The following is a 72,089-nucleotide window of genomic DNA, read 5'->3' as shown; positions in this document are numbered from 1 at the left end:
ACGTTCTGATGCAAGGTACGCAACCTCTTTCTCACAGAAGAGACGTTGCAAGTCGGTCTCTGCTTTATCGTTATTTTCATGGCAAGTGTTCGTCTGAGCTCCAATCTATGGTCACCCCACCCTCTCGCCAAACATTTGCGAGAAATACTCATTTAGCTGTAAACACTATAAACAATTTACCCCACTCTTTATCTGTGCCTAAACCTAAATGTAGATTCCATGAACAAAGGTTCTTTCTAATAACTGCACGCCTGTGGGACTCTCTTCCGTTTACCTGCTTTCCAGCTGACTACAATATGGCCGTCTTCAAGTCCAATGTAAACAAGTTCTTGATGAGCCGTTCCCCTTAAGTAATCCAATTTGCCAAATTTACATGATATTGTCCTTTTGACCACTGTACACGCTTTAACTCTTATCCTCGAGTGGCCTCTGGGCCTTGATAAATGGTGATTCCTTTGTAAAAAAAAAAAAGAAAGAAAGACATTAGACAAACCAGAGTGTTCAAACCGGTGGAAGTCATAAATATTGCATAAACCGTAGGTGACCACCTCTTACTTTATAGTTTATTTTTACCAGCTGGGCAAACTAGGGTCCTTGTACCGGAAAAAATATCCAGTAAGTAAAACGTTGTTTAGTAAATCGTTTTTTTTTTTTTTGCATTTCCATACACCAAACATGGATATAAATATCACTAAAACATCCGCTGGGTCATAAGCTTCATTTTGGCACCCAACTTAACTGGGTGGGTTGCCTGTAGGCTGAGATAAACCGCGGCACACACACACACAGTATGAAAATTTATAATAAGATCATGTTTCTATTTACAAATTTTTTATGCCATCCAATAGTAAATCAGCTTCTTACATCGTTTTTAATAGGACATTGTCAAAAATCCGACACATAATTTTTTTTTTTTTTAAACAAGCCATTCTCCACCCTGCCTTCAGACGAATAAGAAATACCTGTTATCCCCCGCCCTCGTACGGTATCTATTTCTGTGGATAGATGTACAACTTACAGATATTTTTATATTATTTTTTTTTGGGGGGGGGGGGGAAGAATCCTTAAATATGAGGCTTCATAATTTGTGTTTTTATTTTTAAAAGCCCGACTCATAATATTTTTTTTTTTTTTTTTTTTTTTTTAAAAACAAAAATAGCCAAGCCATTCTCCACCCTGCCTTCAGACAAATAAGAAATACTCGTTATCCCCACCCTGGTACAGTATCTATTTCTGTGGATAGATGCACAACTTACAGATGTTTTTTATATTATTTTATTTTTATTTTTATTTTTTAGGAATCCTTAAATATGAGGCTTCATAATTTGTGTTTTTATTTTTTTTCTAAGTCTCTACGGTTCCAAGTGAGCATTGTCTGAAGATAGCGGTTTCAATCCTACCCAAAGCTGGTAAGAGGATTAGTTGGGTCAAAATGTGGTGAGACAACAACAGTTACGAAAATCAGGAATTATTGAGGATACAGTTAAGCGTCAGCATTCCTATCCCGTCATGGTTAACCAACTGAAGAAGGCCAAAGGATGAGTTGGCCGAAACAACAACTAAGATGAGGATAACAATCTGCAAAAATAAATAAATTAATAAAATTTACAGAATTTTGGGTTTTTACATCAAATTTGAATTCGTTTTTTTTTTTTTTTTTACCCTATCGGGACAAACCACACTCGTCTTTCTAGCTCCACCAAACTGTTTAAGAAATTTTTGATCTTTCAATTTTTTTTTTATTTATCTCTTTTCTAGGAGGTTAAACACAAGGTCAAGTGTTTTTGTAAAATGTATTCAAACTAGGCACTTCCAGGTCTTCCATCTGTCGGGTTAATCATCATCTTATTTTTAAGAGAAGACTTTGTTGGTTTGGTCACACCGTGCACTGCAACACGGCTTATCCATGAAACAATAGCTCTTAAACCAAAAACAACCCGGAGGCCAGCTGATAACGATACATACTATCTCAGCTGCTGCGGACTGTTGTACGTCGTCTGCATTTATCTGGGATGCTGTGTGTTCTACCGGAGGAGCCGGCCCAACCCATTAGAATGGGTTGGATCCTGCCAAAGTCATAAGCACTAAATATTTGATTTAAAAAAAAAAAAAAAATCAATATGTACTCATCAAAGTTATATGGTTGCAAGAAAAACACAACCACAAGACAACACAAACAGAACACAATAACATACATAACACAACCACAAAAACATACACAACCACATACAACACAACAACAAACACAACACAAACAGAACACACATTATACACAACACAACCACAACATACACAATCACATACAACACAACAACAAACACAACACAAACAGAACGCACATACACAACACAACCACAACATACACAACCACAAACACAACACACATTATACACAACACAACCACAACATACACAATAACAACCACAAAAACATACACAATCACATACAACACAACAAACGCAACACAAACAGAACACACATACACAACCACAACATACACAACAACATACACAACAAAAACCACAACCACAAAAACATACACAACCACATACAACAAACAACACAAACAGAACACACATTATACACAACACAACATACACAACAGCAAACACACAAACATACACAACCACATACAACACAAACACAACACAACCACAACATACACAACAACAAACACAAAAACATACACAACCACATACAACACAACAACAAACACAACACAAACACATGTGAAATAGTCTCATCAGTTTATTACTAAAGAGATAAACATTAACAACATTCTTGTCGCAATTCAAAATAGGGGTCAGCGACCTACAGGTCAAATCCTCCCTGCCATCATATTCCATCAAGCTTTCTAGGTGTGACACCACGTTGTCCGTATCTCAACAACAATCGTCCACCCCAACGGGGTCCTTCTCCTCATTTTTCACTTTTGTCCATGTTGTTTCTAACATTTGCAGCTGCAGAGCTTACAAGTATAAAACAACTAGCTAGCAACCGCCTCTGTGGTACCAGTCTTCAAGAATTCTGGTGAAAGAACTGACCCACTAAATTATCGCCCCATTAGCCTCCTCCCGCTTTTCGCCAAAATATTTGAGTCCTTAGTTAATCAAGCCCTAGTCCAGCAACTAACAGCTGCTAAACTCCTGACTGACAAACAATATGGATTCAGGCAAGCCCGTTCAACAGCAGATATCTTAACTGTAGTTTCTGAACGTATATACCGTTCATTGGATAAAACAGGGGAGGGTAGAGCGGTGGCCCTTGATATATCTAAGAATTTTGACAGGGTATGGCACGATGGTCTTCTAAGGAAAATTAGATCATATGGAATCACTGGAAGAATTCATAATGTAATTACATCCTTCTTAAGTAATAGAAAAATCAAAGTTGTCCTCGACGGACGTACATCCAAACAATATGACATAAATGCGGGAGTACCTCAGGGGTCTATCCTTGGACCTCTATTATTCCTGATATTCATAAACGACCTCCCTGATAAAATTGTTTCGGAGATGGGTATATTTGCCGATGACACCACTCTCTATAACAGATATGAGGGGAAAACAAATGAACACATATCCAAGAAAATGGCAGAAACACTAGAGGATGACCTCCAATCCGTAGTGGAATGGGACAAAAATGGTTGGTCACATTCAATGCTGCTAAGACTAAGCTTGTTTCCTTCAATAACTACAAGAAACCTTCTCTACCACCAATAGCAATGGCCAAGAACACATTGCCTGAAAGTACTTCTTTTAAACTCCTCGGCCTAACGTTTACAGGGAATATGAACTGGAATAGATACATTGAGAGCATTGCCAAGGCTGCTGCAAGGAAGGTTGGCTCCCTCTACCGTGCTAGAAAACTACTTACGCCTGCCAGTATCCTATACCTCTATAAGGCAACCATTCGCCCATGTATGGAGTACTGTTGTCACATCTGGGCTGGTGTATCTGCTGCTTGTCTCTCGCTCCTGGACAGGGTTCAAAAAAGAGTCGCCAACCTGATAGGTCCTGAACTGTCATCTAGGCTTCAACCTCTGTCCCATCGACGAGATGTTGCATCCCTTTGCCTGTTCTACAAATACTTTAATGGTGAATGCTCTGACGAACTGCAAACACTTGTACCTCCCCGACGTAACTACCCCCGACAAACCCGACAAGCTAGTAAGTCTAATCCCTTTACAGTAGAGATCCCTAGGTGCAAGAAAGCCTTTTACTCCAATAGTTTCTTCCCCAGAACTGCGGGGCTTTGGAACTCCCTTCCGGGATTCTGCTTTCCCAACTGCAGTGATATGCAGAAGTTCAAGTGTAATGTTAACAAACATCTTTCTACTCTTCTCCCTTCATAATGACCCCGCTAATTAATTCCCTAATAGTAGCCCCCTGCTTCAAAGTGGCACTGTGTCTTGTTTGGGGTGAAAATTGAATTAAAAAAAAAAAAAAAAAAAAAAAAAAAAGAAAAAAGCTGTCCACCATTGCCTGGTCGTAAAATATGTATTATATTTTAATTAATGCAGAATTCTTATTTATTATAAATAGAAATATCATAGGTATTAAACGTAACGTTAAATTCCTTTAAAAAAAAAAAAAAAAAAAAATGGAAAGAAACTGAAACATGTGCACGCGAATATTATGTTTTTTCTAACTTTTTAACTTGTAAATAAAAAAAAACAAACTAAAACCAATAAGTAAGTACGATAACCATTAGGCCAGCTGGACACAATCTTTAAAAAGTGTTTTCAAACCTACTTATTCTTAACATAAAGAATCTGTCATGTGAATGATTCACGCATGCGCACTCGTGAAACATTTGACAAACAGATAAAAATCCGATTACCCCCCCTCCTCCTCCCCAGCACGTACTAATTTTTCAATTTTGACTCCTTAGCTGCCTTTTTTCTGGATGAAAACTGATTAAAAAGTTTTCCACCTGTCTGAATACCCTATATACTAAATTTCAAGTCTGTAAATAAAAAATTTGTTGAGTATATAGGTTGAGAATTGTCCTCTCTCTCTCACACACACACTTTTATACTGAATAAAATAACTCAAAAAGAGAATGCAAATATTAGCTGCAAGTTTAACACCGTCAAAACCAGATCAGGAGATCTTTTCGAGATTGAAATGACGAACTTGGCCTTAACAGAAAAACGTAAGATACGAACATTAGCAGTTAGAGGGTAGTTCTCCACGGTAGTGGCATGCACGCACCCAGAGCGCAACGAATATTTACAGAAAGTGTCGGAGTCTACAGTCTCCTCTAGAATTTTAATAAATACTCAGAAAATAATATTGTGCTACATAGTTCAATACAAATAACAAAATCACATTGGAAGAGACAACCTTTAATTTACACCTTTTTAGCGGACAATCTTCTTTTTTTTTTTTTTTCCTTGTTTCTTTCAAATGTTTTAATTTTTTTTTTTTTTTTTTTTTTTTTTTTTTTTTTTTTTTTTACATAATATCGGACGCATTTCACCTAATGTAGCCACATTAAATATTCAGGACAACGACATGACTTTCAAAAAAATAAAGCATGATAGGAGGAATAATGCTAATAATGTTCATGAATTTCTTTTTACTAAAGTCTTAGTTCCTTCTCATCATGTCTTGTTATCGCTAATCTATATATAAAAGCGAAAATGTATGTATGTGTGTTTGCTTTTTCTGTATGTCTACAAAAGGCTTTTTTCAGAGAAGTGGTCGCTTGCTTCACAAATTTTTAAAACTTTTTATATCACATATAAATCGTAATATCTCACAGTTAACAACGAAGCTCACCTGTCTATTTAATTTGTTCGATTTCGGGAAGATAAATATTCAATATTTGTCGCTCGCCGCATGTGGGTTAGTCTTTTTCCAATAACATCTTGGGGGGAGGGGAAAAAAAGCGTTCAGCAGTAAATGAATACTATCCCGCAGTCAAACTTGACCTCATTAACTCATTAAAACGGGCACCTGCTAAATCCAAGTAATTAAATAAATTCAAGCGCGTTTCCGTTAGCATCTCGCGGTGGGGCAATGGTTAACGTCGCACATTTTTTTTTTTCACACTTTAATTTACAACTTTGCCTCAACGGTTCGGGTTCGATCCTCACACTTACTTTTTTTTAAACCCCCTGCCACACCTCCAAACACCTGGGCAACGCCGGGTACCCCTCGCTAGTCTATATATATATAAAAGCGAAAATGTATGCATGTATGTTCGCTTTTTGTGTATGTCTGCAAAAGGCTTTTTTTTCGTCGGCCTTCTCGCTCGGCTTGCTTCTTAAAACTTTTTATATCACGTCTAAATGATAATATCTAAGACTTAAGAACGAGGATCGCGTGTGTATTTAATTTGCCCGACTTTCACGTCCTATATTTTCCAGATATTTCGATCGCCGTGTGTTTCTTTCGCTATTCAGCATAAAACAAGCAAAAACTAGCTTGCAGCCGTGTCATGTTTCAAGGTCAAACATCACACGACTTAAGTTTCTTGCACCTGTTAATTTCATTTTATAAACGTTAAATTAAGAGGTTTTTCATTCCTCTTCTCTCGTGGCCGAGATGACTAGGTCCCAGAGTTTTTTTCCATTTCGTTTCCATCTCCACATCAAAGGTTTGGGGTTCAAGCCTACTTTCCGACTAAAACTTTTTTTTCTTTTACACCTCCAAACACTCGGGCAACGTTTTTTTTGTTGTTTTGATCACCCCCCCCCTCCCCAACACACACATTTACAAACACCCAGGCCACGCCGGGTACCCCCCCACTAGTCTATTATATAAATATCACCTGTTGGTTAGTGTGAATATATGTATGTACTAGCGGAGGGTACCCGGCATTGCCCGGGTGTTTGGAGGTAAATCAAAAAAGTTTTGGTAGGTGAGTATGAGGATCGAACCCGAACCCTTAAGGCGAAGTTGGAAATTAAAGTGTAAAAAAAAAAAAAAAAGAGTGTGACGTTAACCATTGGCCCACTGCGAGATACTAACGGAAACACGTTTGAATTTATTTAATTACTTAGATTTGGCAGGTGCACGTTTTAATGACTTAATGAGGTCAACTTTGACTGCGGGATAGTATTTCATTTACTGCGGAAAGCTTTTTTTATTTTTCTTTCCCCAAGATGTTGGGGGGGGGGACCAGCTCCCCTTGTCCAATTTGAATAGCAATTGTTTGATATAAGGAAAATATTTCCACACTGATCAAAGCTGATTGCTTTCGGACATTTCCGCCAATAGACGGAAAATACCGCCAGAATTAGTGTCGCTTTTATTATAGGAAAAAGACTAATCCACATGCGGCGAGCGACAAATGTTCAATATTTATCTTCCCAAAGTCGAGCAAATTAAATAGACAGGCGAGCTCCATTGTTAACTCGGAGATATTACGATTTCTATGTGATATAAAAAGTTTTAAGAAGTTGCAAGCCAACCGACCGCTTCTATGAAAAAAGCCTTTCTTGGACATACACAAAAAGCGAACATACATATACACATTTTCGCTTTTATATATATATATAGATGTATGTTTGTATGTATGTTTGTATGTCTAGCTAAAACTTTCGACACATGCGACCAACATTGACAAAATTGGTATCGTTTCAAAGCTCAGTCTCTTAGCCGACAAATAGCAAAAAATTTGGCCGAGTTCTTCCTTATGGAAAAAGAAACACTGTATGTTGAAATTACAAGTTCCTTTATCACACAACTACAACAATGATCATATATTATTATATATAATATTCGAAAACGAAGCTACATCAAAAGGAGGTTACTCATATTCTTGTCCAGGGTTGGTAGACGGGACTAAAACTAAGCTATGAACATTAGCACTTACAGGATAATTTCCCCACTACGGTGTCACACACACACCCAGAGTGCAACCACTATTTACAGAAAAATATCGGAGTCTGCGTTTTCTTTTTGAGTTTTATTCTATTTTTTCATACTTGTGTACCCGTGCACGCCCCCTCGACAGCCGCTAATGTAAGAGGACGACAACACAATCTGAAGAGAAGACAATTCCTATTTTAAATTCGACCTAATAAAAAAAAAAAAATACAAACAATAATGTATGTACCCATCATGAAACGAATGTGTCATATTCCAAAAGTCATATAAATTGATCAAGTAGTTTTTTTCATTTTAATTAAGAAAAAGGTTTACAATTTTTATGGATTAATAATTTTCGGCATCTATCGTTTAAAAATAAAGGGAGAGATAACTCAATTCAACTTATAGAGATCAAAATCAGGCACGTAATGGATACAATTTAGTCTTAAAATTGTAAAACCTTAAGTATAAAACTGTCAACCATCCAGGCGTCATTGCTTGAATCTTGTATGTATGTATGTGTAAAAAACAAATCCAATTGTCTTGTGTCCGTGTGTGTGTGTATATATATATATATATATATATATATATATATATATACTAGCTGTTCCGCCTGGCTTTGCTCGGGCCATATGTACTGTTCATTAGGTTATGTGCATATGTATATATTAAAAAGTGTGAATATGTAAAGTAATGCCTTTCTTTTCACTTTTGTAGATATATATATATATATGAGAGAGAAGACTCCTGTGCCACCACCACCACTATATACGATTCCTGTGCCACCACCGAGAATCAAAACCAAAACATTCAGCTCAGCTTGCGATTTATTTTGCCTCTCCCGTCAATGAATGGGCTATGAAAACATGTTTACTGCAAGGCTAAAAATTAAAACATGAACCAATAGCTACTACGTTATGCATTCGTAATGCCGGCGTTCGACCTTCACCTTGCAAATTTCATTTTTTGAATTTTCACACTTTTGCACCAATCTTTCCGGGCTAAAACCCAAATATAAAGTTTTGCATGATTCAAATACCTTATATATGAAGTTTCATGTCTGTAGACCAAAAACTCTAGAAGGAGTTTGGTAGGCAAAATTTGTTAAACAAAAGTATATACGTATGCATAAATATATATGGAAACAATTTTGTGTTTACTATAACCTTTTTACGCAAATATTATGTAAGTATAAATCATGTAGAATATCTGCATGAATATAATTACACGTAATAGTTACCTAAAGATGATTATCCCATTAGAAAACCGAAGCAACTAATAAGGAATTAATTAAAATGAATGTTTAAAAGAATATGCAAATTAGCTAGATCTTTTGTAGATGAATGCAATTGTACAACCCATATATAACAAAATTGTATTTTCTTTTTAAATAAGTAGAAAAGGGGGTTTTTAATATGAATATCAATACACACAAAAGAAAAACGAATTTATAGGAGTATATATATATATATATATATATATATATATATATATATATATTTGCGCAAATCATCACTCTGTAGGCAAAAGAAGGTGTTGCATAAATTAGACCTGATTTTACAAAAAAAAAAAAAATATGCCTACATTGCATCATTATTTCTTGTTTCTGCTTTTATTTGCAGGCAAGTTAACTTTTTTTTATTTTGTCCTAGGTTCTAAAATATGGACGATATATCACGGGTTATTCATTCATTTAATTCACTCCGTGTAGTTTTATAATTTTTTTTGGTTTCACCCTTCCCTTCGCCTCCATTTTCAATTATATGTAAATTGTTTTATTTTAATCGCTGCCAACATAATCTCTTGACAAGTGTCGGACGAAAGGTACCTCGAGGTTCTTTTTTTTTTAATTATTTTAGTCAAATAGTCTTTTGACTATTTTTTGTGTCTATTTTTTTTCTCTCCGCAGCAGTGTTCCTCAAAATTCTAACAATGACTCCACTTATCATTTTTGAAACATATATATATATATATATATATATATATATGTCACATTTAAATCTAGATAAGATGATTGCTTGCACGATTTTACCATAAAGAATCATTGGATTCATTATTATAACTAATTCATAAGTGTTTAAATATAATACTTATCTGATAGCAAAATGTTTTGGTTTCGATTCTAGCTGATGGCGCCAAAGTCACTTTTTTTGTTTGAAACTTTTGAAATCACTATATATTAGGTACAATATAATAATCAATAGAGAATTTGAAATCTGCATAAACTAAAACATCATATTTAAGCATATTTTAGGACAGGAATTGGTAAGTATATCGGAATCGGAAAAAATATTGGAATCGTACCATCCCTAATATGAATATATATTTAAAGTTGAGTTTTTATTCGCACTGACATTGATATTAAAAGCCTACTTCTTTCACTTAAAATTTATTAAAACAAACTTCTTAATAGAATCACTCATGGCTATGCAAGCGACTCCATGAAGGTTAACGAATTTGCATATTCTTTGATATATATATATATGTCGATCGATGCCCTGTTCAGTCTCAAAAGACAAACGATACCCCCCTCCCGTAGGGGCAGCTGCGTGTGTAATTGTGAGCAAAGGTTGCGCAGTCTCTAACCACACATCCTTTGAATCAGCACTGTTTGAGTCCAGTGGTAAGGAGAAGTCCAGGATGATTGGAAACAATGCCGAGATAAGCGGAGAGCATACACAGCACCTGGAAGTCCCAGATGGCCACCCATTTAATACTGACCAGGTTCAACATTACTATATATATATATATATATATATATTTTTAAATATAATAGGCGGAAGTCTCTCGAGAGCTCTTTCAGCTATCATCTCATCAGGAGAAAATCGATAGCGTAAAAATAATATTATGTCGAAAGTAAAGAGTTCTATGGGGAACTATTGAATGTGCTAAAAATTACGGGGACACTAAAATAAATTTATTAACGTTTAAAAAACGATTAAAATATTGGCACAACGTGAGAAAAGATTCAAAGTTCCCCAAATAGAAACAATGCGTTTGATGTTTCTTTTTGCCGGCACAAAGAAGGTTTCTGCACCGCAATAGAGACAGACTCCAAAATCTTTAAATGGTTTCTGGAGTCCGCTCTATGTAGCACCTCGAACCATTCTATTTTATATCTATCGGCACAGCACGGGTTGTCAACCAAATGCAGGCCAATAGCAGAGTCCAATGCTGCAGAAGGTGGGAGACCACCAGACCCCATCCTCCCTTGTCTGATCTTCAATGGAACATGCTGGTTTATACGAGTCAAAAGATGCAAGGATGTTCGCCCAACATAACCAGCATCGAACTGGCATTTGAATTGATATACAATATTGCTATTTTGGATGTAAGGCAAACTATCCTTGCAAAAAGAAGGAAAAGCAGGTCTCGTAGTATATACCAAACGCAAGAACACAGAATAAAAGCAGTCATAAATACTTCTGCAAATCTGTTTGGAAAGTCTGTTACTCTTTTCCCCAATCCACAGTAATTTTAAATAAACCGGGCATTTCAAAGGTCCAAACTTTTTAGGGGATTTAAAATCCGCAACCTTTTTGAAAATAGTCATCAATAAGGTCAACAGGATAACCATTATTGATGAATATTTCCCTGATCTTATCGAGTTTGGCGCCCAATCTGTTAGGTGAACAAATCATCAGGGTTCTATGTAACAAAGTATTAATTAAGCTGACCTTATGTGATTTTGGTACAAAAGAAAACCAGTTCACATATAGGCCAGTAAATATCGGCTTCCTATAAATTGTAGTGAAAAAGCCCCCCCCTTGAACGTTCAACAAGAACATTCAAGAAGGGAAGCGAATTGTCCTCACTTTCCATAGTGAACTTTAGAGCACCATGCAAAGAATTCAACCTATCAAAAAATATAGACACTTCACTTTGCGATGGAAAAACAGCAAAAGTGTCGTCAACATATCTGAAATATGCAGTGGGTTTTGTTGTAGAATTAAACAGAACGGATTCATTGTACCCGACGAAAATATCCGCTAAAGTTGGGGCCAACAGACTCCCCATCGAAACCCTGTCAACCTGACAGTACATAATATCACAAAAACTAAACTCCACAGATTTTGTGCACATTAAAATGAGTTCAATAAGAATCTCTTTAGGAAAATGTGGAGCAGTCAAGCTACCATCATAAAGCGCGTCGGTACATATACGTATAGTCTCATCCAACGATATGAGCACATAAAAAAATGTCTCTGCATTAGAATGAGCACATAAAAAAATGTCTCTGCATTAGAATCCAACCCACGTACATAATCAACGAACTGAAAAGAATCAGGGATACAGTGCGTGGTATATAACTCGCGCACAGGTTGCAGAATTTCCACAAGCCACTGAGCCAAAGAATGTTGTGCCGAACCAACCATTGATAAAATAGGTCTCAGTGGAACACCTTGCTTGTGGATTTTGGGGAGACCATACATTCTAGGATGTTGTGAACCAGAGGGTCTAATCCTGTCATAGACGTCCTTGCAAAAAACTTTCTTTTTAAATAATGCAAGTAGACGTCTTTGCATTTTTGCCTCGTTCTTGCAAGTATTATCCGTCAACTCGACAGGACCGAGTTTACGGAATTTCGAAACATCATTGAGAATAACTGCCATTTTCTCAACGTAGTCCGATTTGTCCAAAATCACCACTGCTGCACCTTTGTCTGGTTTGCACATATAAATATTGTCATTGGATTTTAACGCTTTCATAGTTTTAAATTGTTCCAGACAAAGTCGCTATGATTGACAGGTGTGTTACTGTATCGGTGAGCTAAGGCAACTAAACTAGATTTCATCCCAGAAATTCTTTCGGGGAAATAGGAACATTATGTTTCAGTTGAGAGAACAAAACTTCAAAGGCAGAAAGTGTTCGCTCTTTATTTATACTGATTGGGGGAATACAAAAATTCAATCCCTTAGAACTATTTTCAATTTCTGTAAGTTCAGTTTTCGAAAGATTGAAAATATGTTTGCTTCCATTAATGCGTTCACACCCATATCTTCTACAAACTAGAAGAGCAAGATATTTATTATTGTCTTTGGAAACACGTTGCTTAGCAAATTGATCACCGATAGATAAATATTTGCAAAAGCGGAAAAAGTCAAAAAAGGACAGGAAACCCTTAACTATGGACCAATTACTAATATACACCTCTAGCTTCTCCGTCAACTTATCAATATCGTCTCGTATAAACGCTCACTCCATGGACAAACTAGGTTTCACCAGAGATGCAGCAATGCGTTTACTGATATAAAGTGGGGCAACATCTTGTTCCAGACAAGAACGCAAAAAAACTATGGAGAGGTTGGTAGATCTAATTCTACTCCTTATTCGAATAATAGTATTACAGGTGTCAATTTGATGTTGACTGTACCTTTTCCGAAGATACTTAAATAAATGTTTAGAGGTACAGAATTTAAATAAAGTTTTAAATAGGCGGAAGTCTCTCGAGAGCTCTTTCTTTCTTTTTTATATATATATATATATATATTGAATTTATTTATACAAACATTAATGGCTACATATGTGCATACATGTTTCTGTAATCACCCGCGTTGGGGGACTACGTCTTCATTCAATATACTTGCTCTGTTTACTCATTGAGCACTCTTTGGTAGACACATGTTGTTTCATTGGATGTACTTCTAGGAAACTAAACTCTACTGGCTATATATATATATTAGCCTGGATTCAATGTTGTAATTAATCCATAAGTGTTTAAATACAGTACTTTGCTCTTATATATATATATATATATATATATATATATATATATATACACACACATATATATACATATAAAAAAAAAAACTTATCTGATAACTAAATGTTTTGGTTTCGATTCCAGCTGATGCCACCCAAGTCATATTTCTTTTTAAAACTTTTGAAATCACAACTACATATTAGGTACAATATAATAATCAATAAAGAATTGGCTCTATAATAATAAATATGAAATCTGCATAAACTAAAACATCATATTTAAGCATATTTTAGGACTGGGCAATGCTAGGCAGCGTGCTAGTTTACTCTTAAAATCGTAAAATATTTTCCATATGAAACAAAAAATATACTTGATCAATTTATGTAATTTTTGGAATATGACATTTTCGTTCTGCGACGAGTACCTAAATCATAAAGATTTTTCTGTATTTTTAATTAAAAGATAATTCTGAACAAGAATGGAGAAGATAAAGGAAAAGAAAACCACAGCACACAACATTGAGGTTGGCGATTGTTGTCAAGTAGAGGACCACGTAGTGTCATGTAGGTAACGCTTATAAAAAAGTAAAACCGACACAATGGATCCATTATTATAACCATCGATGAATAGTTGGACACATGTGAATTCTTTTGCCCAAAATTTCTGGCAGGAAGTCCTGGCCCAAACAGCCTGATGTCGTTTGGACCGTGTCAGCGAGAGTCGACTTTAGCCCAAATTGGTAGTTACTGTAGGTTTGGTCCTGATTAAAAGTCTTACAGATTTCGTGAAATAAAAGTCCTTTGTTAAACTTTTTAGCTTTCTGATCCTTTGTTTTGAAGACCGAAAACGTTTCCTGCGGGCCGAAATTACAAAATGGCTGAGCAATATTTAAGCACGAAAACCGATGGAACGTGTTGATCGGCTGCAAGCTGCAATCTTGCGGCTTTTGGTCATGAGTCATTGCTTTTAATGGAACTGCAGAAAGGTTTTTGGGTTGGCTCAGTTTCTCTGATGAGAGGCCGTCAATCATGAGGTTTCCATTAGACGGCGGCTCCTTTTTAAGGTCAGCGATTGAATCAGCCTCGCATGTCTGTTTCAAACAATTGGTTATATTTTCAATGTCTTTCGCTTTCAGGGAGCCATCAGCGCTCTTGCTCTTTGAAAGCAGACCTTTCTTTAACGATCGCCTGATAACTGTGTGCGGATAGTCGCCGTCAACCCTCAAGCGAGACAGATCAGAGATCGAAAACGAGGCAAGATCTTTCTTCAGCTGTAGATAGCTGGAACTACACGCATTGTTATCAGAACGTGAACCTCCGGATTTGCTAACTTCAGGAATGACCATTGTTTCTTTTACAAGATCATCGGAAAAAGTCAACGGAGGCAAAATTGCTGGCTTTCGGGCATTCCTTTTGTAAACGGAATAATCCATGTTTGACTCGGCGAACTTCAGCATTCTGTAAACACCGTTCGACGGAATATATTCATGCTTCTCCGCTGTGAACATGTATTTGAGATTGGTCGAAAATAAAAATTTCATTTTTTTTCGATCGTTCCGGGTGTTGACTGTAGTCGTTATGTTACGGAAGCCGCCCACAACTTTTTTATTCTTCGTCTTAACGTTCGGTTTCGGTTCGTACACGCATGTTGCTTGAATTTTATGCCATCCGCTACAGACTTCGTACGAGCTATCCTGGACGGTGCTCTTCTGGTCATAGGTTTCTTGAATGTAACTTTCCGTGTTAACGCTAAGAAGGAACGCAACAGCATTTCTCCTCGCACGATTCGGATCATGTGCAAGAGTTCCGATAGTAGCTGCTGTCCTCTTTCCATTGAACATTACACGAGAATAAAAAACGGTATGAGCATGATGTTATGTGAGCAACTCTTTTAAAAGAGAAAAACCAAACGACATCTCCGACGATGATTTCGGTTTGGAATTTTATATTTGGGGTTTTCAAATAATTCCATGAATCCAAATTGTTCGAAAGTAACCAAAAACAAGCACCAGCCGAGCCAGACCTACAAGATAAATAAAATATGTATTTTAAATACATTGTTATGACAATGCATGGCAGACGGTAAATATTTAGAAAAAAAAAAAAAAGCGTCCAAATCTCTATATATTTTTCTAAATTTTTATAGTTTATGTGTTATTTTATATCAGCAAGGAGACCCAACATTGGCTATATATATATATATATATATATATATATATATATATATATATATATATATATATACTCGGGTTTTTTTATTCAAAAGTAATGGACTAATGAATTCAACGAGGTTGTTAGATAGTGCTCAATAAAAAGAGCTGATAATACTTGTTTATTGTTATATAAACATAGTCACATCCTGCTGCTACAAATAGCCACTTGTTTCAATCAAACAACAGATATCATCAGGCAGCGACTTGACTATTCAAAAGTTCAATGAATAAGCTATTATTATTGAACTTTTGAATAGTCAAGTCGCTGCCTGATGATATCTGTTGTTTGATTGAAACAAGTGGCTATTTGTAGCAGCAGGATGTGACCATGTTTATATAACAATAAACAAGTATATATATATATATATATATATATATATATATATATATATGAACAAATGATTAAGACATCTTGAAAAAGAGTTAAAAACATATTTAATTTTAAAAAGGAAGCACAAGATAAGTGGATAGTCCTTAATATATACATATATATATATATATATATATATATATATATATATATATATATATATATATATACACGCACAGTAGGATCATTGTAGGATTTAACAACCCTGCCTACAACACTCTTGGAACATTTCACTTTCTCTGAAATCTCTCTAATTTTTGTTTTATTTTACTTCAGTTGAAGTTCTCAGAAACAAAGGGGCCCACAACCTGGGGCTTGAACTCTATATGAGATACATAGACATTCGAATGTTCCATTTAGGTTCTTTATTTCTCAAACACTGAGTTAATAAAGTTAAGAACATAATTTTCCTCTCCCCAATTAACCATTTTCATATATTGTATTATATCTTTTATTTTGATCTCTTGGTCTTACTGAATTCCAGGACAAGAATTTATCTAGTCTGGTGGAGTATCCAGTTTCGTGCTGTTACTTGAGGTAACATCACTTGGAGAAGGTTCACCATTCCTCGTAAAAGCTAATATGGGTTAGCCATAGCGAGGAGATCTTATTTGGGCAGCGAATACAAAATGTGATTTTGAATATTTGGTCAGGGTTTACTTCTTGGGAAAAAGTATCCGCATGCCAGGTTGTTCTGACAAACCCCTGTACAGAGAGACCTTAGACACTCGAGGACAGTGTCTAGTAGGCATTCAAGTTCTCCTGGTGTGCTTTTCCTTGTGTAGCTTCACAATAGCTTTTCTCACAGTGTAATCAAGTTTTTGGCAGTTAGCCATGGTGCTGGCTGATGCAATGTTTACAAATAACTAAGTAAGACTTATTCTTTAGAGAAAATCAAAATATTTGAATGTAGCATACTGTTTACATTGTTTTTCTCAATTTTGTCCCTTACTTTTGGACGTCCCTATTTTGAAAATAATTGTTATATTTCTTTTTCTATCTTTTGCAAATGATTCAAATTTTAGTATCTTATTATTATAGTTGTCAAAATTTCAGCTTTTCATAGTTGTTATTTCTAACAAATATCAAGTTTTAAAATTTGGTCCCTTAGTTTTGGACGCTGCTGCATGTTTCTAAATTTTTATAGTTTATGTGTTATTTTACACCAGCAAGGAGACTCAACATTGTCAACTAAACTCCAACCTCTGTCCCATCACCGCAGTGTTGCATCCTTGGGTCTGTTTTACAAGTATTTTAATAGAATGTGCTCTGATGAACTCGGATTGTTTCGATTATCGATACTTAATTAAGACATTTTGATACAAAATCTATCTAAGAACACTGCCAGAAACATCAAAGTACATCTGTGTGAAATTAAAAAAAAAAAAAAAAAAGCGAGGGTAAACATTACATTTGTACAAACAGCCATCTGTTTCAGTCAATGAGACCTCGTCAGGCGACCTTTAACCATTCGACGATGTCTCATTGACTGAAACAGATAGCTGTTTGTAGCGACCAAATGTAATTGCTTACCCTCAAATAAATATATATATATATAGCTTATATGTTTATATGTAATTTTCTATATTTTAACTACTTGAGGCATACTTGATTACATATAAATAAATAACAGTTTTCATTTAGAGTGCTCAATAGTGCAATACCAGAGCTATAAATGTTTTCTTTAAACCCTGACCCTAACCACTTCAACTATGCAATAAAAAAAAAAAAAACGGGAATTTAAATTAATCACTAACATGTTGAATGTATATTCCTGAGCTCCAATCTATGGCCTGACTTTCATGAAAAACACTCGTCTTTAGAATTCTCTCCGTTTCCTGTAGCCCAGACTGTACAGACTTGGCGAAATTTAAATGTAATGTGAACAAACATTGTCGAACAGAGACCAGAACTTAATATAGAAACAGATTATATAGCCCCCCCCTACACAACGAAAATACTTCTGATCTGCACAGCAAACAGCAAAATCCCACCTCTTAACTACAGAGGTCCCTAGATGCCGGCAACCTTTTTATTCTAGTAGCTTCTTTCCTTGGATCGCTTGCCGTTGGAATTCTTCCCCTGCTCCCCATTTTCTTCAACTCTACCATGTAGAAATTAAATGCAATGTAAACAGACATCTTGCTGTCCAACTCCCTACTTAGGATGTATCCTATAAATTTGGACCTAATCACAGTAGCCTTACGTCTTGGTGGCAACATGCATTGAATTAAAAGTAAACAAAAGAATTGTTTAAAAAATGAAAAAAATTTTTTTTCGATTTGGGAGTCACCATTTATCAAGGCCTGAAGGCCACTCGAGGATAAGGGTTAATGAATGTAAGGTGGTAGTGTAATGTAGTAATCGTTGTGTGAATCGGGTAGAATTTGATTATTTATTGGGACAGTTTAACAAGAACTTGTTTACATTGGATTTGAAGGCTACCATGTGTTCCACAGACGGGCAGTTCTGAGAAAGAAGCATTGTTCATGGAATCTGCATTTAGATTTAGGCACAGATAGAGAGTGGGGGAAATTGTATATAGTGGTTGTAGCTAGTTGTGTTCTTTTTTGTGAAAGTTTGGCAGGGGGGAATCATAGATTGGAGTTCAGTCGAGCACTTGCCATAAAAATAACGATAGAGTCTCTTCTGAGGAAAAGGGGTTCTGGGAAGAGAAAAGGGCATCACCTACGAGGTTTTGAAGCCAGTTTTGAACTCTATCAAGGCTGGTGTGTTTATCAATCAATCTATCTATCTATCTATCTATCTAGAAAAGTGAACGTGTCTGTGTGTGTCTGTGTACATTTCCCTATGCAACAACTGTCAATTTTTAGTCTACAGACTCGAAATTTGACATACAGGGTACTGAGATTTGGGAAAATCGATGTGATCGGTTTTTGGCCAGAAATTTGGCGATTAAGGGGTCAAACTTCAACAATTTGACCTTTGAGAACTCTACTAAACTCCGACAATTTTGGGTCTACGCACTTGAAATTTTAGGTTGAAAATTTTTAGTTACCAATATATAAATGTATGTATGTATGTCTGTTTACATGTCTGCCTTAAACTTTCAATAGAGGCGACGGATTTTACCAAGATCAGAATCGTTTTAAAGTTCGACCTTTCATACGACAAATATCGAAAAATTGGCTAAAAACATTAATATCTTACCCTTCAACTAGGCACTTTTCTACGGGGGGGGGGGGGGGAGTCACATTTTTCGCCAATATTTTTTAAAGTTATCCTTTCCTTTAGATTGTCTAGCCTTAATTTTAAAAAATGTCGCTTCCGCTTTGGCGGTGGTCGTAACAGCATAAATGTTAAGTTTTACCCCATTCTTTTCCTCCTTTGCGGTACGGGTTCGAGCCTACCTTCCTACTACCACTTTTTTTGTTTTTTGCTTAACATACACATCCAAACACCCGGGCAACGCCGGGCTGAAATGCTAGTATATTTGTAAAAGTGAACGCGTGTGTGTGTGTGTGTGTGTGTGTGTGTGTGTGTGTGTGTGTGTGTGTGTGCATTTCCCTACACAATCACTCTGTAAATTTTAAATCTCCAGACTCGAAATTTGATATACAGGGTATTGAGATTTGGGAAAATCTTTGTGATCGGTTTTCGGCAAGAAATTTGGCTGTTAAGGGGTCAAAGTTCAACGATTTGACCTTCGAGAACTCTACCAAACTCCTCCGACAATTTTGGGTTTAAAAACTTGAAATTTTAGATATAGGTTCCTTGGACATGGGTCTAACTTAATAACTAGATTTGAGCCCAAAACAATAAATGTTAAGGGGTCATAATAGGGGTCAAAGTTAAAAAAAACTTGACCGCTTCGGTCTCTACCAAATTACTCAGACAATTTCTGGTATAAACATTTGAAATTTTACATAAAGGGTATTCAGAGATAGGGCAAGCTTTTTAACCGGTTTGGGTCGAAAATTTGAGCTACCAATATATAAATGTATGTATGTATGTATGTATGTCTGCCTAATTAGATTGTTCTCATTCTGTCAGCCATGACCGGATAGAAGTCTTAAGTAGTTCACAATTGTATTTTTAGTATTGCCAATAGTGTTAGATAATAATATGGTTAAAAGTTAAATTAGTTATTATCGATCAATCGATCGATCTATCAAGTGATATTGTTAGGTTAAAAGTTAAATTAGTTATTATCGATCGATCGATCTATCTAGTGATATTGCTAGGTTAAAAGTTAAATTAGTTATTATCGATCGATCTATCAAGTGATATTGTTAGGTTAAAAGTTAAATTAGTTATTATCGATTGATAGATCGACCTATCTAGTGATATTGTTAGGTTAACAGTTAAATTAGTTATTATCTATCGATCGATCGATCTATCAAGTGATATTGTTAGGTTAGAAGTTAAATTAGTTATTATCGATCGATCGATCGATCTATCAAGTGATATTGTTAGGTTAAAAGTTAAATTAGTTATTATCGATCGATCGATCGATCTATCAAGTGATATTGTTAGGTTTAAAGTTAAATTAGTTATTATCGATTGATAGATCGACCTATCTATCTATCTAGTGATATTGTTAGGTTAAAAGTTAAATTAGTTATTATCGATTGATAGATCGACCTATCTAGTGATATTGTTAGGTTAAAAGTTAAATTAGTTATTATCTATCGATCGATCGATCTATCAAGTGATATTGTTAGGTTAAAAGTTAAATTAGTTATTATCGATCGATCGATCGATCTATCAAGTGATATTGTTAGGTTAAAAGTTAAATTAGTTATTATCGATTGATAGATCGACCTATCTAGTGATATTGTTAGGTTAAAAGTTAAATTAGTTATTATCTATCGATCGATCGATCTATCAAGTGATATTGTTAGGTTAAAAGTTAAATTAGTTATTATCGATCGATCGATCTATCAAGTGATATTGTTAGGTTAAAAGTTAAATTAGTTATTATCTATCGATCGATCGATCTATCAAGTGATATTGTTAGGTTAAAAGTTAAATTAGTTATTATCGATCGATCGATCGATCTATCAAGTGATATTGTTAGGTTAAAAGTTAAATTAGTTATTATCGATCGATAGATCGATCTATCTATCAAGTGATATTGTTAGGTTAAAAGTTAAATTAGTTATTATCGATTGATAGATCGACCTATCTATCTATCTAGTGATATTGTTAGGTTAAAAGTTAAATTAGTTATTATCGATCGATCGATCTATCTATCAAGTGATATTGCTAGGTTAAAAGTTAAATTAGTTATTATCGATCGATCTATCTATCAAGTGATATTGTTAGGTTAAAAGTTAAATTAGTTATTATCGATCGATAGATCGACCTATCTATCTAGTGATATTGTTAGGTTAAAAGTTAAATTAGTTATTATCGATCTATCAAGTGATATTGTTAGGTTAAAAGTTAAATTAGTTATTATCGATCGATCGATCTATCTATCAAGTGATATTGCTAGGTTAAAAGTTAAATTAGTTATTATCGATCGATCTATCTATCAAGTGATATTGTTAGGTTAAAAGTTAAATTAGTTATTATCGATCGATAGATCGACCTATCTATCTAGTGATATTGTTAGGTTAAAAGTTAAATTAGTTATTATCGATCTATCAAGTGATATTGTTAGGTTAAAAGTTAAATTAGTTATTATCGATCGATCGATCTATCTATCAAGTGATATTGTTAGGTTAAAAGTTAAATTAGTTATTATCGATTGATAGATCGACCTATCTATCTATCTAGTGATATTGTTAGGTTAAAAGTTAAATTAGTTATTATCGATCGATCGATCTATCTATCAAGTGATATTGCTAGGTTAAAAGTTAAATTAGTTATTATCGATCGATCTATCTATCAAGTGATATTGTTAGGTTAAAAGTTAAATTAGTTATTATCGATCGATAGATCGACCTATCTATCTAGTGATATTGTTAGGTTAAAAGTTAAATTAGTTATTATCGATCTATCAAGTGATATTGCTAGGTTAAAAGTTAAATTAGTTATTATCGATCGATAGATCGACCTATCTATCTAGTGATATTGTTAGGTTAAAAGTTAAATTAGTTATTATCAATCTATCTATCAAGTGATATTGTTAGGTACGAGCAAAATGAATGGCGATGCTCAAAATGTATAAACATTTTTACCCCTCCCTTCACTTAAAAATTCACCCCAAAAAATTAGGAAATTAACCAATTTTAATGAAATTTTCAGTCTTTATCAAATAATGATCACGTAATATAATAAACGAATTATTTCTATTTATATCTTCTTGTTTACACAAAAAATACCTTTACTAAAGTTATGGTTTTCAGTAGTAAATAAAAAAAATGCAAGAATTTATTTTAACTTTTTTTGTTATAAATAAAGCATAGTAATTTGTAACAATAAAAAAAAAAAATTTTTTTTTACAGGAGCATTACAAAAAAACCCCATAAAGTCCATATTAATGAATTCGATATAATTAATTTCTCAAACTACCGATATTACCATTGAGTTAAGCATTGTTTATTTAATATTTTCACACAAAATAATTATAATAGCAAAAATATTTCAACTTTTTTTTAAATTACAGATTTTGCATAATTTTTATATGCTAGATTTTAATAATTTCCTTGCTTGCAAGAATGTAAAACTTTCGGCGTAACATAACTTTTATATAATCTCTAACAATAATTAAAAAAAAAATTAATTTAAAAACAGGAACATAAAAAGAAAATAATTAAATTAAAAAATGATAAAAATTGATACAAACGTTCAGAATAGGAATGTATGGATGCAGGCTGGGAACAGAAAAAGAAATCTGACACCCCTACCTCCTTTTACTATCATGACTTCATTTTGAAACGGCGTTTCGATTGGCTGAAATTTTGGGCCTCCTTATAATCGTGTTTACAAACCTTTATTGGTTGTGTTTTTGGCGAACGGTAAATTACTTGCTTTTTGAGGGCTAATTAAGTTATTTTTGCACAAACAAGGTTTTGTTTTTTTTTTAAATTTTTTTATTTAATTCAATATCTTAGGACTTTACTAATTATTATTGAAATAGACCCAGGAAACTAATATTTATCTTTTAAAGGATTTTTACAATGAATTTATTTAACTTCAAAATTTAGCTGAATTGGTTAGCTCGCCGTGAAAACATTTTGCAACTCGACTCTACTGTAGCTTTCATTTCGCTCCTCCTAATAAACAGGGAGCGGGTTTTTAAAAACAAACAAACCCATTTATTCACCTCATTCAAAACTGTCCCGCACAAAATGCTTACTGCTGAATACCTATCGCCGTCACGTCAATCAAAAACGCGCACCTGTTTTTTTATTTTTTAACACTTTACTATTTTCCAACTGCGCGTCGTGAAGGCTTCGTTTTTTGTTCACGGGCACCTGTTTTTTTTTTCACATTTTCGAGTTTTTTTCACATACCCCGAAAAACACCCGGGCAACGCCGGGTACCCCTCGCTAGCATATTATAAAACGTGTCATGTATTGTATGCGAATATATTCCATAACGACGTACATGTTTCATAGTTGGGTTTATTTTTTTTTCTTTGGATATTCGTGTACATGTAAATGCGTATATGTATATATACGTTGTATCAATTAGATTATCGTCTTGTGTGTATATTTTAACATTTATGCAATAGTTCTAACAGGAAACGATTGACGTGGACGTATCGAAACAGTTGTAGACAAAAGTTCTTTTTTAACAGATGTAAATAACACAACACATACCTGAATTATTTATGAACATTTATTCTCATGATCTGGCCGGCATTTTCAGAGATTACACGTTCTTTACATCTTGGCTGTCCGAAGTGACGCTGCTTCCCACGTCATTTTCAGTTGTCCGTTCTCTCTGATGTCCAGCTAACAACTGCTTAGAATCTCCCCAGATCTACATACATCACGTGTTTCTTTACGTCACATCATTATGTGTCTCAGACCAACCTGATGTAACCCCAATCTAGTTATTTGTTTATGCAAACCCCAAAATAATATTTACATCTATTTTCACATTCCTTTTGCGATTTATATATCAATCACTTTTTCCCCAATTTAATTGTTTATTCTTCTAATCATAATGGTTGATCCAGCGACCTGCCGTCGCTGTAATCAACTAGTTGGTTGGTTGGTTGTTTTTGTTTTACGGCATATCAACCCTTTTCAGGTTATTTCATGCCGAATCCAAAGATTTTGAAGAAAAATTTTTTTATAGAATATATTTGTTGTTTTCAAGTCAGTTTCTATTCAACCCATAGTTGGGACCCTAACAGATACTATCACTCCGAGTCAGGGTGGACCTGGGAGCAATGGCAATTAAATGCTGGCTCCACACTCCCCAAAGCCCGCAAGATGGGGCCTCACCACTGGATATAGTTATATCTCATAGGGTTAGTGAATCTCTTGACAAAGGCTTCCTTTCCAGGGCAATTGCTCGACATATCAAAGGCCTTCGACAAGGTATGGCATAAAGGCCTACTTCACAAAATCTCCAGCTACGGTATAACTGGAAATATTCTCTCTATCATTAAATCACTTCTTTCTGATAGGCTCATAAGAGTAGTGGTTGATGGACAAAAATCAGAGGCCTGCAGTATTAATGCTGGAGTCCCCCAAGGGTTCATCCTGGGCTCAACTCTCTTCCTTATCTACATCAATGATCTCCCTAAACACATACTTAAATCATTCGTTGACATCTATGCTGATGACACGACCATCTACGGCAACACATCAAAGGCTGTAAATGACAAAGCTCTCTCTGATTTCTCTCTTCTCTGATCTCGAACGTGGGAAGTGGGGGAAGACGTGGCTGGTTACCTTTAATGCATCTAAAACCAAACTCCTATCTTTACATCATCAACGCTCTGATCCCGATCTGGCATCAATTGAAATGGATGGCTCTCGCCTAGGAGAAGCCCCATGTTTTGACAAGCTTCTGGGCTTGACCTTCACTCCTGATATTAAATGGAACATGTACATCAAATCTGTTGCCAAGGTCACTGGAAAGATGGTGGGATCCTTCTACCACTCAAGAAGATATCTCACTACTGATGCAATTCTCTATCTATATAAAAGCTAAGTACGTCCAAGGATGGAATCTTGCTGCCATATCTGGCCAGGAGCTGCTAAAAATAGCCTATCATGCCTTGACAGAGTACAAAATAGACTTTGTGGCTTAGTGAGGGATGCCTTTTTCTCTTCCCTGCAACCTCTCTCCCACAGAAGAGACGTTGCAAGCCTATCTTTGTTTTATCGTTATTTCCATGGCAGGTGCTCATCTGAGCTCCAATCTCTGGTCCCCCTTTGCCAATCTTTTACAAAAAACACCCGTCTAGCTGAATCCATTGTCAGAAAGTTTCCCCACTCTTTATCTATGCCTAAATCAAAACGTAGATTCCATGAACAAAGCTTCTTTCTTAGAACAGCACGCCTGTGGAACTCTGTTCCGTCTGCCTGCTTCCCTCCTGACTACAACTTGGATGTCTTCAAGTCCAACGTAAACAAATTCCTGATGAACCGCCCCCTTAAATAGACACTCTAAATATCCTCACTAACGTACTGTACTTACAATAACCCTTATCCCTGAGTGGCTTCCGGGCCTTGATAAGTGGTGACCACTTTGTAAAAAAAAAAAAAAAAAAAAAAAAAAAGTCATATCCAAGACCAAATCAACTAGTAATAATAATAATAATAATAATAATAATAATAATAATAATAATAATTTAACCCTTGGCCCTGCCTGGCACAGTTAACACAGATACTACATTATGATCACAGCCTAAAGGGTTATAACATTACACTGAAAGTTATTTATTGTTTACAGAATAGAATTGTTCGGAAATGTAAAAATGGGTTTTAACTGAAGATGTTTACAGAAATTAACTTGAGCAGTTGTGTACATGACAGAGGTCGCACATTAGGAGACGTGTGCTTTTGATGATTATGTAACGGAACTGACAGGTCAAGAGGTCAGAAGATTAGATTGAGGAGTTTTGAGTTTGCTCACGAAAGTGAGCAGACATGCTTGAAAGCCGGGAAGCAGGGCTGGAAGGAAAAAGCATGTCGACATGCAATGCAGACTCCTTGTGAATACCACTGAGACAGCTGAAATAAATTTATATTTTTAAAAATATAAAGTGTTGTTCTGTAGTTTCACAAAAGAAAAACAGGTGTCTCAATTGGTTATGGTGTTGTTTTTTTTTTTTTTTTTACACAGGCATCACCACATTATCAAGGCCAAGAGGCCACTCAAGGATAAGGGTTAAAGATTGTACATTAGAAATTGGACAATATAGTTATCATTAGTAATGAAAATTTGGAAAATTTGATAACTTATATGGAACGGCTCATCAAGAAATTATTTACGTTAGACTTGAAGACAACCATATTGTAGTCAGCCGGAAAGCAGGAAAACGGAAGACAATTCCACAGGCGTGCAGTTCTAAGAAAGAAGCTTTGTTCATGGAATCTACGTTTAGGTTTAGGCACAGATAAAGAGTGGGGGGAATTATTGATAGTGTTTACAGCTAGACGAGTGTTTCTTGTGAAAGTTTGGCGAGGGGGGACCATAGATTGAAGCTCAGTCGAACACTTTCCATGAAAATAACGATACATCAGAGACAAACTCGCAACATCTCTTCTGTGAGATAGAGGTTACAAGGAAGAGAAAAGGACATCTCCTACGAGGCTACGAAGTCTATTTTGAACTCTATCAAGGCAGGACAAGTCCTTTCTAGCAGCTCCTGCTGCATGTTTTATCACAAAGCCCAGCCTTGAAGAGAAAATCTATTCCCCCCCCCCTACATACCAATTTTTTAATTTTTACCCCTTACCATCCCTTTTCCCGGATGAAAAAAGTTTTCCACATGTCTGAATCTCCTATATACCAAATTCCAAGTCTGTAGATAAAAAATTCGTTTAGTATAATATAGGTTGAGAGTTGTCTTAAAATTCCTTTAGAAAAATGAAGTAAAGAAATTGAAAGAAACTGACATATGCGTGCGAGGATTGTTTTTTTATCTAAAGTTTGTTTCTTGTAAGTAAAAAATAAAACAAAAAAAAATACTCGAGCTGACATCGAAATCAAAATCTAAAGACAGTGAGTTTAGTACGATAACCATTACACCAGCTTGACACAATCTTTAAAAAAAAAAAGTGTTTTCAAACCTCATTAAACTGTTGACAAACAGACAAAAAATCCGATGACCCCCCCCCCCAGCCTGTACCAATTTTTCAATTTTGACCCTTAGCAGCCCTTTCTTCCAGATAAAAAAACAATAAAAAAGCTTTCCACATGTCTGAATACCCTATATACAAAATTTCAAGTCTGTAGATCAAAAATTCGTTCAGTATATAGGTTGAGAAGTGTCGTCACACACACACACACACACACACACACACACACACACACACACACATTCTCACTTTTATACATGTGTAGATTTGGGCCCGTAAAACAAATTCGATTTGGTTTTTAGCTAGTAAAAATGAGGAGTCAAAATTGAACAATTGCATAAGACAATTAAACATGTTATTTCTACGCATGTGAAAATATACATTAATATGCTAAAGTTGGCTCATTTTTAACTATTTCGGTGTTTTCTATACTATAATAATGAAGTTCAAAATTTTTTATATTGGATTTCAAGGCAAACCAATGCACTCCACTTAATTGTCAAGTTAAAGTAATGAATATATCCAAAACTTAGCGGTACTGGATATGACCTTAAACTATATCTGATGGCGTGGCCTCAGCTTGTGGGCTTTGGGAAGTGTAGAGCCGCCCCTTAATTGCTGTTGCTTCTAGGTCCACTCTGACCCGGAGTGGTAGTACCTGTTAGCGTCCCAACTATGGGTTAAATAGAAACCGACTTGAAAAAAAAAAAAACCCAAAAAACATAAAAGAAAACAAATATATTCTATTAAAAAAATTTTCTTCAAAATCACTGGATTCGGCATTAAATAACCTGAAACGGGTTGATAGGCGGTAAAAATAAAATATTTGGCTAACAAACACTGGAGAGTTCCAAAGGGAGGTAATTAACGTGTAACTATTGCCATTTTTTTAAATTTTTTAAATAAATTGTGCGTTTTGTCGTTTTTAGTATAACTGAGTTACTTCCCCTCCCAATATGGCAAGTTTTATGATAATGACCGAAAATTTGAAATGTTCAAATAATGTGGTAATATTTAAGTACTCTGGACATTCCAATTAGTAGATACCATTGTTTGTTTTGTTTTTTTGTTTAAATAAGTGATGCTAAAATTAATTGGAAACTCAGAAAGCATAAAAAAACTGTGACAGGATAGGAATTCCAGCGAGATGACGATTTTTTTTTTTTTTTACAAGGAGGTCACCACTTATCAAGGCCCAGAAGCCACTCAAGGATAAGGGTTATTGCAGTATGTTGTACGTTAGTGTTGAGATTTCATAAAGTGTCTACTTAAGAGGGGGGGGCGGTTCATCAGGAATTTGTTTACGTTGGATTTGAAGACAAAAACCTAACAGCCAACCATGGTTCTCTCCAGAATGTGCTGCTGCCATTGCGCACAGAAATCACTTTTTCCACTGCTTCAAACGTAATAGATGTATGGAAACTAAAGCCGTTTTCAGGATTGCCAGCAACCATTGTAAGAAAGTAATAAGGAACGCAAGAGAGTTGTATGCTCAATCTGTTAAGTCCAAAGTAGCTGAGCAGCGGCTTGGTTCCCACCAGTTTTGGCAAATAGCAAACAGAATCCTGAACAGAAGCGTGTGCTCCATCCCAACTATTATCAATGGATCTGAGGTAATCTCGTCAGCATCAGACAAAGCCAAACTCTTTGTCAAGAACTTTGCAGCTAATTCTACCCTTTGCGACCAAGACCGCCAACCCCCAATATTTCCTCTTGTATCAGAAAACACGCTATGTGATATACGTATATCTGTACGTGATGTTGCCAAACTAATCAAAAACCTTGATTCCAGTAAAGCAACTGGCCCTGATGGTATTCCAATTATAGTACTCAAAAAACTTCAACCTGAACTAGCGCCCATACTTACAAAACTGTTTAAACGTTGTCTTAAGGAGAATAGTTTCCCATCTCCCTGGAAAATCTCATCAGTATGCCCTGTATTTAAGAATTCAGGTGATCGCTCATCCCCCTCTCAGTACAGGCCAATAAGTCTCCTGTGCGTCATGAGTAAGTTGCTAGAATCTGTATTAAATACAGAAGTAATCAAACATCTCAACAAAAATAACCTTCTTAGTGACACTCAATATGGTTTCCGTTCTGCTAGATCTACAGCAGATGTCCTTACAGTTATATCGCATAGGATTAGCAAATCTCTCGACGGTGGCAATCTTTCTAGGGCAATTGCTCTTGACATATCTAAAGCCTTTGATAGGGTATGGCATAAAGGTTTACTTCATAAGATCGCTAGCTATGGTATAGCTGGAAAAGTCTTCTCAATTATTAAATCATTTCTTTCTGATAGATTCATAAGAGTAGTAGTTGAGGGGCAAAAATCAGAAGCTCACAATATTAATGCCGGTGTCCCTCAGGGATCCATCCTGGGCCCAACTCTTTTCCTGATCTACATTAATGATCTTCCAAATCATATCCTTACATCATTTGTAGACATTTATGCTGACGACACTACCATTTATGGTACCACATCTAAGACAGTAAACGAGCAAGTTCTCTCCAATTCTCTCTCCTCTGATCTTGAGCACGTAGTACAATGGGGAAAGGAGTGGCTGGTTACTTTTAATGCATCTAAGACCAAGCTTCTCTCTTTACATCATCAACATTCTAATCCACATTTGTCATCAATTGAAATGAATGGCTCTCGTCTTCAGGAGGCCTCAAGTTTTGACAAGCTTCTGGGCTTGACCATTACTCCTGATCTTAAATGGAACACGTATATCAAATCTGTTGCCAAGGCCGCTGGAAAAATGGTGGGATCTTTCTATCGATCCAGTAGATATCTCACTGCTGATGCTATTCTCTATCTATATAAGAGCCAGGTACGTCCAAGGATGGAATACTGTTGCCACATCTGGGCAGGAGCTGCTAGAAAGAACTTGTCCTGCCTTGATAGAGTTCAAAATAGACTTCGTAGCCTCGTAGGAGATGTCCTTTTCTCCTCCTTGCAACCTCTATCTCACAGAAGAGATGTTGCGAGTTTGTCTCTGATGTATCGTTATTTTCATGGAAAGTGTTCAACTGAGCTTCAATCTATGGTCCCCCCTCGCCAAACTTTCACAAGAAACACTCGTCTAGCTGTAAACACTATCAATAATTTCCCCCACTCTTTATCTGTGCCTAAACCTAAACGTAGATTCCATGAACAAAGCTTCTTTCTTAGAACTGCACGCCTGTGGAATTGTCTTCCGTTTTCCTGCTTTCCGGCTGACTACAATATGGTTTTGTTCAAGTCTAAAGTAAATAAGTTCTTGATGAGCCGTTCCATATAAGTTATTAAATTTACCAAATTTTCATTACTAATGATTACTATATTGACCAACTTCTACTGTACACTCTTTAACCCTTATCCTTGAGTGGCCTCTGGGCCTTGATAATGTGGTGATGCCTTTGTAAAAAAAAAAAAAAAAAAAAAAAAAAAAGACATCCAAGTTGTAGTCAGGTAAGAAACAGGCAGATGGAACAGAGTTCCACTGGCGTGCTGTTCTAAGAAAGAAGCTGTGTTCATGGAATCTACGTTTTGATTCAGGCACAGATAGAGAGTGGGGAAAATTTTTGACAGTGGCTTCAGCTAGACGGGTGTTTTTCGTAAAAGATTGGCGAGGGGGGACCAGAGATTGGAGCTCAGACGAGCACTTGCCATGGAAGTAACGGTAAAACAAAGACAGGCTCGCAACGTCTCTTCTGTGGGAGAGAGGTTGCAGGGAAGAGAAAAGGGCATCCCCCACTAAGCCACGAAGTCTATTTTGTACTCTGTCAAGGCATGATAGGCTATTTTTAGCAGCTCCTGCCCAGATATGGCAGCAATATTCCATCCTTGGACGTACTTAGCTTTTATATAGATAGAGAATTGCATCAGTAGTGAGATATCTTCTGGAGCGGTAGAAGGAATCCACCATCTTTCCAGCAACCCTGGCAACAGATTTTATGTACGTGTTCCATTTCATATCAGGAGTAAAGGTCAAGCCCAGAAGCTTGTCAGAACATTGAGCTTCTCCTAGGCGAGAGCCATCCATTACAATTGATGCCAGATCGGGATCAGAGCGTTGATGGTGTAAAGATAGGCGCTTGGTTTTAGATGCATCAAAGGTAACCAGCCACGTCTTCCCCCACTGAACTACACGCTCGAGATCAGAGGAGAGAGAATCAGAGAGAACTTTGTCATTTACAGCCTTTGATGTGTTGCCGTAGATGGTCGTGTCATCAGCATAGATGTCAACGAATGATTCAAGTATGTGTTTAGGGAGATCATTGATGTAAATCAGGAAGAGAGTTGGGCCCAGGATGGACCCCTGAGGGACTCCAGCATTAATACTGCAGGCCTCTGATTTTTGTCCATCGACCACTACTCTTATGAGCCCATTAGAGAGAAATGATTTAATGATTGAAAAAACATTTCCAATTATACCGTAACTGGAAATCTTGTGAAGTAGGCCTTTATGCCATACCTTGTCGAAGGCCTTTGATATGTCAAGTGCAATTGCCATAGAAAGGTAGCCTTTGTCGAGAGATTCGCTAATCCTATGAAATATAACCATTAGCACATCTGCAGTAGATCTTGCAGAACGGAAACCATATTGCATGTCACTAAGGAGGTTATTTCTGCTGAGGTGGTTGACTATTTCTCTATTTAGTATGGATTTCAGCAACTTACTCCTGACACACAGGAGACTTATTGGTCTATACTGAGAGGGAGATGACTTATTACCTGAATTCTTAAATACAGGGCATACTAATGAGGTTTTCCAAGGTGTTGGAAAGCACTTCTCCTTAAGGCAACGCTTAAACAGTTTTGTAAGTATGGGAGAAAGTTCAGGTTGAAGCTTTTTTAACACTATAATTGGGATGCCGTCAGGGCCAGTTGCTTTACTGGAATCAAGGTTCTTGATTAGCTTGGCGACCTCATGCACAGATATTTGTATATTACCTAGTGTGTTTTGTGTTATAGGAGGAAATATGGGGAGTTGATGGCCTTCGTGGATCGGATCATGTATTCAATGACTAAATTATTCAGGAAAAAACCTTGTTGACCCAATTGACACACACGCAAACCAAAGAAGGTTTATGGTTCCTGGAACCATAATGGAACTAATTATTGGTTCCATTGTAAAAAAAAAAAAAAAAAAAAAAAAAATGGGGGGGGGGGGATCAATGTGCACTTGCACTGATTGCCCAACCGAAGACCTATCCTTAGAATGTTGACTTTTAACGAGATATAGGGGTAATTTGACCTCCTACGAACGAATATTGCGTTTAAATTTATCGTCGCCAAGTAGTTTTTTTTTTTTTTTTTTTTAATTATTATTAATAACGCATTCCGTGTGCAATGTTATTTTCTAGTATTTTGAATTGTCCGCCATGTTCGTTAATGTACGGAAGTTGCTGATGGAGCATGCGCAGAAACGCTGTTTGAGTTTTGCAACAGACGACAAGTGCACTGCCACTGTACACCTGTAATTGAAGGCCTCTCTCAAAAAAGAATTAAACCAGCTTGCTCTTATTTTATTTATTTATTTGGTGCTAGTACACTTACCGATCCGCGCTATTTTTTAAATCGTATTTCCAAGTTTAATTAAAGTTTTATTATATGTTTTTTTTTAATTCAATTGTAAAGTTAAAGTATAGAATAGTTACAAAACACCCTCCCCATGTTAAGAACGGCTTTTTAAATAATAACATTATTATTTCAGCACGGATCAATAAGTGCACTAGTACCATTTATTTATTTGAAATAAAGAAAACTTACCTGCAAAGAGTTGCTTTTTAGAGGTAAACCCAAACTTCCCCATGTTAAGAACGGCTTTCGGAATAGACATCCCCAACCTCCCTATGTTAAGAACGGCTTTCGGAATAGACATCCCCACCCTATTCATGTTAAGAACGGCTTTCGGAATAGACACCCTCAACCTCTCCATGTTAAGAACAGCTTTCTGAATAAACAATCCCAATCTCCCCATGTTAAGAACGGTTTTCGGAATAGACACTCCCAATCTACCCATGTAGTTGAATGTTATTCTTTCTATTACTTTCGATTTTAGGGGACGCATGCACAATTTAAAAGAAAAAGAATGGATAAAATGGAACGGAATTTAAATGTCCGTTCCATTTTTAAAACAACCGTAAAACAGCGTTCTCCACAAGTTTTAACAGAAGAAAAAAAAATTCATTAAAAGAATAAATAAATGAATAAAAAATAAAAAAAATAAAAAAATATTACAGCCATGAATACGTAATCTTAAATATTTGTGTCGGAATTATGTCCCTTGCGTATAGACTCCTACTGTCTACTTTATAACGTCTAAGAAAGCTGCAATTTTACCCAATTTTACGTAAAAATTACTCTTAACTTATAACTTTCTACTAGATTTTTCGTGATTGTTTGATATATTACTATTTTCGACATGACAAGTAAGTACGTAACATTGTTTTTTTTCCTAAAACAACACATTAAAAAAAAAAAAATCGATCTGTCGACTCTACCTTAACAAGCAGTCAAGCAAAGCACCAACCTAACGGCGATTAGGAGAACTTGGTTCATTTCATCTGATTAAGGGATCGAGGGTATTTTGCTAATCATTCTCCAATCTTGCCCAAAGCCACCCTCTCCTCATATTAAGAATGGGTTTCTAAATAATAATGTTATTATTTTAACACGGTCGATCCGCATTATGAGTAACTTTTTCATTTATCTATGAAAATCGCCCCAGACAAGGCATGAAGCCACGTGATGTAAGGAGCTAAAAATAAAATAAAATAAAATGTGCTTATGCACTTATGTTACAGTGCTATTTAAAAAAAAAAAAATATTTTCAAGTTTTTTTATTTATTTATTTATTTTTTTTAATTACATTTTCACCCCAAACAAGGCACATTGCCACTTTGATGTAGGAGGCTACTATCAGGGACATAAGCTACAGGGGTACTATGTGGGGAGTTTGGCAGCAAGATGTCGGTTCACGTTACACTTGAACTTCTGCATGTCAGTATAGTTGGGGAAGCAGGAACCCGGAAGGGAATTCCAAAGTATAGCGGTTCTGGGGAGAAACTACTGGAGTAGAAGGCTCTCTCTTACATCTAGGGATCTCAACTGTGAAGGGGTGGGATTTAGCTGCTTGTCAAGTTTGCCGAGGGTGTTTACGTCGTGGGAGCACACGTGCTTGCAGTTCGTCAGAGCATTCACCATTAAAGTACTTGTAGAACAGGCAGAGAGATGCAACATTTCCTCGATGGGATAGAGGCTGAAGCAGATAACAGTTCAGGAGTCCTATCCTATGAACTTCAGGACCTATCAGGTTGGTGACTCTCTTTTGAACCTTGTTTAGGAGCGAGAGACTAGTAGCTGATGCAGTGCACTACTGCACTGTGTGTCAGAAATTTCGTGAAAATAGTGAATAATTCCATCCCATCTTTCCAAGCTTATAACTCCCCGAAAAATGTAATTCAAGCCCTAATTTCTTTTTCAATTAAAGGAGCAAGGACCAAGGTTCAAGGTTCCATTAAAAAAAAAAAAAAAGAAAAAACAAATAACGTGATTAAAAAAAAGATTTTAAACTTCAAACTTTACAGGTAACATTCTAAAAAACACTACACTTTTTTTTTTTTTTTTTTAAATTTGAATATATTATTTATTGACTTTTTCTCTTCAAATTTACTTTTCGGTGAGTAAATTAATTATTTACTTTTTAATAGACACTTGAAAATGGGGGGGGGCGTGAATTAAAAAAAAACGTTTGTCTAAAATATTATATTCGGTTTATTGGAAAGAACAAAATTTCACATTGACCCTGAAAATATCGTAAAAATTGAATCAATAGAAAAATTTTGATAGATTTTTAAAGTTTAAAAATTGAAAAATATTGAGTTCGGAAAATTCATTACTGTTTAAAAAAGAAAAAAAAATTTCTATTACTTTTAAAACAACTTTAATAGCTTATTTTGGAAGTATAATCCATAAAGAAAATAAATAACCCACTTTTAACAGAGAAACTACAAGATTTTTATATTTTATTCGCAGTTTCGTGTTAGGGGTGTCAAAAATTCCTACAAAAATTCTGATACACCTAGTGGACTAGCCCAAATATGACAACAATACTCCATACATGGGCGAATGGTGGCCTTATAGAGGTATAGGATACTTTCGAGCGTTAGCTTTCTAGCACGGTAGAGAGAACCTACCTTTTCCGCAGCGGTCCTGGCAATGCTCTCAATGTAATGTTTCCAACTCATGTTTCCTGTGAACGTTAGGCCGAGGAGTTTAAAAGATGTACTTTCAGATAAAGTTAAAATCAAGTTTTACGGTATCTTTATTATCATAATTGTTTAAATTGGTAGGTGAAAGCACAGACATTACAAAACACCCTCACCTCCCATGTTAAGAATGGCTTTCTAAATAATGACGTTATTGTTTCAACACGGTAACATAAGTGCGTAATTACAAAGAAAAAAAGAAAGAAAAAAGCCTTAGCGTAGTATAAACACCCCCAACCATCCCATGTTAAGAACGGCTTTCGAGGTTGGGGATGTTTATTCCCAAAGCCGTTCTTAACATGGGGTGGTTGTTTATGTTGGGGTGTTTATAATACGCTGGGGCTGGGGCATGTCGTAAAAATTTACCAAAAAGATAAATAAATAAAAATACTACTCCAAATGTCAAAACTTGTCAACGAACAAGTGTTAGATGGGATAGAGATTCTGACCCAGAAAGCAGCGGTTCTTCCCCCTTTGTCAGAGGCATCGGTCATGAAATGCGAGGACTAAAGGACAAAATAAGGGAAGAAGCAAAAATTACACGACTGCCGAAAGTAAACCCAAGATTCATAATAAATAATATAATTGGGTTTGTATTACTATACACAGATTCGAAAAAGTTGTCAAAAAACAAATAACAAATAAATGTTATCAAAGATAAGATAAGTTACTTTTCTACCTAACTGGGTATGTTTTTAGTGTTTTTATTTAATGTAACATGTTTATTCAGCCCGATTCTCTCTTTGACACGGTAAGTTTGGGAAAAGGGGTTATAAATAAAAAGCTAGACAAAATAATGTTAGAACCTCACCGAATATATGTCAACCTATGTCACGGTAACATATATTGAGCGAGTTTTTAACAGTGTTTTGTCTAGTTTTTTATTTTTAACTCCTTTTCTCAAACTTACCGTGTCAAAGAGAGAGTCGGGCGCCATTCTAAATTTTCCAATACATCGGTAAACATTGTATGTTTTTCGAGCTGAATAAACATGTTACATTAAATAAAAACACTAAAAACATATCCAGTTAGGTAGAAAAGTAACTTATCTTGTCTTTGATAACATTAATTTGTTATATATTTGTTTGTTTTTTTGACAACTTTTTCGAATCTACGTGTATAAGTAATACAAACCCAAATAATTCATTACTTACTTGTTTCCGTTTTGGGGGAGTTGAGCCACGAAAAGAGAAACTTTTTTTTTTTTTTTTTTTTTTATCAATGAATGAGGGTTCCGTCGTGTCTGCTTGCCACGAAAGCGAAAATGAACAAAACCTCTCTCAAAAAAAAAAAAAAAAAGAAAGAAATGACACAATTTCCAAAAGGTGAATGGTTTTCAATTCACACAATTAAAATGCTGATATTATATCATTTGTTACGTCATAAATTAAAACAATTTCTTTTCTAATAATTAAAAGTGCTTTGTCAAACGACTTTTTCTAAAAAATACAAATTCCCCCATGAAGACACGTTGAGTCTCACGGGCTGAAATGCGATACGATCCAGTTGTCATGGCAACCAACAAAGATGTATTTATTTTAAGCAGCATTATTTTTAAACTCGTGCACCTAACATATTAAAAAAAAATAATTATATCTTTTTTATAAAGTAATTAAAAAATAATTTACTTAACAAAAAAAAGTTCAATATTTCCAAAATAAAAAAAAAATAAACAGCTCTCTCTCTCTCTCTCTCTCTCTCTCTCTCTCTCTCTGTCTCCCCGTCTCTCTCTCATACTCTTCACCCTTTCGCTATTTTTGTCGATTTATTTCTTTTAAAAAATTTAAAAAATATAAGATTTATAGCAAATAAATCTTATTTTTATTCAATTCACATAGTTTTATTTTGTACGTTTAATTTTTATTTGTGCAATAAATATCTCAAAGATGCTGTGACGTCACCAATCTATGTAATGACGTCACCAATCTATGTGAGCGATCATTTCACGACCACCGTAAAGCAGGCCTCGTTTATTTGCTGACGTCAGAGCTATTGGTGGACATATGAGGGTGGTAATTTCTCTCTTAAATTATTTAATCTTTGATCTTTTTTTTTTACATAGGCATAACCACTTATCAAGGCCCAGAGACCACTCGAGGATAAGGATTAAGAGTGTACAGTAGTCAATTGAACAATATAGTAATTGTTAGTAATGGAAATTCGGTAAATTTGTTAACTTAAGTGGAATGGTTAACCAAGAACTTGTTTATGTTGGACTTGAAGACAACCATATTGTAGTCAGCTGGAAAGCAGAAAACGGAAGACAATTCCACAGGCGTGCAGTTCTAAGAAAGAAGCTTTGTTCATGAAATCTACGTTTAGGTTTAGGCACAGATAAAGAGTGGGGGTAATTATTGATAGTGTTTTCAGCTACACGAGTGTTTCTTGTGAAAGTTTGGCGAGGAGGGAACCAGAGATTGGAGCTCAGTCAAGCACTTACCACATGGTTTTGTGGATCTTTTAATGATAACAAGAAACCTTTTCAACCAATCAATTTTTTTGTTTTTTGAATTTCGTTATTATAGCGTAGTTGCACCAAAAATGCTTTCACAATTAAAATAATAAACAAATTTTAGTTTTTAAAATCCATGAGACAATGTAATGTTTATTTACTTTCAATTTCTTTCTTAGAACTGCACGCCTGTGGAACTCTGTTCCGTCTGCCTGCTTCCCACCTGACTACAACTTGGATGTCTCCAAGTCCAACGTTAACAAATTCCTAATGAACTGCCCCCTTAAGTAAACACTTCATCAAGTCTCCACATTAACGCACTGTACTTGCAATAACCCTTATCCCTGAGTGGCTTCTGGGCCTTGATAAGTGGTGATCACTGTGTAGTGAAAAAAAAAAAAAAAAGAAATCTAATAATAATCCCACTTTGTCAACTTAGTTCCAACCTCTGTCCTATTGCCTGTTTTACAAATATTTTAATGTAATGTGCTCTGATGAATTCATTGCTCTTGTACCTCCCCTCGACGTGCATATCCCATACAAACCTACTTATCAGCAAAATCACACCCCTTCACTGTTGAGGTCCCTAAATACCAGAAAGCATTCTACTCGAATAGTTGCTCCCCATGACTGTACTGGTGTGCAGAAGTTTAAATGTAACGTAAACCAACATCTTGTTAATCTTTCCTAGGCATGGTCCCAAATTATAGCCCCTTATGTCCAAAATGCAATAAGTGAGTAAAAAAAAAAAAAAATTTTTTAAATGCTGAAACCAGACAACATTTTTATTTCAAATTGATATTGAATGAAGTTAAGTTCATTATAAATTGTGTTTTTTTATTTTGATTTCTCTAAATGGATTTTTAAAAAAGTTTTCTAATGCTTTTTAAAAGAGCTCTCGTTCATTAGCGACAGTCTGTTTGGCAGATCTTGCTTACTTACCATGTGCATGCCGTCACTTGCCACTGAACAGGCCTGCTTTACGGTGATAATGGTCATACTCGTCAGGTAAGGGGAAATAACTCTCACTTTTTCTTTTAATAAATGAGTTCTGCTTTTTTTTTTTTAATAAAATTATATTGGCACTTTTAAGATATTATTTTAAATTTGAGAGAGAGATCTATCTTAAAACTTTTTCAAAATAGTTGTTAGGGACTCAAACTAGTGTAATACTTAGTTTATTTATTTATTTATTTATTTATTAAGGAGAGAAGAAAAATCTTAGTGAATGCATTTTCAGCAGCCAAGAAACTAGTGATGGGACAATTCCAATATATTTTCCGATTCCGATACAATTACTGATTCCGTACTAAATTCCCGATTCTAATACAATTACCGATTCCGATTCCAATTCTTTATAAATCTCTTAATATTTAACTATAAAATTATTATGTCCTGATTACCATAAAAACACATCTTAGATGTCCATAGATTTTCTCAAACGTAAAAACTTGTGAGGGGTGCGATGTACAGAGTTTAGTTTTACTGGGAATTTAAATCAATAAATATTGATTATTTTATTCTTACTACTAGAAATGGAAGATTTTTCTTAAACCAAAATCAAATAAAAAAAGATAATTAAAGGAATCGTTTTTGGCATCGGAAAATTTTTCTGATTCCGATACCAATTCCGCTACCTGCAAAAGTTCCTGTTTTCCAATTCCCGATTCCAATTCCGATTAATTGTTCCATCACTACTAGAAACTCTCGCTTCCCCGATTTTGTCCCTCAGTCCTCAAACGAATGTGAAATATTTCTGACAAAGGGGAAAGAAAACGCTGTATACTTGGTCAGCAGTTTTGTGTGAACATCAGCTAGAGATTACTAAATTATGTTTTCCTGGGCTGACGTTATCCGCCTGATAGTCAGGGACCCAAACCTTGGTGTAGCTCTTGAAAGAGTGTCCTATCAGTAAGTGCAAAATACCAATGCTGCTGCATTGCCATTTGGTAAATCGAGTCTGAATCATGCAGTAGCTTCTGATGGGGCCTGTTGCAGACCAGGATATAAATACCTAAACTCGCTACAAGAAAAAATGATGAAACGAATTGAATGAAGGAAACAAAGAACTCAAATGCTGGAATAAAATAAACATGTCGTTTATTTTCTGTTGAGAAATGAAAGTCTTGGGTGTACACGTGTTCATTCGGCCGTTGGCAACTACGCGCGTGGAAGGAAAGGGGAATGCGATAGAGAAACGCAAAGTGGCAAGCTGGCCTGTAGAAAGAGAGGGTTAAGCTCAGTAGAGCATCGCGTACATGTCTGTTTTGATGGACCAAAGCCGAAGGGGAGATAGAGTGAGAAAGTCAATCCAGTTCATGGAGAGAGAAAGCGTATAAAGTGTGCGTGCGCTTATCCCACATTACAGTAGCAGGGAAAGTGACGTTAGGGCGGTCGGTTGGTTTGTCGACTCAACAGGTTGAACGCTGGTCTGGAAGAAAAAGGGAAGTTGACAGGTTTTGTTGACTTTTATACTGGAGTTAGTGTTCTGGGTGCGCATGTCTGGTTTTTACTTAAAAGGAAGTGACTTCACAGCTCGGGTGTATGTGTATGTGCATGAATGTGAGTGTGTGTATGAGGATGTGTATATGCGTGCATGTGTGTGTGTGTGCGTATGTGCGTGCGTACATGTGGGTGTGTATATGTGAGGGAAAACATGTTCGAACAGGCCTCTCGATTCCATATTAGTGGGATCTGTAACGGATTTTCCTTTTCAATGTTTTACAAATTCTTTCACCCCAATCCTCTCTCTCTCTCTTGTTTTCCCTCTGCCCTGCTTGTAGTAACTCTGTTGATGTTGACTTCCTCCACAAATTCCGCAACGTGACTATGGAAAATTCCAACAAACAAATCAAGAGAAAACCCAGAACCACAACTTCGAATGTAGACCCCCTCCCCATTACAAGATCTCCTTCTCTAACATCAGAGGTCTACGTTCCAACCTTCCAAAGGTTGAAATCCAATTCTGGGAGACCTGACCTGTTGTTCTTGTCTGAAACTGGTAATAATTCAACTGTTTCCTTAACTGATTTTTTCCATCAAAAACTATTCTAACTTTATACCCTAACCCAACCATTAAGATTGCCATGGTCATTGAATATGTGCTTACATCAAGAATACCTTCCCCCCGCCTTTTATTTTTTTACATAGGAGTCACCACTTAACAAGGCCCAGAGGCCACTCGAGGATTAGAGTTAAAGAGTGTACAGTAGTCAATGGGACAATGACGTAGTAATCGTTAGTAGTGGAAATTTGGTAAATTGGATTACTTAAGGGGAACGGCTCATCAAGAACTTGTTTACGTTGGACTTGAAGACGACCATATTGTAGTCAACTGGAAAGAAGGCAAACGGTTTGAGAATTCCACGGGTGTGCACTCTTAAGAAAGAAAGTTTGTTCAATGGGACAATGACGTAGTAATCGTTAGTAGTGGAAATTTGGTAAATTGGATTACTTAAGGGGAACGGCTCATCAAGAACTTGTTTACATTGGACTTGAAGACGACCATATTGTAGTCAACTGGAAAGAAGGCAAACGGTTTGAGAATTCCACGCGTGTGCACTCTTAAGAAAGAAAGTTTGTTCATGGAATCATGTTTAGGTTTAGGCACAGATAAATAATGGGGGGAAATTATTGATAGTGTTTTCAGCTAGACGAATGTTTCTTGTAAAAGTTCTGTGAGAAAGAGTTTGCAGGGGAGAGAAAAGGCCATCCCTTACTATGAAAATCATCATATCTTGTCGCTCCATCTCTTCAACCAACGGCGTGTGGTTTCATTACCAACACTGAGGTCTTCGTCCGTGCAGTTGGGCCCCAGTGGGCAAGATGTTAAAATGTGCTCGATGATCTGAACTTGGGCACCACAGGGGCATTCAGCAGTTGTAGAGTAACCCGCCCACCGCCCACATGAAGAGGCTGTCGCCAGTTTTTGCAATTTTTGCCCTTGCTCTATTCAGAGTGACCCACTCCGAACGGGACAAGTGTGTGCCAGGTGGTAAGGTTTCACTGGGCTCTGGCAGTGCTATATTTGTAGACTGAGGGTCTACCTCTCCCCACATCTGCTGCCGGTAAGAGGATGTAGGAGTGTCCGGTAGTTCCTCTACTGTGGCAAAGCTTCGCCGGGACACAAATCGTCTAGCCACCTCCGAGTAGCCATAGAGAGGGTGTTTGGGGTCTTTGAGTTGTTTAGTACGCTCAACTCTCGCAATTATATCCCGGCGGACTTTAGGTGGTGGTATGTCACTTAATCGGTATAGGGCTGGTAGAGGTGTGCTTTTTAAGTTTTCGGTTATGCTCCAGCAAGCTTTGTAGAGATCTGCGTCAATGCGGTGAGCATGGGTTGGGCGAGACCATACTGCAGCGCCATATTCCGCCGTAGAATAACATAGGGCTAATGATGTTGTCCTTAGCGTGTGTGGGTCTGCTCCCCAACTCGAGTTAGCCAGTATGTTGACTAAGTTAATTCGAGGCACAATCTTCTTTCGGAGCTTGTCTATGTGTGTCTTGAAGGAGAGGGTTCGGTCCAGTGTGATGCCAAGGTAGACTGGATATGGTTCATTTACTAGCTCCTTACCTTCCCATTGGATCTTCAGCTTCCTGTTGGCTATGTGGTTGTTGAGGTGGAAACTACAAACTTTTGTTTTCCCAGGATTGGGATTGAGGAACCATTTCTTATAGTAGGAGGCTAAGGTTTTTAAGGCACTGGAGATTCTTTTCTCAATTGCTTCAAAGCTCTTGTCTTGTGTTGCAAGACACGTGTCATCCGCATAGATGAATCTATGGATGTCTGTAAATTCTGGTAGGTCATTTGTATAGATGTTAAACAAAGTCGGCGCCAAGACAGAACCCTGGGGCAGACCATTCTTCTGTGACCTCCACCGACTCTGCCTACCATCCATTTCGACAAAGAATCTTCGATTCCGGAGAAGAGATTCTATAATGGAAACCATTTTTCTGTTCTTCAAGGTCTGGCCAACTTTCAGCAGAAGTGCTCGGTGGTTGATGGTGTCATAGGCTGCCGTGAGGTCGATAAATACAGCCCCTGTGATTTTTTTTCTTTCATACTCATCCTCTATGTACTGAGTCAAGTTCAGAACCTGACCAACACATGAACACCCCTCCCTGAACCCAAACTGGTCGTCCGTAAGCTGGTCTTCAACTATTGGTGATATCCTGGCCAGAATGAGGCGTTCATACAACTTGTACAACACACACAACAAGGATATAGGGCGATAGCTAGATGGTAGTTGGGGATCTTTCCCTGGTTTAAGAAAAGCTATAACTTTTGCCCATCGCCAGATCTTAGGAATGTTGTATCCAGCAGCACAGGAGTTGAACAGTGATAGGATCCATTCACGAGATCTTGGCCCAAAATTCTGGATCATCTCTGTCGAGATACCATCGAGTCCTGATGCCTTTCTAGACTTGAGATGTTTAATTCCAGTCTTTAATTCCTCCTCAGTAAATGGGGGGAACATGTCATCAGACTCTTTGTGGACTTTGCCCATCTTCTCTTTCATCTGTTTAACGTAACCTCGTTCTCTGTGCAGTGGTTTCCCATTTATAAGTAGTTGGTGAGCAACTTGGTTTGGTGAGACTGCTGCTGCTGCTGTAGCGTCCGGGTTTTTATCGCTGTTTAGTTTCTTTATTGCTTTCCATGCATTTTTGCTATTGTGGGTCATGTTCAGATCTGCAACGGTCTCCATCCATCGCTCCTTACGGGCTGCAGATAGAGAGGCCAACAGTTTGTTGCCCAGCTCAGTGGTAAGTTCTTCGAATGGGTCTCTGTTATATTCTTGTACATAATTTTCATAGATGGTCTTAGTTGTCTCATGCAAGCCAGTTATGTATTCCTTGTTGGCTATGTGGCTGTTACATGATAAGGGCTGTTCACTCAAATAAAACGGAAGATTTTGTCATGGTTTCTTCTTCTCTTATGACCCCAGATTGTTAACAAACTCACTCGAAAATCCCAATGCTAATAAATATTACCAAAGGCCAAGATAAGTAACTTTACTATCTACCTGGATAATTTTTTAGTGTTTTAACTTATCTTAAAACGTTCTTCTTTTCTTTTCTTTTCTTTTCTCTTCTTTTCTTCTCTTCTCTTTTCTTTTCTTTTTCTTTTCTTTTCTTTTCTTTTCTTTTCTCTTCTTTTCTTCTCTTCTCTTTTCTTTTCTTTTTCTTTTCTTTTCTTTTCTTTTCTTCTCTTCTCTTCTCTTTTCTTTTCTCTTCTCTTCTTTTTCTTTTCTTTTCTTTTCTTCTCTTTTCTTTTCTCTTCTCTTCTTTTCTTTTTTTTTCTTTTCTTTTCTCTTCTCTTCTTTTCTTTTTCTTTTCTTTTCTTTTCTTCTCTTTTCTTTTCTCTTCTCTTCTTTTCTTTTTTTCTTTTCTTTTCTTTTCTCTTCTTTTCTTTTTCTTTTCTTTTCTTTTTTTTTTCTTTTCTTTTCTTTTTTTTTCTCTGAAACACAGGTAGCGTCGAATTCTTAAGTTAGAATGAAAACAAAGATGGCGAAATGAGGCTGCACTTTTGAAGTCTCGAGAATAGCTCAAAGTTTGGAAATAAAACAATACTGATAGAAATTCACCAAATATTGTGATATATGGGAACACGATGAGAATTAGCAGCAAACCGGATGTTAACGCATCCACCATGAGAGACAAAATGAAAAATCGTCTTTTGCACATGGCTCCACGCATCGCTTCCGCTTGGGAAGAAAAAAAATAAGATAACCACAAAATAATTATCGACCAATGGCAGAGCTCCTCACCTAAAATAAACACCTCAAATATCACAGTCACTGGGAGCTAGTTTGCCACTATAAAACGAGGGTTTTTAGGGAACCAGGAGAGAGAGGAGGAAAAGAAGACGAGAATGCCGGGCTGCTAGCTGCTGATGAAAAAGTCACCCGCTTTCCAGTTACAAGCCAGGACACGCATCACCGACAGCAGGATGACCGGCCTACCCTAACCATCTCCATCGTCCAAAAGATAAGTTACATTTTACGAACATTCATTCCTTGTCAATTCATACATACCTACAAACATTTTACGAACATTCATTCCTTGTCAATTCATACATACCTACAAACATTTTACGAACATTCATTCCTTGTCAATTCATACATACCTACAAACATTTTACGAACATTCATTCCTTGTCAATTCATACATACCTACAAACATTTTACGAACATTCATTCCTTGTTAAATCGTACATACCTACAAACATTCTACGAACATTTCACCGTAATACAAACTGTCAAATATCTCCATCGGACAATCCATTCTTCGTTAAATCACATTCAATCCTACGAACACTTTGCCTCTCCTAATACAAACTGTTAGTAGTAAATAAAATCGGTTCTCAACCTTCAATATTCGTATGTCTTTAATTATATCGAGTCAGAATCTACGTACTTCCAACGTTGTTCATTTCATGTATACTTTGTTGTGACCTCTATGGCATCCTTTCCCACCTCTAATCCTTTTTATAAATACTGAGCCCATAGATATTTGTTTGCTGGATTAGTACCGATATTGTGTTTTGTTTTCGAGTTTTAATCGATTCTCAAGACTCCAAAGGTGATAGTCTCATGTTGTCATCTTGTTTTCGTTTTAACTTTAGCAGTCAGTTATCTTGGCTTCGGTAATATTCATTTGTTGTATATTTTGAAGTAAATAAACACTTTAAAATAAGTTAAAACATCTAAAACTTCTCCAGGTAGGTAAAAGAGTAATTTATCTTACCTTTGGTAATATTTATTTGCTATGTATTTTGAAATAAATAAACGCTTTAAAATAAGTTAAAACATCTAAAACTTCTCCAGGTAGGTAGAAGAGTAATTTATCTTGACTTTGGTAACATTTATTCGTTATGTATTTTGAAATAAATAAACGCTTTAAAATAAGTTAAAACATCTAAAACTTCTCCAGGTAGGTAGAAGAGTAATTATCTTGCCTTTGGTAACATTTATTTGTTATGTATTTTGAAATAAATAAACACTTTAAAATAAGTTAAAACATCTAAAACTTCTCCAGGTAGGTAGAAGAGTAATTATCTTGCCTTTGGTAACATTTATTTGTTATGTATTTTGAAATAAATAAACACTTTAAAATAAGTTAAAACATCTAAAACTTCTCCAGGTAGGTAGAAGAGTAATTATCTTGCCTTTGGTAACATTTATTTGTTATGTATTTTGAAATAAATAGACGCTTTAAAATAAGTTAAAACAAACTCGCAAAAATTCTTCATCTTCCAATAAATTGGTTTAATGGTAAAACATGAAGATATCATTTTCCACCATATTCGGAGGAAATAAAAATCTTTTTTCAGAGCGAAAGAAACGGATCTTTTGTGTTCGTTGTTATTTCATTAAGCTGAAAACGTCTTATAAGAAATATCCGATAAAACTTGGTAATCTTGCAGTATAAGTTAATAACAAAGAAATTGAGAGAAGAATATTTTTTTTCTCCCTTTTCCCCCGTTTTTTGCTTTCTTAATCGCATCAAATCCCTATAAACTTACACTAATTGTTAAATAACTTTTTTGATGCAAGTATGATTAATTTCATATCGTCTGTTTTAATTTTATTAACCTGCAAAATTTATTATATATTTTGCAAACCTCTTCCCTCTGATGAGAAGAATTGCGTTCTTCGAAACTCCATGGAATAAGGTTTTTCTTGTTTCTCTGTACTCCTCGTCAAATAATTAAAATTTTGTATACCTTTTTATAAGTCTTCTTTTTTCTTTTTTTTTTTAAATTTGAATAAATTTTCAATAGCAAGAGTTTTTATTCTATACACTCTGCTGAAAATTATTAAACAAATCAAGAAAACCCAGAATTTTTTTTTAAATCTGGGTTTGTTATCTCAGCCACAAATCCAAGATACCATGTTGATCTCCTGCAACAAAATCTCCGATAAAACTTGGTAATCTTGCAGTATAAGTTAACAACAAAGAAACTGAGAGAAGAATATTTTTTTTCACCCTTTCCCCCCGTTTTTTGCTTTCTTAATCGCATCGAATCCCTATAAACTTACACTAATTGTTAAATAACTTTTTTGATGCAAGTATGATTAATTTCATATCGTCTGTTTTAAGTTAATGCATTAACCTGGAAAATTTATTGTATATTTTGCAAACCCCTTCCCTCTGATGAGAAGAATTGCGTTCTTCGAAACTCCATGGAATAAGGTTTTTCTTGTTTCTCTATACTCCTCGTCAAATAATTAAAATTTTGTATACCTTTTTATAAGTCTTCTTTTTTCTTTTTCTTTTTAAATTTGAATAAATTTTCAATAGCAAGAGTTTTTATTCTATACACTCTGCTGAAAATTATTAAACAAATCAAGAAAACCCAGAATTTTTTTTTAAATCTGGGTTTGTTATCTCAGCCACAAATCCAAGATACCATGTTGATCTCCTGCAACAAAATCTCCGATAAAACTTGGTAATCTTGCAGTATAAGTAAACAACAAAGAAACTGAGAGAAGAATATTTTTTTTCACCCTTTTCCCCCGTTTTTTGCTTTCTTAATCGCATCGAATCCCTATAAACTTACACTAATTGTTAAATAACTTTTTTGATGCAAGTATGATTAATTTCATATCGTCTGTTTTAAGTTAATGCATTAACCTGGAAAATTTATTGTATATTTTGCAAACCCCTTCCCTCTGATGAGAAGAATTGCATTCTCCAAAACTCCATGGAATAAGGGTTATCTTGCTCATTTGTACTCCTTGTCGGATAATTAAAATTTTGTATACCTTCCTTACAGATTTATAATGTCTTCTTTTTTTTTGAAAATTTGAATAAATGTTTAATAACAAGATTTTTTATTTTATATATATATATATATATACATATATATATATATATATATATATATATATATATATATATATATATATATATATATATATATATTAAATTGTAATTCAATGAATTTCAAAAAACTCTCATTGAAATGAAATGAAGTGGTTGAGTTTCACATCAAAGAATTTTTATTATTCTAAGCAAGACAAAGAATGTTTTAGAAAATTAATCTCCTTAACCTATAGGGTTTCGATGTCTACCATCTCATCAGAGGAGAGAAAATATTAGCAAATAGTTATAAAGGCATGCACCCTATTTGCTAAAGCCAGTGAGACATGGAAAGTCAAAGTGAAAATAATACATTTATCAGAAGTCCTGTAGCAGGAGGATTTGTAGAAAAAGGATATGAATGTTTTTGTTGATCCAACTTGCTTGGTAAAATCCTGACCTCAATTAAGCGACCGGTCAAACTTTATGATTCTTTGATTCTACTTGAAGAGATATCTATTTATATACATGTATGTATGTTTATGTGTGTATATGTATATATATGTTTATATATATATATGTATGTGTATATGTATGTATATATGTGTGTGTATGTATATTTGTAGGTATATATATATATATATATATATATATATATATATATATATATATATATATGTATATTGTGTGTATGTGTGTGTTTGTATATGTGTGTTCATGTGTATATAAGGATGAATATGCACATATGTCTCACCCCACTTCCTACCGCTTGGTAAAATCCATATCATACAGATGGGATACAAAATATGTAGGTATATATATATATATATATATATATATATATATATATATATATATATATATATATATATATATATTTTCTATGCAAATTTATATATATATATTTTTTCTTTGCAAATTTATAATTCAAATTCAAATCTATATTTACTCTTTTTCTTTTCTATCTATAACCTATATTAAACTTCTTATCAACTTTAAATCCAGACCTTTTTTTTTAATTTTTTTCAGATACATCTGCTTTACTTTTAATGCTAGGTTTATTTATGGTGTCTTTTAAATTTGATAAAAAACCCTTCTAAATTTGCTGACGAGGAGACCTTGCTTATTAAAAAACTATATGTAATTATTGTTCGTAACTGGATGTTTACCACAATAAAAAGCATTGTTTTCCGAAACGATCGTACAGATAATTGATTTTGTTGTTGTTCCTTCTTATGAAACGGATTTTTAATTTAGTTGAAATTTAATTTTTCAAATTTTAAATTATCAATCACATTACTTAATATATATATATATATATATATATATATATATATATATATATATATATATATATATATATTTATATATATATATTTTCTATGCACATCTCATCTTTCTTTTATTAATATTATTTGAACTCATTCCCTTTTCCTTGTACCCATTTGTGAATTATTCACCGGATTTCTGCCTTTTGGATTACTTTGAACCATCTTCCAATTACGTGATTCCCTTGGATTTTACTTGTGGAAATGGAAACTTAACAAACTTTTTTGGATTCTGCATTTTTGGATTTTACTGCTATTGGATAATTTACCCTTCACCAGACTATCCATTCACACGAAATCACCTTTTTCTTCCCCCTATTCCCTCTGCTTCACTATTTTTTACCAAGTAAGATCTATGACTTACTTGTAGTTTCATTAAATACTTTTGCAAGCAAAATCCCATCGCGCATTTTGCTAATCCCTACCGTCTGATGAGAAAGAAAGTATTTCTTCGAAACTCCGCGGATTAAGGACTATCCACTTATTTTGTGCTTCCTTTTTAAAATTAAATATGTTTTTAACTATAGACAATACCTTTTTAACTCTTTTTCAAAGAGATTTTTAACGTGTTTTATCAACTACTTGTTCTTTATATACATATATATATATATATAATGAATAAACGACAAAAAACAATATTCAAAAGTTCATGATGTTGACCATCTTATAATTTATTCCTTTAATTTAGTTGACATTTACAATTCTTGACAGTATCTGTTTCATAGTGCAAAATCAAATCTATTATGCTCTTAACTCATCAGAAGAAATAGCAACACTCAATCCATCAAAAGGAAATGATGTGTGATTTGGCATAATAGATTCACTAATTCATATAATAATTAAGTGATTGATTTTGCGCTACGAAACAAATACTCTTCACCAGACTATTCATTCACGTGAAATCACCTTTTTCTTCCCCCTATTTTTTCCGCTTCACTATTTTTTACCAAGTAAGATCTATGACTTACTTGTAGTTTCATTAAATACTTTTGCAAGCAAAATCCGATCCCGCATTTTGCTAATCCCTACCCTCTGATGAGAAGGAAAGTATTTCTTCGAAACTCCATGGATTAAGGACTATCCACTTATTTTGCGCTTCCTTTTTCAAATTAAATATGTTTTTAACTCTTTTTCAAAATGTTTTTTTTAACATGTTTTATCAACTACTTATTCTTACATATATATATATATATATATATATATATATATATATATGACTACTTCATTTAATCATATAAATTAATATACGAAAGTATAAATTTATGCATAAACTTTAAGTATTTACTTCAACAGTGCTCAATATGTAGGTAGAACTAGGTAGTAAGTTATAAAATATATATGGCAATTAAGCTACACAGAATATTCCGCATTTCATCCACGCTAGGAGTCATCAGGCTTATATATATATATATATATTTTTATTTTGTTTTATTTAGATAAGGTTTAGTTATTCGTATTCCTTGGATTCATCGGACTACTGTTCTCATCTTGAGTGTCATTTGCACAATGTGACGTAACCTCTGACCTTTTTCAGGTGTATCTTGGTCTTGTTCTGTCAGCCATGACTAGGTAGAGGTCCTAAGTAATTGGCAATTGTATTTTTTGGTTGCCCACACTGAGGATTGAACTTTCAACGTTCAGGACAATATCACTTTTACAATTGATTTTTCCCAGTACGCTGCGTCACGAATCCTAGCGCATTTTCTTAGAATTACTTCGGACCTCTATCCAGTTATCGCTGACGGATCGAGCGCATGCTGCCCCCATGAAGTAAATAAAAGGTTCCGTTTGAAATTCTGTCCGACTTCTTGAGTTCGACACTAACATTCCTGAGTTCGACACAGTACACCCTAAAGAAGGTTGGAGGTTACATCGACTGAAATGTTGCGAAAATAACATTCACGATGAGAACAGTAGTTTGAAGACTCCAAATAACACAAATATATGTATGTGTGTGTGTGTGTGTGTGTGTGTGTGTGTGTGTGTGTGCGCGTGTGTGTGTTGGAGAAAAATGCTTTTTCAATTATATTTTGTGTATACCATTCCTTTTTTTTTTGTTTAAAAGCTCGATGTTTATTAAATATAACAACAGAGCATATATAAATGAAAAGAAACAAAAAAACTTTGGTACATCTTACACACCTGTTTCGTTTATGTAGTAGAACAATCATTATTTTTACGTCAATATTGAATTTTTCCTCATCAGAAAAAGAAAATCGAAAATTTTTCTTAGAAAAAAAAAACAAAAAAAAACATGATCATGAAATGTTGAAAATGAAGCCGAATAGAAGAACTCACATCGTTTACTTAAGTTGCATTTTTTGCTATATCTACCTAAATAAACACACAATGCGAATTTGGCTTCACTGACCCTTCACGTTTAGAGTTAGTGCTAAATACGTCATTTTTATATATCTTCTCAGCTTAAAGTTATTGAAAGTTAAGCAACTGCCTGCAAAAATGAGCATAATTTTTTCTGGTTTTTTGATTTTTTTTTTTTCTAAGTCAAAGTAAGGATAACAAATTCGGAAAAATTACATTTTACAATCAGTTTCCATATTATTTGGAATCTTTCGGTCGACCTTGGGTATCTGTGCAGAATTTCAAACACAACCTTTTATTTAATTCACAGTAGAACAGTGGTTAGAGTACTTGGAAAACAATTGTAACAGTGATATTCTCCTGAAGGTTTAAGGTTCAATCCTCAGTGTGGGCAACTGAAATTACAATTGCAAATGACTTATGGCCTCTATCCAGTCATGGCTGATAGAATTAGAGCATGCTACACCCCTGAAGTAGATAAAGGGTTCTGTTTGAAATTCCCAAGTTCAACAAGATATACCTGAAGAAGGTCGAAGGTTACATCGACCGAAACGTTGTGAAAAATGACACTCAAGATGAGAACAGTAATCCAAAGAATCCAAATAATATAAACAACCAATTCTCATCTCAAAAATTAAGGATTATAAAAACAGTTTCCACACTTTAAAAGTATTCAAGTCGGTAGAAAATTAAATTTTTATGTGTTTGTTGAAAGTTATTAATTGTATTTTTTGAGGGTAGGTGGGGGAGGATTTCCTGACTGCTAACTATACTGCACGATTACCAGTCTTGTTTTGTTTTTTTCGTGCTTATTTTTGTTATTTTTTTTTGTTTGTATTTTGTTGTTGTTATTTGTGAATTTGTGTTCTAATTGTCATTGGTTAGAATTTTTGGTTTGATGATTGATAAGCAGTTTGGTATTTTTTTCTTTTTTATGATTCTAATTGCGGCGCTTCACTTGAGCACTTCTGGAGAATTGCTGCTTCTTGGATTCCGTAAATCGTAGATGTTTCACTTGCATCATTAATGCCTTAATATTTTGGGTTCTTCACGTCGGCGCTTTTGATTTGGATTTCAACTGAAATGTATTTGAGTGCTTGCATTAGTATATGTAGAACAGTTGAGGTAGCAGGGTCAGATGGCAGGACCAATTTTTAAAGCTGTTCACCACATGCAAGCATGTAAGAGAGATGTTAATTCTTTGATATTTGGGTGTTTTTAACATTGGCACTCTTGATTTTAGGAGATAAGAAATTGTTGAGGTAGCTCGGTCATTTGGCAAGGGAAGCCCCCACCCCCACCCCCACCCCAAAAGAAAAACATATGAAGAAGCAATAAAAATGAATACGAGAGAAAAAAGGATATATAAATACTTGGTCAGAGATTAGATTAGTTTGGAAGTCAATTTCTAAAAGCCATCCAACACATGCCAGCATGTAAAATGGACATTAAACTGAGTACTATTATTATGATGGTGATAATGATGATGATGATGATGATGATGATGGTGGTGGTGGTGGTGGTGGTAGTGGTGGTGGTGTGATGATGCAGATAGTGATAATGATAGCAATGATGATGGTGATGATGATGATGATGATGATGAAGATGGTGATTATGATGTCATGATAATGGTGTTGGTGATGATGCTGGCAATGATGATGGTGATGATGATGGTAATGATGGTAACGATGATACTGATGATGATGATGATGGTGATGACGATGGTAATGATCGTAACGATGATGCTGCTGCTGCTGATGATGATGATGATTCTGCTGATGATGATGAACTGCATAAGAATGCTTCTGTCAGTAGATGTAGAACAGTTGAGGTAGTAGGGTCAAATATAAATACCTAGCCAGAGATAGTTTACTTTGGAAATAATTTTCTAAAAGCCACCCAATACATACCCGTGTGTAAAAAGCGACATTATACCGATTATGATGACGATGATGATTATGATTATTATTATGATAATGATGATGATGATGATGATGATGGAGATGATGATGATGATGATGATGGTGGTGGTGGTGGTGGTGGTGGTGGTGGTGGTGGTGGTGGTGGTGGTGATGATGATGATGATGATGGTGGTGGTGATGATGATGGATTGTATAAGAGTGCTTGCGGTAGTATATGTAGGACAGTTGAGGTAGCAGGGTCAGATGGTAGGGCAATTTCTAAAGCCGTTCACCACATGCCAGCATGTAAAGGAGATGTTAATTCCTTGGTATTTGAGTTTCTTAACGTCGGCACTTTTGATTTTAGAAGATAAGGAATTGTTGAGGATTAGTTGGCAAGAGAAGCCCCCCCCTCCTCTCTAAAAAACATATGAAGAAGTGGTTAATGTAGTTTGCTTGAAGCATTGTCTAATGTGTATATAAAGGAATATAGTATAGTAACTACTAAATGCAGAGGTGTAGCGGATAGACACGAGCTGAAGCAAATTAAGATATATAACGATGGAATGAGCTATATAGATTCACTTTTTATTAATACAATATATGTATGTAATTTTTTATATACTTTTAATGTTACATTTTGTTTTTACTTGTGTCAGCATGGTCAGATAGAAGTTCTGTATTCAATGATATTTCAGGAAAATTTCCCTTCGTCAAATACGTTTCACATTTACAAAAGCCCTTGTATACATGTTTGAACTAAAATCAAACACATATCTGAAGAAAGGAACATTTCCCCAAAACATTATATGATGAGGAACTTTCAACTTGCTATTCTGATGAAAGTAAAAACATAATGTAATGTTAAAAGTATATAAACAAAAAACATTTGGATCATTTTGGACCATTTGGAATTTACCCATTGGATTGGAAATTTTAAATTCGACCGTTTTGGATTTTACCATTCTTCGATTTTTTACCCTTCACCGGACTATCCATTCATGTGAAATCTTTTTATCATTTTTCTTTTACCTCCTATTCCCCTTACCTCACCCTTTTTTTTAACCAAGTAAGATCTGTGACTTACTTGTAGTTTCATTAAATACTTTTATATGCAAAATCCGATCCTGCATTTTGCTAATTCCTGCCCTCTGATGATGAGAAGGAGAGTATTTCTTTGAAACTCCGCGTATTAAGGACTATCCACTTATCTTGTGCTTCCTTTTTTAAAATTAAATATGTTTTTAACTCTTTTTAAAGATGTCTTTTAACATGTTTTATCAATCATTTGTTCATATTATAAGCTCTATTTCCTTTTTGGTTTTATTGAGCTTTTTATATCTGGCTGAGATTACTTTACTTGTAAATATTAACTCTTTAATATTTATAATATATTTTAAGTTTACCATTTTGATTACCTTGGTAAACTTATTGTAATTTTTATTTATATATATATATATATATATATATATATATATATATATATATATATATATGTATATATATATATATATATATATATATACAGTGTATCACAAAAGTGAGTACACCCCTCACATTTCTTCAAATATTTAATTATACCTTTTCATCGGATAACACGTAAAAAAAAAAAGTCTACTCGACTAGAAACAATACCAAGATAAGTGGAGAGCACATACAGCACCTGGTATCTAAAAATGGTTACCCATCTGGTACTGGCCAGGCTCATTGTTGCTTAACTTTGGTGATCTGACGGGAACCAGTGTGGCAAACATGATGCAATTTATATGTAGGTGAATAACAGAGAAGAACACTGGGGTGTTACCTCCCCTTTAGAGACCCAGACAGAATTTCATATGAGTGAATACTAGTGATGGGACGATTCCAATATTTTTCTCTGATTCTGATACAATTACCGATTCTGATTCTTTATAAATCCCTACACGTTTAAAAATAGAATTGTTATTTACACCCAATTCTACATTGGTCTTCCAAGTGACCGAAGAAGTTCACAGTCAATCCATCTACTAATACAATTAAATGATGCCAGTATACCTATTGTTGGGGACGCACCCCAATTACCAGGAATAACAAACTATTCCATGATGTCACTTTCATCTATGACGTCACTTCCGGTAACGAGAAACGGTTTACAAGAGAGTCGGTGACAGACATGCGAAACGGATGCTCGTGCACAACTTGTCTTGGCACGAGCAAAGATATTTTTCTTATTCATTTTATTTCTTATTTATTTTATTTTAATATTTTTTATTTTATTTTATTTTAATATTTTTTATTTTATTTTATTTTAATATTCTTTATTTTATTTTATCTTAATATTTTTTTTATTTTATTTTTTATTTTACTATTTTTTATTTTATTTTATTTTATTTTAATATTTTTTATTTTATTTTATTTTAATATTTTTTATTTTATTTTATTTTAATATTCTTTATTTTATTTTATCTTAATATTTTTTTTATTTTATTTTATTTTACTATTTTCTATTTTATTTTATTTTAATATTTTTTATTTTATTTTTTATTTTATTTTATTTTAATATTTTTTAATTCTCATTTCTTATTTATTTTATTTCTTATTTGTTTTATTTTAAGATTTTTATTTTATTTTATTTTAATATTTTTATTTTATTTTATTCTAATATTTTTTTATTTTTTATTTTATTTTTATTTTATTTTTTATTTTATTTTATTTTATTTTAATATTTTTTATTTTATTTTATTTTATTTTACTATTTTCTATTTTATTTTATTTTAATATTTTTTATTTTATTTTTTATTTTATTTTAATATTTTTTAATTCTCATTTCTTATTTATTTTATTTCTTATTTGTTTTATTTTAAGATTTTTATTTTATTTTATTTTAATATTTTTATTTTATTTTATTCTAATATTTTTTTTATTTTTTATTTTATTTTTATTTTATTTTTTATTTTATTTTATTTTATTTTAATATTTTTTATTTTATTTTATTTTATTTTAATATTTTTTATTTTATTTTATTTTATTTTAATATTTTTTTAATTCTCATTTCTTATTTATTTTGTTGTTGCATTGTCTTCCGCATCATTTATTCAACCACTAACATCCCAACACCTATTAATGCAATTTCTATGTAAGGGAAGAATACCGGTTACTAAGCCACTAGTGTGTTACTTCCTGTTAGGCATAGATTCACCTTGGCGTTAACACAATATATAGTTTTTTTTATATTTTTATATTTTATATTTTTATATTTTATACTTGCAATGTGTTCTTGTGTCAACATGGTCAAATAAAAGTCCGTACAATATATAATATGAACCCCTTTGGCCATGCTGACACAAGTAAGAGAACATTGAAAGTATATAAAATATGATTACAGCCTCCATATACACATTTTAACTAAAATCAAACACATGTTTGAAGAAGGGAACATTTTCCCGAAATATTATACAAAACTTTCATCTGATTATACTGAATCAAGTAAAAGCACAATTCAATATTGTATTGATAAAAAGGTGAATCTGCATTGCTCATTCATCGTCATATTTGCTTTGGTTTGTGAATATCTGCTAAACCTCTGCATTGTATTACCTTCTATAAATTTCCTAAATAGGAAGAAGTGGTAAGCATGAATTTGAGAGAAAGGGGGATAAATAAAGACCTGGCCAGAAATTAGGTTAGCTCGGAAGTCAATTTGTAACAGTCGCCAAATATGTGCCAGCGTGTAAAATGGATGGTAGACAGTAAATATGAAAAAACAGATAAGAGTGTTTAGGTTTAAACAGTTGAGGTAGCAGGGTCAGTTTGTAGAGAAATTTTCAAAGCCGTTTAACACATGCCAGCATGTAAAAGAGCCGTTAACTGATGATGATGATGATGATGATGATGATGATGATGATGATATTGATGATGATGGTAGTGATGATGAGTATGATTATGTTGATGAGAATGATGATGATGATTATAAAGATGATTATTATGTTACTGCTGCTGATGATGGCGGTGATTACGATGATGATGATGATGGTGATGATAATGATGATTATGATGCTGCTGCTACTGCTGCTGCTGATGGTGATGAAGATGGTGACAATAATACAAATAACGATGAAAGATGATGATGATGATGATGATGATGATTATGATACTACTGATGATGATGATGGTGTTGATGACTGTGATGCTGCTGATGGTGATGATGATTATGATGATGAAGATGATGATGATGATTATGATGATGATACTACTGCTGATGATGATGGTGTTGATGATTGTGATGTTGATGATGATGGTTATGCTGCTGCTGCTGATGATGATGATGATGATACAAAAATTTAGTTACACCTTCGAAGATTGCTGCTTGTTTAATTGTAAATTGTAAAGTTTTTTCGATTTTTTTCAGAAATTCTTGGATGCTTCTGTTCTTGTTCTTCTGCAGTTCCAACTGACATTTTTTTTTTTTTTTTTTTCGATTTTTGGAAGAAATATTTTATCCTCGCTCAAAGCTTACACGTGTCTTCCCAAAAATGGTGCTTCCTGGCCTCTAAAATAGCGAATTTTCCGAATTTATAAACAACCCCAGGATGCTTCCATTTCTTGTCATTTCTTTCGATCTTAGGAAATGGAATATCCTTCTTTGGAGCTTTTGAAGACTGTGGCTTCTTGGAATTGCAAATCAGAAGCTTTTCGATCGTATTTGCAATTCTTTGATATTTCCGTTTCCTCCTGTCAGCACTTTTGATTTTAGGAAAAAAAACATTCTTATTCAGAGCTTTGCTTATGCTTTCCGAAGGTAGCGGCCTTTTCGTGTCAGAAATCACGGAACTTTGAAGTTTCGGAAATAAAACGAGCATCTTTGTAGCTCTACTTGCTTCTCCCAAAGATTGCATGTTTTTGGAGTCGGAAATGGTAGATTTTTCAATTTTATCAGAAATTCTTTTATATTGATCGTCCCCCTTGCCGACACTTTCCAGTTTTGGAAATATATTAACCTTGTTCAGTGATTTAGTTACACCTTCTTCTAAAGGTTGTGGCTTTTGGGGTGCAAAACTCGTACATGTGTGAATCTTGCTAATAATTTCTTTATATTTCTGTCGCTTCCTGTCAACTTTTAAGATTGTAGGAAACACGATATTCGAATTCATGACTTTACTTATATGATCTGAAGATTGTGTTTTATCAGCCATGACAGTCACATCGGAACTTTCAACCTTAGGAAATAAAATAAGTACATTCAACTCTTTGCTCGCGTCGCCGGAAAAATGTGGCTTCATCGATGTAACAATCGTAGACGTTTCCATGTCATCGACTTTTTTATATTTCTGTTTGTTGATGTCGGCATCTTCAATTTTAGGAACTAAAGCATCTGTGTTCAAAGCTTTATTTGCATTTTCCAGAGATTGCCGGTTCATGGATGTATTAATCATAGCTGTTTTAGTTTTATTCATAATTCCCTGGTATTCCTGTTCCTTGATGTAAGCATATTCGATTTTAGGAAATAAACTTTCCCTGTTCAGTATTTTCATCGTGCCATCTGAGAATTGATGCGGCTTGATGGCGTGTGAAATCGTAGCCGTGTCTATTTTATCGGCAAATCCTTGGTGTTTTTGTTCTGTCATGTCAGTGTTTTCTATTTTTGGAAGCAAATTATCTTTGTTCAAAGCCTTGCTAATGCCTTCAAAAAATTGTGGATTCTGGGAGCCAGAAATCGTAGATGTTTTAATTTGATTTTCTTGATATTCCTCTGTCTTCATGTGAACATTTTGGGTAGACGTTTCCATTCCTTGGTGTTGCGGTTCTGTCACATTGATATTTTCAAATTCTGGAAACGAATTATCTTTGTTGAAAGTCTTATTCATATCTCCAAAAGATTGCGTTGTCTTGGTATCAGAGATCGTAGACGTTTCCATTTTATCAGTAATTCCTTGGTGTTTCTCTTCCGCCATGTCAGCATCTTCAGTTTTGTCCGAAGCCTTGCCAGAACCTTCGAAAGACTGCGGATTCTGGGAGTCAGAAATCGTAGACATTTCAGTTTTATTTTCTTTGTATTTCTCTCTCTTCTTGTCACCATTTTGGGTTTCAGAAAATGAATTATCTGTGTGCGGAGCTTTACTCGTACTTTCCGAGAACTGCGACTTCTTAGAGTCTGAAATACTAGACATTTCAATCTTAGAAGCAATTTTGACAAATTTCTGCTTCTTTTTGTTGGCATTTTCAAGTTTAGGAAATAAAATATCTTTGATCAAGGCTTTAGTTGCACCTTTCGAAGACTGCGGCTTCTTGGAGAAAGTAACCTTAGATGTTTCGAGCTTATCAGCAATGTCTTCATATTTCTCATTGACAGCTTTGCATTTAGGAAATAAAATAAGTGTGTTGGAATTTTTATTCGCACCTTTCTTGGAGTCAAAACTTGTAGGTGCTTCGGTCTTGTCAAGAATTTGGTCAAATTTCTCTTGCTTCTTGTTGACACTTTCGAGTTTCAGAAATGAAATGGTCGAGCCTATAGCTTCCTTTGCATCATCCAAAGATCGCTGGTTCATAGAGTCAGAAATCAGAGACGTTTCGAGTTCATCAGAAATTCTTTGATGGTTCTGTTTCTTCTTATCAGAACCTTCAGTTTTTGGACATGAATCATCCTTATCCGGATTCTTGGATATAACATGCAAACACTTGTGAGACACATACAATTCTAACTTTTCGGGTATGCTAAAATTGGAATTCCGATTGCTATTCTCAATGCTGGATGTAGTTTTCTGTAGAGCTTTTTGTTTATTTCCCGTTGGCAAACGGATTTTTTTCATAATTATGTCTGACCTATTCAATGGAACTAAGACTTTTGGTTTCTTAGGCATCTGAGGTGTGTTATACGACATGTCGATTTGACAAATGGTTAATTTCATTGTCCGATAGATGCCGTTAAACGGTTTGTAGTTGTAAGTACCGGGTGAAAACATATATTTAAGAGAATTGGAAAACAGGAATTTCATTTTTGTTGTATCGGCTTGGCTACCATGAGGCAGGCTGCGGACAAGTTTCTTGTTTTTCACCTTGGGCAGAAGCGTTGTCCGCTGATACGTGCAAGTAGCAGAGATCTTCTGCCAACCGCAGATGGTTTCATTTTTGCATTTTATCACCGGATTCTCTTGCTTCGATTTATGAACCAAAAATTCTTTTGTGCTCAGACGGAGAAGAATTTTAAGTGATTTTGCCCTGCGGGTGGCGTCGTCAATTATTTCACGTTCAAATAAAGTAACGCCATCCTTTTCATTGGACATCAGCTTTGCGTGAAGAGTTATGGCCTATTTATGTTCAACAAATCGCTGCCGTGACTCGTCATTCACTCTTGGATGCTTCGAAAAGAGGTTTTCAGTTTCTGGTCTTGTGAAAAGGTCAAGGTCAAACGCAGCATCGCCATTTTCTGCGGATTTCAAAAGAACCTAAAAGACAGAAGAGGGGGAAAAAAAAAATTCAGTAGATGGCAAGACTTTTGTACCTTGACGTAAGAATTTAATAAACAAAGGATACCATGAAATGCATGCTGGTAGATTAAATTATTTTATGTAAATTAATCTACATAAAAAAATAAATTTAATAAGATACCGTAAAAAAGCGAGTTTAATTTGAAAATACTATCTTCAAAATTGCACCGACCATAAACTGCACGAGTATTATGAAATGCATTCTGGTAGATTTAATTTTCGTAAAAATAATTAATACGAAAGAGATACCATTTGCCAACTGTCAACTGCTGTGAATTCATTGGGGGGGGGGCATAGTGGGAAGGTTAACGGTTGTTGTGGCCGCCATCCCCCCCCCCCTCCCCAAATATTGCATTAGAAATGAAAGCAAAAAAAAAAGCGAGAAATAAAAATGCTTGTGGTACCCCTCACCGCCTCCATCTGAAAAAAAAAAAACTTCCTTGTAGAGACATTTTTTTTTTTTTTACATAGGCGTCACCACTTATCAAGGCCGAGAGGCCACTCAAGGATAAGTGTTAAAGAGTGAACAGTAGTCAAAATGGCAATGTAGTAATCGATAGTAATGGAAGTTCGGTGAATTTGTTAACTTAAGTGTAACGGCTCATCAAAAACTTGTTTACATTGGACTTGAAGACAATCATATTGTAGTCAGCTGGAAAGCAGGAAAATCAAAGACAATTCCACAGACGTGCAGCTCTAAGAAAGAAGCTTTGTTCATGGAATCTACGTTTAGGTTTAGGCACAGATAGAGAGTGGGGGGAAATTGTGAACAATTGGTTGATATGTTGTTTGATTTGTTTCTCACGGTTTTGTTCTTGCGTGCACAAACATAGCAACCATGTAAAAACATAGGAGATTATATTGCATAACAGAAGTCTTAATGTCGGAATAAGTACTTGGCTGCACAAATTTAAATGTGATATTCGTTTACAGCATACTCGAAAACCTATGGAAGTCGCCATTTTAAAGATGATTGTTAACGTGGAAATCAAGTAAAAATTTACAAATTTATTTTTACTGTAATATTTTGTCTATTTTAACCGGAAAAGAAGAGAGAGAGAGAGAGAGAGAGAGAGAGAGAGAGAGAGGGGGGTGGAGAAGCAAAGTTAATGCAAAGCTAGTAATTTTAGTTTGAATACGAAAATATCTTCACATACTTTTACATCGTAAAGTAGGTCCCTGTCAAGTGTTAGAAAAAAACATTTAGTTGGAGTCAGGGGAAAAAGCGAGATGTTTGACAAATCGTGACAGCTCTAAGTAGAGGATCAGAAACGTAATCAGTGTGCAACTTTCCATTATGAAGGGAGATGAGTAGAAAGATGTTTGTTAACATTACACTTGAACTTCTGCATATCGTTGCAGTTGGGAAAGCAGAATCCCGGAAGGGAGTTCCAAAGACCCGCAGTTCTGGGGAAGAAACTATTGGAGTAAAAGGCTTTCTTGCACCTAGGGATCTCTACTGTAAAGGGATGAGACTTAGTAGCTTGTCGGGTTTGTCGGGGGTAGTTACGTCGGGGAGGTACAAGTGTTTGCAGTTCGTCAGAGCATTCACCATTGAAGTATTTGTAGAACAGGCAAAGGGATGCAACATCTCGTCGATGGGACAGAGGCTGAAGCCTAGATGACAGTTCAGGACCTATCAGGTTGGCGACTCTCTTTTGAACCCTGTCCAGGAGCGAGAGACAAGAAGCAGATGCACCAGCCCAGATGTGACAACAGTACTCCATACATGGGCGAATGGTTGCCTTATAGAGGTATAGGATACTGTCAGGCGTAAGTAGTTTTCTAGCACGGTAGAGGGAGCCAACCTTCCTTGCAGCAGCCTTGGCAATGCTCTCAATGTATCTATTCCAGTTCATATTCCCTGTAAATGTTAGGCCGAGGATATTGAGTACAATACTTATTAATATTATCATTTTTTTTAATGGAGAGTAAACAATGCATTGTGGATGTGTTATCGACAGCTCCCGTAACTCTTGCTTCTCCTAATTTGTCTCTCAGTCCTCATTAAGAACGAGTGATTTTTCTGACAAAGGAAGAAGAAAAAGCTGTATTCTAGGTCGGCAGAATTTTTGCATTAGCAGTAGACTGAGATGTCGGAAATTTTCTGTTTCTATTTCTATCCTTGTAACCATGTCACTAGTAAGGGTGCTGGAGGTAAACGTTTTTCTGGGATGACGTTATCCACTTGATAGTCAGAGACCTGAACCTTGGACTAACCAGTAAGGAGGCCATCCTATCAGCGGATGCAAAGTACTGCAGTTGCTGTATTGTCATTTGGTGAATGAATTCTGGACCATGCAGTAGCTTCTGATGAGTCTTCTCAATGTACGATTAGTGGGTAATTGTTACGGCTTTACCTTATCATGGTCTACAAAAGAATATTTCTTCACTTTTTTTTTTTTTACAAGGTGGTCACCACTTATCAAGGCCCGGAAGCCATTCAGGGATAAAGGTTATTGTAAGTCCAGTACATTAGTGTGGATATTTAAAGTGTTTACTTAAGGGGGCGGTTCATCAGGAATTTGTTTACGTTGGACTTGAAGACATCCAAGTTGTAGTCAGGAGGGAAGCAGGCAGATGGAACAGAGTTCAACAGGCGTGCAGTTCTAAGAAAGAAGTTTTGTTCATGGAATCTACGTTTTGATTTAGGCATAGATAAAGAGTGGGGAAAGTTTTTGACAGTGGATTCAGCTAGACGGGTGTTTTTTGTAAAAAATTGGCGAGGGGGAACCAGAAATTGGAGTTCAGACGAGCACCTGCCATGGAAATAATGATAAAACAAAGATAGGCTTGCAATGTCTCTTCTGTGGGAGAGAGGTTGCAGGGAAGAGAAAAGGGCATCCCCCACTAAGTCTATTTTGTACTCTGTCAAAGCAGGCTAGGCTGTTTTTAGCAGCTCCTGTCAAGATGTGGCAGCAGTATTCCATCCTTAGACGTACTTGGCTTTTATACAGATAGAGAATTGCATCAGTAGTGAGATATCTTCTGGAGCGGTAGAAGCATCCCACCATCTTTCCAGTGACCTTGGCAACAGACTTGATGTACGTGTTCCATTTCAAATCAGGAATGAAGGTCAAACCCAGAAGCTTATCAAAACATGGGGCTTCTCCTAGACGAGAGCCATCCATTTCAATTGATGCCAGATGGAGATCAGAGCACTGATGATGTAAAGATAGGAGTTTGGTTTTAGATGCATTAAAGGTAACCAGCCACGTCTTCCCCCACTGAACCACTCGTTCGAGATCAGAGGAGAGAGAATCAGAGAGAGCTTTGTCATTTACAGCCTTTGATGTGTTGCTGTAGATGGTCGTGTCATCAGCATAGATGTCAACGAATGATTTAAGTATGTGTTTAGGGAGATCATTGATGTAGATCAGGAAGAGAGTTGAGCCCAGGATTGACCCTTGAGGGACTCTAGCATTAATACTGAAGGCCTCTGATTTTTGTCCATCAACTACTACTCTTATGAGCCTATCAGAGAGAAATGATTTAATGATAAAGAGAATATTTCCAGTTATACCATAGCTGGAGATCTTTTTCTTCCTTACTTTCTCTCTCTGCCTTGCTCTAACCAAGTCTATCGACCTATTCTACAAATCCTAAAACTCCATCATGGAAAGGCTCCAGAAAAGATACACTATTAAACCTAGAACTCCAACTTCCAATGTAGACCCCACTACCATGTCTCCTTCTCTAACATCAGGAATCTACGTTTCAACCTTCCAAATTGCAGGAGACCATACCAAACCTATTCTTCCTAAACAAAACTGGCATTGGACCAACTATTTCCCTAGATGAGTTAATAATTAAAGCATATTCTAATTTAACATCCAAATCTGACCCTCAAGATCGACATGGGCATGGAATATTTGCCTACATTAGAGATGGCTTCCCATGTGGTAGGGACATCTTTAGAGAAGACCCTAGATTGCCCTATATATGCTTTCGGATTGCACTTAACCACACCACTGTATTTATATTTACCTTCTATTGCCCCATAACAGTGGAGTTACTGTCTTTATCTTTATCTGGGCCCAACTCTCTTCCTAATCTACATCAATGATCTCCCAAATCACATCCTAAGATCATTTGTAGACATTTATGCTGACAACACTACCATCTATGGCAACACTTCAAAGGCAGTAAACAACCAAGTTCTCTGATTCTCTCTCCTCTGATCTTGATTACGTAGTGTAATAGGGAAAGAGGTGGCTGATTAGTTTTAATACATGTAAGACCAAACTTCTATCTTTACATCATCAACACTCTGATCTCCGTCTTGCATCAATCGAAATGAATGGCTCTCATCTTGGGGAGATTCCATGTTTTGATAAACTTCTAGGTCTGATCTTTGCTCTTAATCTGGGATGGAACACGTACATCAAATCCGTTGCCAGAGCTTCTGGGAAAATAGTTAGATCATTCTAACACTCCTGTAGATATCACACTGCTGATGCAATTCTGTATAAGAGCCTAGTACGTCCAACGATGGAGTACTATTGTAGTGAACTACAACTATGATGCTGCTACGATATGCTTCCCTTATTTCTTTCTTTCTCCCTACTCTTCTACTTTTCCCTTCCTTTCTTCTCTCAACGTCACCAGACGTTTCAGCCAATCGGAATAGAGGACTGTCTTGGAGGGAGATACAAAGAAGAAATCTCTCTCTCAGACATGCGGAAATGATAGAAGCATCAACACGTGACGGACCAGTTTCCCTGGGTAAAGACTTTTATCAAAGAAATGTATCATCCCCTTTGTACCCCTATATCTTGGAAACCTTTATAAAACATCAACAATCCTAAAGTCTTGTCGCACTTAATTATAACCTGATGTTTTCTTTTCCACAACCCTTCTTTTTCAGCACTCATGTTCTCTCTCTAATGTCGTAGGTGCCCCAAAAAGGGGACTGACCGAAATGGTGACCCTTCTTCAAACGTCGTTAAAAGCTATGACAACCGCCATAATTTGGTGAATGCCCGACGTGTTTTTTTAGAGCACAATTGAATCATGATAATTGACTGTTGTACATTTAACTTTAATTCAATTGATTATGTAAAAATAATTTGATAAAATCAATAGTATGTTCTTTGATAAGATAGGGGCGCGTTCGAAATGAATTTTCTCTTTAGAGCAAACTTGAACAATGATACTTGACTTTTGCATTTTAAACTTTAAAGGAAGCCATTATTTACAGACAATTTATAAAATCAACAGTAGATTCTCTACAGTGCAATGTTGACTAAAAAGCTGCGTGCCCCTAATAAACACATACACCCTGGCTTGTTCCAGTGGTTTTGACAACCAAATACGGAGACAGTTTCATCACAAAACTGTATTTATTTATTATTTTGCCTGCCAGTGGTTGTAGGACGTGTCAAGCAAGGTTGGCGAAATGTGGAGGTTGGGGTGATGAACTAGCGAGAGGACGTACGCCTCTCTCCGTTTCTGTTTTTGTGTTCTCGGACCACCTGCTTTTATTGACAAACTCTTTCTTTGTTCCATCAGAGGTCAACATGTGTGCATAAAGTCCGACCTGAATTTTCTTTGTTTCATCAGAGGTCAATATGTGTTTACAACGTTCCACCTCGTTTTTCTTTGTTCTCTGCTAACCTGGAATTTGTGTGTGTGTGCACAATCTCCAAATTCCTTTATCCAATAAATGGTTTATGCTTTATTCAAGCAGAAAATGTATATTCACAAAAAAAAATCAATAATCATAAAGATCATCCTTTGCCTAAAAAAAAATCCCGAATAGTATACACGCAACCTTCTGATGAAAAAAAAACAAAAAAAAACGAAAACGATGAGAACATGACAGAGTAAAAAAAAAAAAGAAAAAGAAAAGGCCTTTTTAAAACTGCAGCAAAACCTTACAAAAAAAGTATATATAAATCTGCTTTCCAAGAAATGCCGATAATATATATTTTTTTGGTATTTTTGTGAAACGGTTTACGCTAAATAAGGCAAAAAAAAAACAAGAAAAATTAGCAGTAAAAAAAAAAAAAAACAAGAAAAATTAGCAGTAAAAAAAAAAAAAAACAAGAAAAATTAGCAGTAAAAAAAAAAAAAAAAGAAAAATTAGCAGTAAAAAAAAAAAAAACAAGAAAAATTAGCAGTAAAAAAAAAAAAAAACAAGAAAAATTAGCAGTAAAAAAAAAAAAAACAAGAAAAATTAGCAGTAAAAAAAAAAAAAAAACAAGAAAAATTAGCAGTAAAAAAAAAAAAAAAACAAGAAAAATTAGCAGTAAAAAAAAAAAAAAACAAGAAAAATTAGCAGTAAAAAAAAAAAAGAAAAACAAAACTTTTTTTACCTGATTCTCACCAGATAAATGACTAAAATAAAATCTGGTCTAAAAACTATTCTGCAACAACAAAAAAGTGACTTTAAGAATCAATACAGAATCCCAAATTTCATTCTGAAACACACACACAACCGCACACAGAAAAAGGAACCTTCCAGATGCACGCGTGTGAAGCCAATTTTGGAACACATGTATGCATCGACGAACCCAGTTTTTTTTTCTTTAAGAACATTGACTATATATTCAAACACACACACACACACACACATATATATATACATATATATATATATATATATATATATATATATATATATATATGCATAAAAAATTTTTTAGTTGACGCTATTTCTCCAAGCACCTGCTGAAATTAACCTCTGGTGAGTACTCGCTTTTCTTTCTTCTTGCTTATCACCCCCTCCAGCCATTTCCTTTAGTCGCAGCTACAAATAAATAAATAATAATAATAATAATAATAATAATAATAATAATAATAATAATAATAATAAAAAAATAATAATAGTAACTAATAATAATCATAGAAATAATAATAATTAATAATAATAATTAATAATAATAATTAGTAATAATAATAATGGACACACAACAGGTTAGCTTAAAACCCCCACAATTTATGGACACGAGTGTCGAGGGATGGTTTTCGATAATAGAAGCTCAATTCCATCTCAGACACATTATGAGTGACGATACTAAGTTTTATACAGTTATCAGCACATTGCCGCCTGACGTGGTAACAAATATATCTCAAAGTTAAAGGAGTCTGTGTTGTCTGCATATGAAAAGACCAGACCTGAACTCCTGGAGAATTTGATGAAGACCACTACGTTAGCTGATCGTCCGTCATTATACCTCCAGGAGATGATAACGGTCACACATAGAATAGGGGCAAGCAACGAGATAGTGCGCCTTTCCTCTCCTGCCTCTAGTGATTCGGAAAACTAGAAAGGCGGACTGCATTTGCTTCAGTAGTGCCGCCGTTATTAGAAGTTTCTGCTAAAATAGGAGCGTCTAAAGTCAATTTTATCATAGATACAGGAGCCAGTGTTTCCATTTTACCACATTCTGTAGTAAATGGAATTACTCTGGAGCCAACTCCTGTTCATATCTCTACCGCTAACGGTGAAAGCATAAAATGCTATAGTCAGACAAACCTCGAAGTTAAGATACCCCGTTTGAGAAGATCTTTTCAATGGAGTTTCGTGATCGCAGATGTGACTAACCCTTTGTTAGGATTTGACTTCTTAAACAAATTTAACATTATAGTGGATTGTAAAAATAGATCCATCCGTGATAACGTAACGGAGTGTGAAATTACAGTCAATGCAGTAACGGGAACTGATGCTGCAGTGATGAACAAAATAGACCAAGCAGATTATGTTACCGAAGTAATAGTTTTTTTTTTTTTTTTTTTTTTACACAGTGATCACCACTTATCAAGGCCCGGAAGCCACTCAGGGATAAGGGTTATTGCAAGTACATTACGTTAGTGTGGAGATTTGATGGAGTGTTTACTTAAGGGGGCGGTTCATTAGGTAAATATAATAATGTGCTTTCACCACATAGCGACACAAACAAAGACTATGGTGGGATGTATCACAGGATTGATACAGGCAGCCACCTACCAGGCTTTGCTAAAGCCAGACAACTTTCCGGTCCTAAGTTAAACGCAGCACAGGCAGAATTTAAAAAGTTACTAAATACGGGAATTATCCAGCCTTCCAGTAGCGAGTGGGCAACCCTTTTGCACTTGGTGAAGAAGCCGGATGGGTCATATCGAGCGTGCTGTGATTTCCGTGCGTTAAATAGCATTACTAAAACAGACCGCTACCCGGTACCAAATATAAATTCCTTCTGCACACAGTTAGCTAATAAACAATATTTTTCCAAAATAGATTTAACTGCAGCATATCTTCAGATTAAGGTACACCTTGAAGATATGCCTAAGACAGCAGTAGTGACACCTTTTGGTTTGTTTGAGTTTAATTACATGCCATTTAGTTTAAAGAATGCTGCGGCTACATTTCAGCGTTTTATGGATAAAATATTTTAAAAATTAAATTGCATATTTATATATTTAGACGACATACTAGTTTTTAGCGAAAGTGAGCAACAGCACAAGGAAGATTTAGATAGAGTATTTAGGATCCTTAGTGATAACAATTTAAAGATTTCCTTAGATAAGTGTGTATTCGGAGTACCAGAGTTAGATTTCTTAGGTTTTCAGGTGAGCAAAGAAGACTTGTTGCCTACTTTAAAGAAAATCAAAGAGTTCGAAAATTTTCCGATACCCAAGGACTCAAAAAGCTTACGTAGATTTCTGGGGATGACAGGTTTTTACTGCAAATTAGTCCCTAATTATGCATCCATAATTTTACCAGTATCCGAACGGATGAGGTTGGATCCTGAAGCAAAGGCCGAGCTTAATGAGGAAGAAACTAACACCTTTAAAACAATAATAAGCAAATTATCGGAAATTACGGCATTAGCTCATCCACAGTCTTCAGCTACAAAATACCACTTACGCCGCTGGTGCTGCATTACACCAGTTGGTAGATAAGAAACCAGTACCTATAGGTTTCTTTTTCAAGAAATTTTCTCAAACCCAAGCCAAGTATTCCACGTTTGACAGAGAGCTACTAGCAGCTTATTTTTCAGTGATACATTTCCGCCACCTCATAGAAGGTCATCACGTGACATTATTCACTGATCATGTCATCATGTGGAGCCTTTTATAGTCAGACGCCAGCAAAGTCAGATAGACAACAGCGACACTTATCAGTGCTTGCTGAATATATTGCTAATGTGGAGTACATTAAAGGAGCTGAGAATATAGTTGCAGACTGTATGTCTCGGCCTGCATTAGCTGTGCAGATAGATGCATGCGACTTGGCTGAAATAGCCCAGGCACAAAAAGGTGATGATGAAATAAAGTCATACACTAATTTGAAAGAATACTGTGTGTCAAGCGAAGTTGGCTCAGTCCTATGCAATACTTCAACTAAGTACCCCAGACCGTTTATCCCAAAAGAGCTTCATCAAGCTATTTTCAACAGTTTACATAGCTTGGCGCATCCTGGTACGGGAGCATCTATAAAACTGGTCAAGTCCAGATACTTTTGGCCTAGTTTAGATAAAACGATTAAACGATTCTGCGCAGAATGTGTAGTGTGTCAACAATCAAAAGTTCACAGACACACAAAGTCTGCAGTCCAAGAATTTGAGTTACCATCTGCACGTTTCCAGACGGTACATATCGATATCGTTGGACCCCTGCCCTTAACGCGAAATGCGTCTGACCCTTACCCGAGCCCTTACAAATATTTGCTTACTTGCATTGATCGTGCAACTCGCTGGATTGAAGTACAGCCTATGACTGATATAACAGCACAGTCGGTAGCAGAAGCGTTTATCAATGCATGGGTATCTCGATTTGGAGTCCCACTGCATGTGGTAACTGACAGAGGAAGTCAGTTTGAGAGCGAATTGTTCCAGGAATTAGCCAAGGTAGTAGGTTTTTACCGATTGAGGACAACTTCGTATCACTCTCAAAGTAACGGGATGATCGAAAGAGCACACCGTACCCTTAAAGCGGCAATAATGGCTCGAAAAGAATCATGGATGAAAGCGATACCGGTGATTCTGCTAGTTATATGTAGCACCCCTAATGAATCAGGATTTTCCCCCTTTATGTCTGTTACTGGAGCTCCGATATTGATTCCTCAGCAGTTGATACACAAGCAGAGAGTAGGAGAAACTCCAGTTAATAACCAGTACATACATAATTTGTGTGAATGGATGTCCCAAATTGATGTACTCAACAACGGAAAAGGATATATCCATGACAGTCCCAAAACATTTATACTGAAAGGTTTATCTTCCTGTGAAAAAGTATGGCTCAGAGTTGATCGAGTTAGGAAACCATTAGAAGCACCGTACTCAGGTCCTTATAAAGTTTTGACTCGATCAGATAAGCATTATCAGATCAATATGAACAACAGTACTCATACACACGTATCAATAGATAGATTAAAGCCGTACATAGAACCAACTAGTACTAATAAAGTTAGACCAACTGAGAAGGCACAGACACATGACGGTACTACTAATGATAAACTTATTAAGGCAGATGATACCGACAAAGTTGAAGATAAAATTGCTGACACATATAAGTCTAGATCTGGTAGGAAAGTAACATGGAAAAAGAAAAATGAGTACTTTTATTTTTAAACAAATTTCGGCAATATACATATTTAATAATTCTGTGGAGGGTACTTAACTCCGTTATTTGGAGGGGGACTCATGTAGTGAACTACAACTATGATGCTGCTACGATATGCTTCCCTTATTTCTCTCTCTCTCCCTACTCTTCTACTTTTCCCTTCCTTTCTTCTCTCAACGTCACCAGAGGTTTCAGCCAATCAGAATAGAGGACTGTCCTGGAGGGAGATACAAAGAAGAAATCTGTCTCAGACATGTGGAAACGATAGAAGCATCAACACGCGACGGACTCGTTTCCCTGGGTAAAGACTTTTACCAAAGAAAATGTATCATCCCCTTTGTACCCCTATATCTTGGAAACCTTTATAAAACATCATCAATCCTAAAGTTTCATTGCACTTAATTATAACCCAATGTTTTCTTTTCCACAACCGTTCTTTTTCAGCACTCTTGTTCTCTCTCTAATTTCGGAGGTGCCCCAAAAAGGGGACCGACCGAAATGGTGACCCTTCTTCAAACGTCGTTAAAAGCTATGGCAACCACCATACTGTTGCTACATCTGGGCAGGAGCTGCTAGAAGCAGCTTATCCTTCCTTGACAGAGTTCAAAATAGACTTTGTAGCTTAGTGGGGGATGCCCTTTTCTCTTCCCTGCAACCTTTTCATCACAGAAGAGACGTTGCAAGCCTGTCTCTGCTTTATCGTTATTCTCATGGCAAGTGCTC

The 72,089-nt window shown here is 35.4% G+C and overlaps 2 protein-coding genes across 2 annotated transcripts in view; both read right to left on the bottom strand.

Moving 5' to 3' along the window:
* Window positions 1–13,741: 13,741 nt before the first annotated feature.
* Window positions 13,742–37,052, bottom strand: LOC145268844 (uncharacterized). Its single transcript, XM_080124515.1, has 2 exons — window positions 36,703–37,052; window positions 13,742–15,549 (listed from the first exon to the last, which is right to left on the bottom strand). The coding sequence occupies exon 2, from the start codon at window positions 15,365–15,367 to the stop codon at window positions 14,138–14,140; it is 1,230 nt and encodes a 409-aa protein (XP_079980641.1). The 5' UTR covers window positions 15,368–15,549; window positions 36,703–37,052; the 3' UTR covers window positions 13,742–14,137.
* A 19,116-nt stretch (window positions 37,053–56,168) lies between these two features.
* LOC145268843 (uncharacterized) overlaps window positions 56,169–72,089 on the bottom strand; it is a 21,119-nt gene continuing 5,198 nt past the window's right edge. The window contains exon 2 of the mRNA XM_080124514.1: window positions 56,169–60,776. Within this exon, the coding sequence (XP_079980640.1) occupies window positions 57,840–60,614 (2,775 nt within the window). The 5' untranslated portion in view covers window positions 60,615–60,776 and the 3' untranslated portion in view covers window positions 56,169–57,839. The remainder of the gene's footprint in view (window positions 60,777–72,089) is intronic.

This window comes from Euprymna scolopes, chromosome 44 (assembly GCF_053919585.1).
Source record: "Euprymna scolopes isolate OS-2025 chromosome 44, ASM5391958v1, whole genome shotgun sequence".
Taxonomy (NCBI): domain Eukaryota; kingdom Metazoa; phylum Mollusca; class Cephalopoda; order Sepiida; family Sepiolidae; genus Euprymna; species Euprymna scolopes.
This window is presented reverse-complemented; position numbering and strand designations above follow the sequence as displayed.

Bases quoted from the DNA above. Each gene is read 5' to 3' on its own strand.
- LOC145268844 (XM_080124515.1), bottom strand. From the start codon at position 15,367: ATGTTCAATGGAAAGAGGACAGCAGCTACTATCGGAACTCTTGCACAT.